This window comes from Salvelinus fontinalis, chromosome 20, assembly GCF_029448725.1.
Source record: "Salvelinus fontinalis isolate EN_2023a chromosome 20, ASM2944872v1, whole genome shotgun sequence".
Classification (NCBI taxonomy): Eukaryota; Metazoa; Chordata; class Actinopteri; order Salmoniformes; family Salmonidae; genus Salvelinus; species Salvelinus fontinalis.
The window spans coordinates 1,436,950-1,509,038 of record NC_074684.1 but is presented as its reverse complement, the minus strand read 5'-3'; the positions used below and the strand labels follow the sequence as shown (position 1 = coordinate 1,509,038).

Below are 72,089 nucleotides of genomic sequence, written 5' to 3'. Positions count from 1 at the left end.
CTTCATGATGACAGAGGTGAGTGCTACAGGGTGATAATCAATAAGTTCAGTTACCTTTGGCTTCTTGGGTACAGGAACAATGGTGGCCATCTTGAAGCATGTAGGGACATTACAATGGGATAGGGAGAGATTGAATACAATGGCGTGCGAAAGTATTCACCCCCTTGGCATTTTTCCTATTTTGTTGCCTTACAACCTGTAATTAAAATTGATTTTTGGGGGGTTGAATCATTTGAGTTACCCAACATGCCTACCACTGAAGATGCAAAATATTTTTGTGTGAAACAAACAAGAAATAAGACAAAAAAACAGAACTTGAGCTTGCATAACTATTCACCCGCCCAAAGTCAATACTTTGTAGAGCCACCTTTTGCAGCAATTACAGATGCAAGTCTCTTGGGGTATGTCTCTATAAACTTGGCACATCTATCCACTGGGATTTTTGCCCATTCTTCAAGGCAAAACTGCTCCAGCTCCTTGAAGTCGGATGGGTTCCGCTGGTGTACAGCAATTTAAGTCATACCACAGATTCTCAATTGGATTGAGGTCTGGGCTTTGACTAGGCCATTCCAAGACATTTAAATGTTTCCCATTAAACCACTCAAGTGTTGCTTTAGCAGTATGCTTCAGGTCATTGTCCTGCTGGACGGTGAACCTCCATCACTGTCTCAAATCTCTAGAAAACTGAAACAGGCTTCCCTAGCACCATCCATCATTCCTGACCAGTTTCCCAGTCCCTGCCGTTGAAAAACATGATGGTGTTCTCAGGGTGATGAGGTGTTGGGTTTGTGCCTTACAGTGTTTTTTATTGAAGGCCAAAAAGCACAATTTGTCTCTTCTGACCAGAGTACCTTCTTCCATATGTTTGGGGAGTCTCCCACATGCCTTTTGGCGTGCACCAAACGTGTTTGCTTATTTTTTTATTTTAAAACCTCTCAGCGCACAGATCCCGATTACGGGATCAAAATCGACAACATCCGGTGAAATTGCAGAGCGCCAAATTCAAAATAAACAATTGTAATATTAAACATTCATGAAAATACAAGTGTCTTACATGGACCAAAAGCTTAGAATCTTGGTAATCGAACTGCATTGTCAGATTTCAAAAAGGCTTTACGGCGAAAGCATAGCATTCGATTGTCTGAGGACAGCGCCTCACATTAGCATATTTTCCAAACCAGCACAGGCGTCACATAATAACAAATAGCGATAAAATAAATCACTTACTTTTGAAGATCTTCCTCTGTTTGCAATCCCAAGGGTCCCAGATACACAATGAATGGTCATTTTGTTCAATAAAGTCTTTCTTTATATCCCAAAAACACCATTTAGTTGGCACCATTGAATTCAATAATGCATACAAAGGATTCCAAAAAGTTACCAGCAAAGTTCGTCCAAGACGAGTCAAACAATGTTTTTTAAAATTATTCCTCAGGTTGTCTAATCTTAATAAACTATAATATTTCAGACGGAGATTACAATGGTCAATACGAAAGGAAAAGAACAAAGAGCGCAAAAAGACTACATTTGCCCTGGCGCTCACCTTGGAAAGACTACAAATACTTCTTAATATTTTTTTCAAAACAAGCCTAAAACCTTGTATAAAGACTGTTGACATCTAGTGGAAGTCATAGGAGCTGCAATCTGGGAGATGGAAATTAGATCTTTCAATAGCATTGCATTGGAAGTCATTCGGAGCTAAAATAAAAGAATTCCAGATGGATTGTCCTCGGGTTTTCGCCTGCTATATCAGTTCTGTTATACTCAGACATTATTTTAACACATTTAGAAACTTCAGAGTGTTTTCCATCCAATTCTACCAATTATATGCATATCCTAGCTTCTTGGCCTGAGTAACAGGCAGTTTACTTTGGGCACGTCAGAAAACTAGACCGTGCGCTGAGAGGTTTTAAGCAATGGCTTTTTTCTGGCCACTCTTCCATAAAGCCCAGCTCTGTGGACGGCTTACAGTGGTCCTATGGACAGATACTCCAATCTCTGCTGTGGAGCTTTGCAGCTCCTTCAGGGTTATCTTTGGTCTCTTTGTTGCCTCTCTGATTAATGCCCTCCTTGCCTGGTCTGAGTTTTGGTGGGTAGCCCTCTCTTGGCAGGTTTGTTGTGGTGCCATATACTTTCCATTTTTTATAATGGATTTAATGGTGTTCTGTGGGATGTTCAAAGTTTTTGATATTTTTTTAAAACCCAACCCTGATCAGTAGTTCGCTTGGTTGTGCCCCATGCTTAGTGGTGTTGCAGACTCTGGGGCCTTTCACAACAGGTGTATATATACTGAGATCATGTGACAGATCATGTGACACTTAAATAAAGTCCACCTGTGTGCAATCTAACTAATTATGTGACTTCTGAAGGTAATTGGTTGCACCAGATCTTATTTAGGGGCTTCATAGCAAAGGGGGTGAATACAAGTAAACACACCACTTTTCCGTTTTTATTTTTATTTTTTAAACAAATATTTTTTTTCATTTCAAAATAAAAATCTATTTAAATTACAAGTTGTAATACAACAAAATAGGAAAAACGCTAAGGGGGTGAATACTTTTGCAAAGCACTGTATGCCCGTAAACACACCAGCCAGCTTCTCTGCGCATGCACTGAGGACGTGGCCAGGGATGCCATTTAATCATGATGAGGATAGTTCCTGCTCACGCCACATACCCCTGACTCCCACCCCACCCCCTGCCCTGGACTAATCGGAGGGGAGGATCTATGTGTTTTGTTGCTTGTCAAAAACAATCACTCCTCGGGCCATTACATTTACAGCACGTCGTGCTTTAATTGGTGTAACGCACTGGGCGGTGAGAGGCGGTCCACAAAGACCAGTAGGAGTGGGCCAAGTTAGGCATTACCTACTATGCACTAAATGGAGCTGTATGCATGCTACACAGTGATGCTGAAGTAAAGACTTTATAATCAATATTACCTTGCTCTTGTATAGAATAAACACCATACAAAACAGTGTAGAGGGGCTCTCTTTAAGGGATACCAAGTTACACTACTCCAGCCAACAGCAAGAAAACCCTTAATTGCAGTGTTTGGCCCTAAAAGTTGTCATTCAACAGGTCGTGTGTTAACAACCTATGAGAAAATAAGCTATGGCCAAAAACACAATGGAGGAATTTACATTGAACTTTCTTTCGCTCGTTTTAAGGGTTCTTTGTGGCATTATAGTTTCTTTATAATGGAACGAAATATCCACCTGTAGCCTAGTATAAAATGATAGACGGGCCATTCACTGAGCACACACTGTTAGAATCAATGTTGTTTCCACATAATTTCAATGAAATGATGTTGAACCAACGTGGAATAGACGTTGAATTGATGTCTGTGCCCAGGGGGAATCGTTTCAGTGCATAAAAACTTTATTCGTCTTGCGCCTCTCCACCCTCCAACCACTCTCTCTCCCTCTTACTCGCCCGCCCCCTCGTTCTGTTTCGGCACTGGAGGTTGTCAGCTGGGGTTTATGTCCAGTTCACTGGAGTTGAAAGAAGTTTTGTGTCTTGTTATGAAACAAGACGTCTCTGCCAGTGTTGCCAACTCCTCAGTAAGGAAAGTAGTTATTGGCTGTCCTAAAAGTCGCTAGAAGTCGCTAAATGACGTCATTGCCTAATTTGCATAATTGGCCATGTGCATGTAATTGTGATGGACGCTGTAGAAGAGAGGAATAACGTCATGGGAGAGACAAAAAGTGAGTAAAAAACACCCAAAATATGTTTAGAACTACAAATGAACTTTATTCTGTCGATTCTTGTTTTTTTTAATGTCACAATTCCAACCCTCCTCCTTTATCCGGGCTTGGGACCGGCGAAAGTGACCCAAAAGAGACAGTCTGGCGGAGTTACTTAGTTTTTTATTTTATTTTTTATTTTAATTTTATTCTTAATTTGGTTTGGTTTTTAACCTTATGGTCCACTTAGGAGCCTACAACAGTAAAACAGTAAAACATGAACATTTTTAACCATAACATTTTTTATTTTTTTTGTATACAATCAACATTAGCAATCTAAATGGCCAAAAAGAGACAATAGAAAAAACTGGCAATGGCAATGTGAGAAAATTATGGTAACTAGTCTGGCCCTAATTCAGGTTAATTGTTTTTTTCCCACAGACCCCCACCCCCCTCCACACACACACAGGCTGTGCTGGCTCACAGAAAGAGTGGGTCTTCGTCATTTTGGTCAAGGCTCTCTATGGCAGGTTCAGCAACTGAGGGAGCTGACTTAAATGAGTAAGCAGCTGATGTGCCTAAAAGCTGCAAAACATTATCAGGCAGCTGGTGCTCATAGCAAGCCTCACCAGATAGCTTCAGTCCATATCCAATGTACAGGATGGAGTTAAGGGTCTGCAAGGACATCCGATTACTAAGTTTGCTTTTTACCACACTCATCTGGCTAAATACTCTCTCGACTTCAGCATTCGAGTGTGGCAAGGACAACACAGACACAGCAGCCATGGCAAGTTCTTGAAACGCAGTACCGGGAGAAATCCCAGTGGGCTGGTCAACCTCTGGGCCAGTGGGCCACCTGCCTCAATGTTTTTTTTACTACTAATAAAAAAGTTGGCAGAAGGTTGAGCGACACGGACCACCACCCCCCAACCCCCCCTTTCCCCCAACCCCCCCTTTCCACCAGGCCCTTTCGTCTATTCCAAACGAATGTCTATGCAACTCTTAGCCCCACCCCTTTTGTCTCGCTCACACTCACACACACATTGACACTGACAGTGACAGCACGAAAACTAGCTACAATAGAAAATGGAAAAGCAGAGTAAAAAAATGTAAGGTTGGGGCTGAAATGTTAAGAGACAATAGAGTCTTCCCTCAAATGCAAGTAAATAGAAAAAACTAACCGACTTATTCAGTAGTAGTAGTAGTACTATTACCAGTGCCACCGACGCTAACATCGAAGTGCTAGACCGGCAAGAGGAAGAGGAAGAGTAGACGGAGAGGACAGCGAGGCCAAAGATTTCACCTTTATTTAACCCGGTAGGCCAGTTGAGAACAAGTTCTCATTTACAACTGCGACCTGGCCAAGATAAAGCAAAAGCAGTGCGACAAAAACAACACATAAACAAACGTATAGTCAATAACACAATAGAAAATCTATGTACAGTTTGTGCAAATGTAGAAGAGTAGGGAGGTAAGGCCATAAATAGGCCATTGAGGCGAAATAATTACATTTTAAAAATAGCAGATCCGTACCACATTGGGTGAGGCGGGTTGCAGGAGAATATATTCAGTCCCTAGATGGAAAGTGAGATTAAAATATATACCAAATATATACGAAGAAAACGATATATACATGGGACAGGACGGGACAAGACAAGGACACATGTCCGACTGCTACGCCATCTTGGATAGAAAGTGCATAAATGTGTTACAAATACAACATGTTATATCACAATTCATGAGTGAAATGCAAATACAATTGGTCAGCTACTGCTGTGTCAATGTACCAGAAAGAAAGAATTGAGGTAAAGAAGTGGGTGTTCAAACCGGCTAGCGGAAAAACTCAAATTTGACACCTAGCAAAGCTCTGAATGCCTAGATTTCGGCTTCCTGTGAGGATTTTGTGGGAAACGGCAATCACTTGAGTATCAGGAAATTACTGTCGTATAATTTTACTTAGCTAAAATAAGCATTTTCATTTGATTCCTACCACTTCGCTTACTAGACAATGCATTGAAACTCATCATCACGCCAACAATCCGGTGTGAATGGTGAGAAGCCACACAAAAAAAACCGTGTGGTGTTATTCTTCATTCACTTGATATGAAATAGTGGGGCAATTTAAAAAATTGGGCCTACTGTTCAATTTGTATGGCATTTGCAAAGCCTACTGACAGCTGTATTTTTATGAGTGGAATGACAGATTGGAAACATGTTCACCAAAGGGTAGAAGAGCATGAGAAGAGGAACATGCACGGAAGTAGTGCTGAGGCATACTTTTTAAGGTCCTCCAAAGCAGACATTCAAAGTCTGCTCAGTGGCAGTCAGGTGTCTGCCCACAGAGAGCAGGTACGCAGGAGAAGGCAGGTGCTGGATGGAACGTGTCGTAGACATAGTGAAAGTCATTGGCAAGTGGGGGCTCAGTTACGGGGGGATGCGGTCTGAGGCAGCGTATACAGTCGTGGCCAAAAGTTTTGAGAATGACACAAATATTAATTTCCGCAAAGTTTGCTGCTTCAGTGTCTTTAGATATTTTTGTCAGATGTTACTATGGAATACTGAAGTGGAATTACAAGCATTTCATAAGTGTCAACGGCTTTTATTGACAATTACATGAAGTTGATGCAAAGAGTCAATATTTGCAGTGTTGACGCTTCTTTTTCAAGACCTCTGCAATCCGCCCTGGCATGCTGTCAATTAACTTCTGGGCCACATCCTGACTGATGGCAGCCCATTCTTGCAAAATCAATGCTTGGAGTTTGTCAGAATTTGTGGGATTTTATTTGTACACCCGCCTCTTGAGGATTGACCACAAATTCTCAATGGGATTAAGGTCCGGGGAGTTTCCTGGCCATGGACCCAAAATATCGATGTTTTGTTCACTTAGTTATCACTTTTGCCTTATGGCAAGGTGCTCCATCATGTTGGAAAAGGCATTGTTCGTCACCAAACTGTTCCTGGATGGTTGGGAGAAGTTGCTCTCAGAGGATGTGTTGGTACAATTCTTTATTCATGGCTCTGTTCGAAATTGTGAGTGAGCTCATTCCCTTGGCTGAAAAGCAACTCCACACATGAATGGTCTCAGGATGCTTTATTGTTGGCATGACACAGGACTGATGGTAGCGCCCACCTTGTCTTCTCCGGACAAGCTTTTTTCCGGATGCCCCAAACAATCGGAAAGAGAAAATGACTTTACCCCAGTCCTCAGCAGTCCAATCTCTGTACCTTTTGCAGAATATCAGTCTGTCCCTGATGTTTTTCCTGGAGAGAAGTGGCTTCTTTGCTGCCCTTCTTGACACCAGGCCATCCTCCAAAAGTCTTCGCCTCACTGTGCATGCAGATCCACTCACACCTGCCTGCTGCCATTCCTGAGCAAGCTCTGTACTGGTGGTGCCCCGATCCCGCAGCTGAATCAACTTTAGGAGACAGTCCTGGCGCTTGCTGGACTTTCTTGGGCGCCCTGAAGCCTTCTTCACCACATTTGAACCGCTCTCCTTGAAGTTCTTGATGAACCGATAAATGGTTGATTTAGGTGCAATCTTACTGGCAGCAATATCCTTGCATGTGAAGCCCTTTTTGTGCAAAGCAATGATGACGGCACATGTTTCCTTGCAGGTAACCATGATTGACAGAGGAAGAACAATGATTCGATGCACCACCCTCCTTTTGAAGCTTCCAGTCTGTTATTCGAACTCAATCAGCATGACAGAGTGATCTCCAGCCTTGTCCTCGTCAACACTCACACCTGTGTTAACGAGAGAATCACTGACATGATGTCAGCTGGTTCTTTTGTGGCAGGGCTGAAATGCAGTGGAAATATTTGGGGGGGGAGGGGGGGATTCAGTTCATTTGCATGGCAAAGAGGGACTTTGCAATTAACTGCAATTCATCTGATCACTCTTCATAACATTATGGATTATATGCAAATTGCCATCATACCAACTGAGGCAGCAGACTTTGTGAAATTAATATTTGTGTCATTCTCAAAACTTTTGGCCACAACTGTACATTAGAGGACACCAGTATCAATCATGGTAATTTCTTGGAGATGATAATACTGCTGGGAAAGTATGACGTCTGCTTTACAGAACATCTCACCGAATGTATTGAGAAAAGCAAGAACCTACATCAGTCTGGGGCAAGAGGCAGAGGTTCTCTAATCACACTCCTCTCAAAAAAATACTGTCAACACCGTCATTCACACAATTCAGAGCATTATCCAAGAGAACATGTCAAGTGAAATTGAGCAAGCTAGAATGTTCTGTCCAGATCGATACAACCCAGGACATAACTTTTCAAGACCAGTGCTCTGTCATTGTAAGATATGTGACAGACGTCGTACAAGAGAGGCTTGTGGCTGTTGTGAAGTGTGAGGCATCCACTAGATAGTACTTTGTCCAGTTGTTGACAGATGTCGTGGATAAACAAAAATTGGACATGATCAAACGCAGTGGCAATGTTACAGATGGAGCATCCAATATGCAGGGCAAGTATAAGGGCTTCTCTACTCTGTTATCCTCAAAGTCCCCCAATCAAGTGCATGTATGGTGCTATGCAAATCAAATCAAAGTTTAATTGTCACGTGCGCCGAATACAACAGGTGTAGAACTTACAGTGAAATGCTTACTTACAGGCTCTAACCAACAGTGCAAAAAATGTATTAGGTGAACAATAGGTAGGTAAATAAATAAAACAACAGTAAAAAGACAGGCTATACAAGTAGCGAGGCTACATACAGACACCGGTTAGTCAGGCTGATTGAGGTAGTATGTACATGTAGATATGGTTAAAGTGACTATGCATATATGATGAACAGAGTGTAGCAGTAGCGTAAAAGAGGGGTTGGCGGGTGGTGGGTGGGACACAATGCAGATAGCCCGGTTAGCCAATGTGCAGGAGTACTGGTTGGTCGGGCCAATTGAGGTAGTATGTACATGAATGTAAAGTTAAAGTGACTATTCATATATGATAAACAGAGAGTAGCAGCAGCGTAAAAAGAGGGGTTGGGGGGACACACAATGCAAATAGTCCGGGTAGCCATTTGATTACGTTGCACATGTCCTTAAACTGGTTTTGTCTGACACAACTGAATTTGTCTGAGCAAGTGGGTCAAAGTTTGCTCTCCTTAACGAAATTGCTGTGTTTCTCCGTGAATCCTACCAAAAGATGGATGTGTGGGAGAAAAAGAGCCAGGACAGGCGACACAGACACCTATCTCAAATCAGAGAAACACGCTGGTGGGCTTAAGGATAGTGCTTTGAAGAAGGTCTGTGGATCCTTTGGAAAACCAGACTAGGGTCTCTATGTTGAAGTTCTCCTCACACTATCAGCCATACAAGGACAGGCCAACATGAAGACAACTGTTGAAGTACTCCTCACACTATCAGCCATACAAGGACAGGCCAACATGAAGACAACTGTTGAAGTACTTCTCACACTATCAGCCATACAAGGACAGGCCAACATGAAGACAACTGTTCGGGTGAAGGCAAGAGGATTTACTGAGGCTCTTCTCCAGTATGAGACAATGCTGACAGCTCAAATATTTCTTTGGATATTTGAGAACACGTCACCACTGTCCAAATACCTGCAGGCAAGTGGGATAGCATCCTGTCTGCTCATCGAATGGTTGTGGCTACACAGGAAACCCTGAAAGACATATCAAGAGACTTTGACACCATTAAGGCAGCTACAGACACATTTGTTCACTTTGCAAATAAGAAGATCAAAGAACAGGATGAGGACACATAGCTGAAGGAGGTGGAAGGCACTCACAGAAAAGGTCAAGACAGAATAAAATCATGTCTGGAGAGATGGCTCAAGATGAAGCTTTGACAGAAGCAGAGAGTGCCTAAAAAGTTCAAGTCCACAATCAAATTATGGATACAGTCACAGATAGTATCCACAGGAGATTTCTGTCTCATGGCACTCTATATGCTGACCTAGCCCTTTTGGACCCTAGAAACTTCTCCCAAATAACATCCAATTGTCACGCCCTGGCCTTTATATCTTTGTTTTCATTATTATTTTAGTTAGGTCAGGGTGTGACATGGGGAAGTTTGTGTGTTTTTTGTATTGTCTAGGGTGTTGTATGGTTTAGAGGGTTAAGGTGTATAGATGGTTTAATGTTGTATGTAGTTGTCTAGGAAAGTCTATGGTTGCCTGAATGGGTTCCCAATTAGAGACAGCTGATTTCTGTTGTCTCTGATTGGGAGCCATATTTAAGGTAGCCATAGGCTTTAGCTGTTTGTGGGTAATTGTCAATGTCGATGTTCTATGTTGCATGTATGCACTAGTTCATTCTTAGCTTCACGTTTGTTATTTTGTTAGTTTGTTAAAGTGGTTTCGTTTTGTGTTGGTTCTCTTCTAAATAAAAGAAGATGTTCTTTTTACGCGCTGCGCCTTGGTCCTCACTCTCTACCTTTGACGATCGTGACAGAATTACCCACCAATGCGGGATCAAGCGGCGTGTCAAGCGGCAACAGGATCCACCTACACAGGATTCATGGACATGGGAGGAGATACTGGATGGTAAAAGGCCTTGGGCCCAACCGGGAGAATATCGACTTCCTCGTGAAGAGCTGGAGGCAGCTAAAGCCGAGAGGAGGCGATATGAGGAGGCAGCACGGAAACAAGGCTGGAAGCCCGTGAGTACAACCCCAAAATTTCTTGGGGGGGGCCTTAAAGGGAGTGTGGCGAAGTCAGGTAGGAAACCTGCGCCTACTCCCTGTACTTACCGTGGAGAACGAGAGTACGGGCAGACACCGTGTTACGCAGTAGAGCGCACGGTGTCTCCTGTACGCATGCATAGCCCGGTTCGGTACATTCCAGCTCCATGTATCTGCCGGGCTAGATTGAGCGTTGAGCCGTATGTCATGAAGCCGGCCCAACGCATCTGGTCACCAGTGCGTCTCCTCGGGCCGGCGTACATGGCACCAGCCTTACGCATGGTGTCCCCGGTTCGCCTACATAGCCCGGTGCGGGTTATTCCACCTCCCCGCACTGTTCGGGCGACGGGGAGCATACAACCAGGTAAGGTTGGGCAGGCTCAGTGCTCAAGGGAGCCAGTACGCATGCACGGTCCGGTATTTCCGGCGCCACCTCCCCGCCCCTACCCAGTACCACCAGTGCCTCCTCCACGCACTAGCCCTATGGTGCGTGTCTCCAGCTCTTTACCACCGGTGCCTACACCACGCACCAAGCCTCCTGTGTGTCCCCAGAGTCCTGTGCGTCCTGTTGCTGCTCCCCGCACTAGCCCTAAGATGCGTGTCCCCAGCCCGGTACCACCAGTTCCGGCACCACGCACTAGGCCTAATGTGCGTCCCCAGTGTCCAGTATGCCCTGTTCCTTCTCCCCGCACTAGCCCTGAGATGCGTGTCCCCAGCCCGGTAACACCAGTTCCGGCACCACACACCAGGCCTACAGTGCGCCTCAGCCGACCAGAGTCTGCCGTCTGCACAGCGATGCCTGAACTGCCCGTCTGCCATGCGCCATCTGAGCCATCCGTCTACCCAGCGCCATCTGAGCCATCCGTCTACCCAGCGCCATCTGAGCCGTCCGTCTGTCCCGAGCCATTAGAGCTGCCCGTCTGTCCCGAGCCGTCAGAGCCGTTCGTCAGTCAGGAGCCGCTAGAGCCATTCGTCAGACAGGATCTGCCAGAGCCGCCAACCAGACAGGATCTGCCAGAGCCGCCAACCAGACAGGATCTGCCAGAGCCGCCAACCAGACAGGATCTGCCAGAGCCGCCAACCAGACAGGATCTGCCAGAGCCGCCAACCAGACAGGATCTGCCAGATCCGCCAGCCAGCCATGTGCAGCCAGATCCGCCAGCCAGCCATGTGCAGCCAGATCCGCCAGCCAGCCATGTGCAGCCAGATCCGCCAGCCAGCCATGTGCAGCCAGATCCGCCAGCCAGCCATGAGCAGCCAGATCCGTCAGCCAGCCATGAGCAGCCCGATCCGTCAGCCAGCCATGAGCAGCCCGATCCGTCAGCCAGCCATGAGCAGCCAGATCCGTCCGCCAGCCATGAGCAGCCAGATCCGTCAGCCAGCCATGAGCAGCCAGATCCGTCAGCCAGCAATGAGCAGCCAGATCCGTCAGCCAGCCATGAGCAGCCCAGCCAGGATCCACCAGAGCCGTCCAGCCAGGTTCCGCCAGAGCCGTCATCCAGCCAGGATCCGTTCCTCAGTCCGGAGCTGCCGTCCCTCAGTCCGGAGCTGCCCCTTATCCTGGTGCTGCCCCTTAGTCCGGAGCTGCCCCTTAGTCCGGAGCTGCCCCTTAGTCCGGAGCTGCCCCTTAGTACGGAGCTGCCCCTTAGTCCGGAACTGCCCCTTAATCCAGTGGGGTTAATGTGGAGGGTGGCCATTTGGAGGAAGCTACGGAGGCGGGTAGTGACTGTGGTGGGGTGGGGACCACGACCAGTGCCAGAGCCGCCACCGTGGACGGAAGCCCACCCAGACCCTCCCCTAGACTGTGTTCTGGTGCGCCCGGAGTTCGCACCTTAAGGGGGGGTTATGTCACGCCCTGGCCTTTATATCTTTGTTTTCATTATTATTTTAGTTAGGTCAGGGTGTGACATGGGGAAGTTTGTGTGTTTTTTGTATTGTCTAGGGTGTTGTATGGTTTAGAGGGTTAAGGTGTATAGATGGTTTAATGTTGTATGTAGTTGTCTAGGAAAGTCTATGGTTGCCTGAATGGGTTCCCAATTAGAGACAGCTGATTTCTGTTGTCTCTGATTGGGAGCCATATTTAAGGTAGCCATAGGCTTTAGCTGTTTGTGGGTAATTGTCAATGTCGATGTTCTATGTTGCATGTATGCACTAGTTCATTCTTAGCTTCACGTTCGTCAGTTTTGTTATTTTGTTAGTTTGTTAAAGTGGTTTCGTTTTGTGTTGGTTCTCTTCTAAATAAAAGAAGATGTTCTTTTCACGCGCTGCGCCTTGGCCCTCACTCTCTACCTTTGACGATCGTGACACCAATGGTCTTCCAGCTCCTTTCAAGAGCTCAGCAAATGTTTGCTTTGATTTGATAGCCGAGCAACTGTTGACAATTTGCAGTGTGAGCTGAGGAGCCTCGCTGTAACAGTGGAAAAGACTGAAAAGTTTAGGATTGGAGGAATACATGACCAGGACAGTGGATGATGGCCCTGGTGGAAATGAAGATGAGGTGGAATGAAGAATAAATGCTGCTCATCCTGCAAAGAATGTCCACTGTGTTGTTACCAGATGCTGAGACGGTACAACCTGCTGACTGATGCATACCATATCCTTGGCCTTGGACACGTTCCTACTCACCCTCTCAGTTACCCAAGTAGCTTGTGACCAATGTTTCTCTACTTGAAAGTATATTAAGAGCAGACTCAGGGGCACTCTCTCACAAGAACACCTAGAGGCCTTCATGCTGATGGCCCCCGAGAAGTACATCCTAATGGCTCTGGATACTGACATGGTGATCCATAGAGTTGCAGAGAAAAACAAGCTGTTGAGAAAATTGCTCCTCCAATAAGGTAGTTGCGACATATTTCCTATAACTTGCTTACTTACCATTATTTTACTTTTACATTTCTAATGTCTCTTTTTCCTGTCTGTAATATTGCTGTCCAGTACTTTGACAGAGTAAAGCCAGCCAGCTGACCCTGAGCAGCAGTTAGACAGTTCTATGTTTCAGTGACTAATGTGAATATTAAAGCATCGCTTTTTTACTTTAGGCTTCAGTTGCTGTGATGTAGTACAATCATGACTCATGATGGCTTGTGCTGCTCTCTTACAGGTTACGTTCTATTTTTGGAGAGGTGTTCAACCATTGTTTTTTAGAAGGTGTACTCCCATGACTTAAAGCCAGCCAGCTGACCCTGAGCAGCAGTTAGACAGTGCTGTGTCTCAGTGAGTATTGTGGATATTTTCGAATCTCTTTTTCACTCTAGGCTTCATGTGATGTGAGGTAGTTCAATCATGACAAATTCAGTGTGTGTTCTGTAGAAGTTTTATAACAATGTGCAGTGTTCTGCAGCCTTTTTAAAGTAGTACTGCAATAGTGATCAATGGTTGTGATGCAGCTAGGTGGTTGTATTAGGGGCAGGTCGTGTGTGTACGTGTGTGCATTAGCAGGGCGGCCCTGGGCTACATCCCTTTATCAAATTGATCGTGTCTAGCATTCTTTGGGCTAAAATGAAACTATTATGCACCAACTCAGATAACCATACCAACTTTTAATCGGGTTGGCACAATCTATTCTAATTTTGGAAATAGTCAGTGAATGGCAATTGATTGTCATCCCGGGTTTCGGGCCACTTTGGCCGCCAGTGGGCGAAGTCAGGGCTAATCGCTGCTAAGGGAATCCCGGGGGAAGGGAAAAGCAACAATAACCAAGTGTAAAAAATGAAAACGAAATCTATATCAACTCCTTACTTTTCCCAGCGATGTAGTGTAAATCAGGCTAGTTTGTGATTCGATTCAGACGCCCAGGGAAACATATGCATATTCTACATTAATATATGGTATAAATTATTAAATATATAGGCCTACTATATACTGTATATTCATATCCCATGGGGTCGCGCTGGGTTGGTAAACTCACACGATGAAGTTGACAATATTTCGATGAAAGGGGCCCTCACATTTGCAAAATCCCTCTCACATCCTGACATAGTCATTAATCAGTGCAGGCTGCTGAGGGGAGGATGGCTCATAAACATGTCTGTAATGGCGCAAATGGAATGGTACCACACACAGAAAACCATGTATTTGATAACATTCCACTTATGGCGCTCCAGTCATTACCACGAGCCCATCCTTCCCAATTAAGGTGCCACCAACCTCCTGCGCATTCGATGCACACTGACTTTATGTTGTATAGAGAGCAAAAAACAAGAAAAAAGGCACATTTCTTCAATGAAAGAATGAGGGTTTGGCGGATTAGGGACAGCCCGACGGAAGAAGAATAACTTCTACATAACCCTATATTCTCACCTAGTCCAAGTTTACTGCTAAAACGGTTTAAATTCATTATTGCATCCACTTTCCTAGATTTCCTTGCAACAAATTATATTGGTTTACAAAAAAATCTTAGGCTAAATGTTTATTCATTTTCCATAAACTTTTCATCAGATCAATGTTGCTTAGCCTAAGCGCTTTTAAAATAACTATCTTATTGTCATGTAGGTCTAGCTATTTATTTATAACTCTTAAATAAGTAATTATTATCACTAATATGGTAGCTTGGGGTTAAAGGCCTTCCTGTAATTCTCACAGAAACACATTTTTCAACACTTTCCCTTGAAAAACAAAAAAAATGTCATCGGTCTCAACTGATTTTGAGGTACATTGATGTAATATTTTTGTCATTTACAAAAGGTTATATATACAGTGGGGAGAACAAGTATTTGATACACTACCGATTCTGCAGGTTTTCCTACTAAGAAAGCATGTAGAGGTCTGTCATTTTTATCATAGGTACACTTCAACTGTAAGAGACGGAATCTAAAACAAAAATCCTGAAAATCACATTGTATGATTTTTAAGTAATTCATTTGCATTTTATTGCATGACATAAGTATTTGATCACCTACCAACCAGTAAGAATTCCGGCTCTCACAGACCTGTTAGTTTTTCTTTAAGAAGCCCTCCTGTTCTCCACTCATTACCTGTATTAACTGCACCTGTTTGAACTCGTTACCTGTATAAAAGACACCTGTCCACACACTCAATCAAACAGACTCCAACCTCTCCACAATGGCCAAGACCAGCGAGCTGTGTAAGGACATCAGGGATAGAATTGTAGATCTGCACAAGGCTGGGATGGGCTACAGGACAATAGACAAGCAGCTTGGTGAGAAGGCAACAACTGTTGGCGCAGTTATTAGAAAATGGAAGAAGTTCAAGATGACGGTCAATCAACCTCGGTCTGGGGCTCCATGCAAGATCTCACCTCGTGGGGTATCAATGATCATGAGGAAGGTGAGGGATCAGCCCAGAACTACACGGCAGGACCTGGTCAATGACCTGAAGAGAGCTGGTACCACAGTCTCAAAGAAAACCATTAGTAACACACTACGCCGTCATGGATTAAAATCCTGCAGCACACGCAAGGTCCCCCTGCTCAAGCCAGCGCATGTCCAGGCCCGTCTGAAGTTTGCCAATGACCATCTGGATGATCCAGAGGAGGAATGGGAGAAGGTCATGTGGTCTGATGAGACAAAAATATAGCTTTTTGGTCTAAACTCCACTCGCCGTGTTTGGTTAAAGAAGAAGGATGAGTACAACCCCAAGAACACCATCCCAACCGTGAAGCATGGAGGTGGAAACATCATTCTTTGGGGAGGCTTTTCTGCAAAGGGGACAGGACGACTGCACCGTATTGAGGGGAGAATGGATGGGGCCATGTATCGCGAGATCTTGGCCAACAACCTCCTTCCCTCAGTAAGAGCATTGAAGATGGGTCGTGGCTGGGTCTTCCAGCATGACAACGACCCGAAAACACACAGACAGTGCAACTAAGGAGTGGCTCCGTAAGAAACATCTCAAGGTCCTGGAGTGGCCTAGCCAGTCTCCAGACCTGAACCCAATAGAAAATCTTTGGAGGGAGCTGAAAGTCCGTATTGCCCAGCGACAGCCCCGAAACCTGAAGGATCTGGAGAAAGTCTGTAATGGAGGAGTGGGCCAAAATCCCTTCTGCAGTGTGTGCAAACCTGGTCAAGAACTACAGGAAACGTATGATTTCTGTAATTGCAAACAAAGGTTTCTGTACCAAATAAGTTCTGCTTTTCTGATGTATCAAATACTTATGTCATGCAATAAAATGCTAATTAATTACTTAAAAATCATACAATGTGATTTTCTGGATTTTTGTTTTAGATTCCGTCTCTCACAGTTGAAGTGTACCTATGATACAAAATTACAGACCTCTACATGCTTTGTAAGTAGGAAAACCTGCAAAATCGGCAGTGTATCAAATACTTGTTCTCCCCACTGTAATTTTTTTATCAGTTTGAGAATAAGATGAAACTCTGTTTCATTTGGCCTACTAATCATATAAATCGAACTTGGAATCACAAGGCGGTTCTCCGGTGGAGTCTAGTGCCTCATCACCTTCTTGAAGAGCCCTCCAGGTGATGGGATACACTCTCATTAGTGCCTAGTTAGTGATTTTTGTCCTAGTGGATCCGGTTTCGGTATCTATCACATGCTAATGAACCCCTTCAGTCCAATCCTTCTTTTCCGTTCACCGTGGAATTTACGGACAGTGTAGGCTAATAACATTCCAATTTTATTCCAATTTTAGTTTGGGTCCTTTCCTGATTATGACAGTAAAAAAAAGACATCTTGCTCAGAAAAAGATGTAAAAATATTTCACTTTTGATGCACAATGGGTTTATAATAAATGGCTTATAAATGTTTAACATTAGGCCTACTTTATTATTATCATTGCAGTGCAGCACCCAGGCGTTGCAGAGCCTTTGCAAATATTGATGAAGATATTTTTTTGTGAGATTATTATCTACTTCACATTACATGCTATTCAAGTCTCTTTCCTTTCAAAATCACAAAAGGGATGAACATCAATTCATTTAACTCTAGACAGAGGAACATCGATTTCAAATAAGCAGACGGTGGTGCACCGTACGGCCAGAATCCATATAAAAACTGCATATTTATTGCCAGACTTCTGAGCAGGCGTTAGAATAGGCGCCTAATGCCATGCATTCTCTCCCCCTTATTTTCATTAGGCTCTGATGATTAGAGCCACTAACTAGAGCCACTAATTTCGCATTAAAGACCATTGACTGCAATGTCTTGATTTGAGGGTTTTAGACAATAATCCCAATCAGAATTTTATCCCAGATCATTTACCTTGACTCCATGAATATTTGCTCCATGCCATGGACACATTTGAAAATTGCATGGTGTCAAAAGGCGCGGCGGTAAATAATGAGGTGAGTGACGAGAGATCAGGATGTGCACATACAGTATCTCGCCGCGCTCCTCTCCAACAATCACACATCTTCACACAATCAGTCATTCATTAAATGGCTTCCTCAACAACCTTTCTTCTCTCTCTGTAACGGCAGATTTCCTCCTCTTCGTCTGAAGGTGTAGCAGGGATCGGACCAAGACGCAGCGTAGTTAGTGTTCATCATGTTTAATAACGACAAAACCGTGAACACTACAAAATACAAAATGTGGCAAAACCGAAACAGTCCTATCTGGTGCATAGACACAAAGACAGAAGACAACCACCCACAAAACCCCAACACAAAACAGCCTACCTAAATATGGTTCCCAATCAGAGACAATGACTAACACCTGCCTCTGATTGAAAACCATATCAGGCCAAACATAGAAACAGGAAAACTAGACACACAACATAGAATGCCCACTCAGCTCACGTCCTGACCAACACTAAAACAAAGAAAACACAAAATAACTATGGTCAGAACGTGACTCTCTCTTTAACACACACACACAGACACACAATTTGACATTTTATAGTACATTTTTTCTCTTCTCACTAATTTGAAGCTACACATTTGAAATTCCCAATCGCTAAATTGATTGGGATGAAGCTCATTTACTGCCTTTCTATACAATTCAAAAACTTTAAAATGCATTTGAGAACAGAAAAAACAAGCAGAAATTACCCTAGCCATTATCAACTTGGTTGCTGGAGGTTCATTCACCTCAGTCAATCTACAAACACAGCCTTTCAGCTATACCATTTTAATGTTATACCCCCAGGCAGGTCACCCATGATACAAGTCAGTATTCAACGTCCATCCATCCATGTCTGAGGTCAGATGACATGGAAACCGGCCACTAGGGGCAACAATGAGCGCTGTTACCTTCAAGTAGGCTTTGGTTTAGCTTGGGCATTGTGGACTGGGATGGCAGATGAAGGTAAAAAGAAAAGGTTCCTGGAGGCACCTTTAGGGGTTCCTCAGATTGCAACACTGGCGGAACCCCTAAAGGTGCTTCCAGGAACATTTTCCCTGTTAAGGTTCCTGTAGGAACCTAATACAAATAACATTGAGTGGCAAACTTGTAAAGTCACAAAATAATTGTATTGACTTTAAAAGTAACAGAAATCTCACTTGCAGACATCACAGAAATATCTGGTCACCCTTATCACTTTCTAAAGCAATACCTTTGCCATTTGTACAACATTAGTTGGTAATTTACCCCCCTCATCAATTCCCAGAACACATTTCTGAACAAATAGCTTAGTGCCTTTCATGATGCTGCATACTCAATATTAAAAAGGAAATGGACCCCCAATGCCACTCCCAATCCCATGGAGATATCCTCCGGCTCTTCAGTGAGTAGCTCCTCTCCATCCAGGAAGAGTTGGATGTGGCTCTCATCCGCAAAGGGATTCCCCTCTATTCTTATGCTAGGTGATGGGAACTTTACACACTTTAAGAAGTGTGCGCCACCAGAGACTCTGGGTTCGCGCCCAGGCTCTGTTGCAGCCGGCCGCGACCGGGAGGTCCGTGGGGCGACGCACAATTGGCCTAGCGTCGTCCGGGTTAGGGAGGGTTTGGCTGGTAGGGATATCCTTGTCTCATCGCGCACCAGCGACTCCTGTGGCGGGCCGGGCGCAGTGCGAGCTAACCAAGGGAGCCGGGTGCACAGTGTTTCCTCCGACACATTGGTGCGGCTGGCTTCCGGGTTGGAGGTGCGCTGTGTTAAGGAGCAGTGCGGCTTGGTTGGGTTGTGTTTCGGAGGACGCATGGCTTTCTACCTTCGTCTCCCCCGAGCCCGTACGGGAGTTGTAGCGATGAGACAAGATAGTAATCACTAGCAATTGGATACCACGAAAATTGGGGAGAAAAGGGGGTAAAAATGTATAAAAAAATAAATAAAAATAAAAAAAGAAGTAAAATGAAGGTTACTCAAGTCATATTTGAAACAGTAGGTTAACAACTGAGCATAGTACACCTTACACAGTACTACTAACTTTGCATTTATTTATTTTTATGCTGGGAAATACATACCGTCTGTGACATACAGCCCACTTGGATCTTCTTTGAAGAGGTAGGGAAGGGGCAAAATGGCTGCAGTGATCTTCAGGGGAACAAAAATGACATTACTGCAGACACTGGGAAGTGACAGATATAGGGGAGGCAATCAATAAAGTAAAAGAGTCCAGGTGAGTCCCATGAAGCACTGATGTGCGTAACGATGGTGACAGGTGTGCGTAATGATGGGCCGCCTGACACGCTCGAGCACCAGAGAGGGGGAGCGGGAGCAGGCATGACACATCCTGTGAAATATACAGTATGTCTCATTGTTCTATCTGTGGTGCCATCTTGTCAAGATTCAGCAACTCCTCAGCCATACCCCTCCTCTCCGTTTCTGCAATGATTTTATCGACCATTGTGCCAAATCCGGACAGAATGTTTCTGTCCACATCCATACCAAATTTGATCCTCATCTCTGAGAAAATCTGAAATTCAATTTGTTTATAATGCATCATCAACATATCATGGATTCAGATGACAGTACTTGGCTATGTTACATTAGTTGTGCTTTTTACAATTTCTTTCTACCAGACTTTTTGTCTACTTACAATGGCTGACAAAGGTAGTGCTGCGTACTGTTTTAAGATGTCCTTGGTGCCTTGTTGTTTCATAAAAAGTTCTCTCTCTCTTTCAGTCCTTTTCATTTTGCCTTGTAGGGAACTTATGTTCGGTCTCATTTTTTGGTACTCCACCTGCATCTTTTCAACATGTAACTTCTGACTAAAGGAATCCTCACCAGCCTCAATCTGAAAATCAAATATAAATATTGTCAAATATGGATACATAGAGCATCAAACACAATCAAAGTCTATAGAAAAAGGCTAAATGTTCTGAATTCACAAAGCATCTCAGAGTGCTGATCAAGGATCAGGTCCCCACCTGTCCATACAATCTATTTATGATATTAACCTGTTTGGGCTGCAGGGGCAGTATTGAGTGGCCGGATAAAAGGTGCCCATTTCAAACGGCCTCGTACTCAATTCTTGCTCGTACAATATGCATATTATTATTACTATTGGATAGAAAACACTCTCTAGTTTCTAAAACCGTTTGAATTATATCTGTGAGTAAAACAGAACTCCTTTTGCAGCAAACTTCCTGACAGGAAGTGGAAAATCTGAAATCGATGCTCTTTTCTAGGGGCTGTCTATTAAAGTCCTTGATATTTATTTGTTTAGATGCACTTCATACGTCTTCCACTAGATGTCAGTACAAAAAGGTATGAATGTATGTACTTGTAAGTCGCTCTGGATAAGAGCGTCTGCTAAATGTAAAATAAGTAAGTAAGTAAGTAAGATGTCGTCAAGGAGTGAGAGAAGAAATGGAGTGTGTAACTTGATCTGGTGTCGAATTATAGCTCTTGGCATGACGTGTCACCAGTTTCCTGTTTTCTGGAGAGCGCGAGCAGGGACCTGGATTTGCCTTCTGATAAGCTGCCGTTATGGACGACTAATATCTCCGGCTTTGATTTTATTTGATACATGTGACAATATCATCGTAAAGTATGTTTTTTCAATATAGTTTAATCAGATTATTGAATTTTTTCCGGGAGTTTTGCCGTGTTCCGTTCTCTTCCGTTTGTTGACATGGGGAGATTCGCGACACTTGGCAAGTGTGCTTGCTAAATCGAGAGGGAAAAAGGCCGTTCTAAATTCAAACAACGATTGTTCCCGACAAAGGACTCCTTGTACAACATTCTGATGAAAGATCAGCAAAAGTAGGACCCATTTTATGATGCTATTTCATATATCTGTCGAACATGTTGTGCTAGTCGTTTGCACCCAGCTTTTGGGTACTCTCTCGCTATACCTAAGCTGGATGTCGTAATGATTTTTTTATTTTTTATTCTAACACGGCAATTGCATTAAGAACTAGTGTATCTATCATTTTCTATACAACATGTATTTTTTAGTTATGTTTATGAATAGCTATATATATATCTTTTGCTGGCTTGTATCTTTTGCTGGTTTGTTACGATCGTTAACTTTTGCTACTGGGAAATGGCTTGTGTTTGTGGCTATTGTGGTAAGCTAATATAACGCTATATTGTGTTTTCGCTGTAAAACACTTAAGAAATCGGAAATATTGGCTGGAATCACAAGATGCCTGTCTTTCATTTGCTGTACACTATGTATTTTTCAGAAATGTTTTATGATGAGTATTTAGGTATTTGACGTTGGTGTCTGTAATTATTCTGGCTGCTTTCGGTGCAATTTCTGATTGTAGCTGCAATGTAAACTATGATTTATACCTGAAATATGCACATTTTTCGAACAAAACATAGATTTATTGAATAACATGTTATAAGACTGTCATCTGATGAAGTTGTTTGTTGGTTAGTTTGGTTGGTTCTTGGTTAGTTAGGTTGGCTTTGTGCATGCTACTTGTGCTGTGAAAAATGGCTGTCCTTTTTTGTATTTGGTGGTGAGCTAACATAAATATATGTGCTGTTTTCGCTGTAAAACATTTTAAAATCGGACATGTTGGCTGGATTCACAAGATGTGTACCTTTCATTTGCTGTATTGGACTTGTTAATGCGTGAAAGTTAAATATTTCTAAAAAATATATCTTAAATTTCGCGCCCTGCACTTGAAGTGGCTGTTGTCATATTGTGGCCGGCCTCGGGCTTGCAGCCAGAAGAAGTTAAAAACTGATCCGGGATCAGCGGATCGACTTTGGTTCGACTATGACCTGGTTCAACTTTGACCCACTGAATATGGGACATTATTTTATAAGCAGTTACATTGGCTATTTTGGTCAGGTCTTCATTTTTGGTGTCATCTGGGCTTATTTTTTCCCCTTTCTGCATTTCCTGTAGTTGTGCAACACGAGCAAGTATCCTTGTGGTCAAGATGTCCTAATCTGAAGTACACTGTGGTCAATTTGTGCTTGCCTTTTTTAGAACCCTGTCACGACTTCCGCCGAAGTCGGTCCCTCTCCTTGTTCGGGCGGCGTTTGGCGGTCAACGTCACCGGCATTCTAGCTATCGCCAATCCACTTTTCATTTTCCATTTGTTTTGTCTTTGTCTTACACACCTGGTTTCATCCCCCAATTACTTGTTCATTATTTAACCCTCTGTTCCCCCATGGTTGTTTGTGAGTGATTTTTTGATTGTAATACAGTCCGTTATTGTGTGCTCGGTTTATTGTGTTGTATTTGTGAATATTTTGAGTAAATTACATTTATTACTCATATCTGCTGTCCTGCACCTGACTCCCATACACCAGCTACACATGCACTATTACAAACCCAGTGGATTGACAAATTCAAATGAATCTACATAGAACTGCAGATGGAGGCTCTGGTTTGTTAGGTTGGGATTTGATTGGAACAATTCATTGTCAGTAAAGTCTTCCAGAATTTCATCATTTTGGTCTTGACTCAAAGTGGCCCCGACCTCTTCATTACTTGCAATTTTTGCAGTATGCTGACAAATGGGATGTATTGAAATTACTTTCTATTATAACCTTCTTTGTTGCTCAGGGGCACTTCAATTGGCCTGACCATGCCCAATTATTTCACACAGTAATGCTCCAGCATCCACTCAGATCTTATTGTTAATTTCTTATGGCTGGGATCGGCTGAGATCCCGTTAACGGGATCAACTTGACAACAGCCAGTGAAAGTGCAGGGCGCCAAATTAAAACAACAGAAATCTCATAATTACAATTCCTCAAACATACAAGTATTTTACAACAGCTCTCATTCCCTCATCCTTCACAGTAGAAACCTGAAACAAGGTTCTAAAGACTGTTGACATCCAGTGGAAGCCTTAGGAAGTGCAATATGACCCCATAGACACTGTATAGGCAAACCTACAAACCTCAGATTTCCCACTTCCTTTTTGGATTTTTTCTCAGGTTTTTGCCTGCCATATGAGTTCTGTTTTACTCACAGACATCATTCAAACAGTTTTAGAAACTTCAGAGTGTTTTCTATCCAAATATATGAATAATATGCATATCTTAGCTTCTGGGCCTGAGTAGCAGGCAGTTTACTCTGGGCACCTTATTCATCCAAGCTACTCAATACTGCCCCCAGCCATAAGAAGTTATTAAGCAAGTCCCTGAGATCTTCATCTTCATCCACATGTATTTTCTTATTTGTAAGGTGAAACCTGAGGGCATCACTGTAGTGTGTCATAAATGCATAAAAAATGGTTCTGAGGTCGTCAACAATGCTATTCTCTACCGTAGCTGGGATGCAGTGTTCTTCACTGATTTTCACAATTAAAATACTTTTTTTTTTCAGACCTTCATTTAGCTCTTCAGTGTCGACCTCTGTGACTTGAACATGTTCAGCCGTTGGTAGATTCTCTACATCGCATACACCATCTTTAAATGGGATCAGTCCCAGTCTCAAATTTATCATGAGGGCAATTCTCATCTAAGTTTGAGCTTAAAAGCTCTCTGTAGTTTCGGCAGATGTGTGACAAATAGGCGCTGAAACATCTATTTGTTTCCCCACACCCATTAAGTCCACAGGAAATTTGAAAAAATGGTTCATGCTGGCCAATATGTGTGAGTAGTCTGGACACAGAGAAAGTATGTTTGTTGCAAAGTAGACATTTGAAAAGAGTTCTTCATACAGATTGTGAACCTTGGAATGATGGGATGGAATTATGGAGATCATTGGTACTCAGCCAGCAGACATCTTCAAGGGACCAGTCTTTCACAGCCACACTCAAATTCCAGTTAACACCAAAAGCAAAAGTTAAATGTATTAGAGAGGATAAAGCAATACCTATACCACTCTTTCCAGACAACCACCTGTCCTCCTAATTTGTATTTCTGGTTGTTCCATAACGAAGAAGAGCTCGTCAGGAAAGGTGAAGATGTCTCTCTCTTATTTATCTGATGCCATGGGATTTTGCAGTCCCACATTTAAGTGTTGACTCAGATAATATGATGCTCTTAATGGGGCATTAAGTTCTTCTTCCATGTCAACCAAAATGAAATAAAACAAGCATAGTTGGGCAGATATGAAGGCTTCTTGAAATACAGTTGAAGTCGGAAGTTCACATAAACTTAGGTTGGAGTCATTAAAACTTGTTTTTCAACCTCTCCACAAAATTCTTGTTAACAAACTATAGTTTTGGCAAGTCGGTTAGGACATACTTTGTGCATGACACAAGTCATTTTTCCAACAATTGTTTACAGACAGATTATTTCACTTATGTCACAATTCCAGTGGGTCAGAAGTTTACATAAACTAAGTTGACTGTGCTTTTAAACAGCTTGGAATATTCCAGAAAATTATGTCATGGCTTTAGAAGCTTCTGATAGGCTAATTGACATAATTTGTGTCAATTGGAGGTGTACCTGTGGATGTATTTCAAGACCTACCTTCAAACTCAGTGCCTCTTTGATTGACATCATGGGAAAATCAAAAGAAATCAGCCAAGACCTCAGAAAAAAAATAGTAGACCTCCACAAGTCTGGTTCATCCTTGGGAGCAATTTCCAAACACCTGAAGGTACCACGTTCACCTGTACAAACAATAGTACGCAAGTATAAACACCATGGGACCACGCAGCCGTCATACCGCTCAGGAAGGAGACGTGTTCTGTCTCCTAGAGATGAACGTACTTTGGTGCAAAAAGTGCAAATCAATCCCAGAACAACAGCAAAGGACCTTGTAAAGATGCTGGAGGAAACAGGTACAAAAGTATCTATATCCACAATAAAACAAGTACTATATCGACATAACCTGAAAGGCCACTCAGCAAGGAAGAAGTACTTTTTGGAGAAATGTCCTCTGGTCTGATGAAACAAAAATAGAACTGTTTGGCCATGACGACCATTGTTATGTTTGGAGGAGAAATAGGGACGCTTGCAAGCCGAAGAACACCATCCCAACCGTGAAGCACGGGGGTGGCAGCATCATGTTGTGGGGTGCTTTGCTGCAGGAGGGACTGGTGCACTTCACAAAATAGATGGCATCATGAGGAAGGGAAATTATGTGGATATATGGAAGCAACATCTCAAGCCATAAGTCAGGAAGTTAAAGCTTGGTCGCAAATGAGTCTTCCAAATGGACAATGACCCCAAGCATACTTTCAAAGTTGTGGCAATATGGCTTAAGGACAACAAAGTCAAGGTATTGGAGTGGCCATCACAAAGCCATGATCTCAATCCTATAGAACATTTGTGGGCAGAACCACAACTGAACCAGAACTAACTCAGTTACAAGGAGGCCTACAAACCTGATTCAGTTACACCAGCTCTGTCAGAAGGAATGGGCCAAAATTCACCCAACTTATTGTGGGAAGCTTGTGGAATGCTAACCAAAACGTTTGACCCAAGTTAAACAATTTAAAGACAATGCTACCAAATACTAATTGAGTATACGTAAACTTCTGACCCACTGGGAATGTGATATAAGAAATAAAAGCTGAAATAAATCATTCTCTCTACAATTATTCTGACATTTCATATTCTTAAAATAAAGTGGTGATCCTAACTGACCTAACACAAGGAGTTTTTGCTACGATTAAATGTCAGGAATTGTGAAAAACTGAGTTTAAATGTAATTGGCTGAGGTGAATGTAAACCTCCCAACTTCAACTCTAATTACATGTTAGGGAGCTTTAATCCTCTCTTCTAAATCTTCACCTGTTATCTAGCTAGGTTAATCCTTTCCCTTTTAATAGTCCAAATAAACTGAGTAATTATTTTGCCTATGGTATTAAAGGTGTAGGCAGGTATGGACAGTGGAAACATGCTGATGACGTAATTCAGTTTAGGAGCTTTAACTATCTTTATAACATGTGGCATACCCCACAATGAGATTTGTAGCTAATCCCAGTTCTTAAACTGGAGTTGAATTTTGCTCAAATATACAGAATGAAAAATTAACATTTACCCTCCCCTAAGAAACAACTTCTCTTCTCACATACAAAAATAATACCAAATGACACCAAACATTCACCATCCAGAACAAACAATAATCACACTGTAAATACATTAATTCACCATTCAGTTAGTATTGGAAAAAACACACATAACACAGAACACACTATAATCAGACTGCAAATACATCCAAATTATTTATAGAGGCTAACGTGTTTGTAGATCCATAGTGAGTTTTAAACATTGTCTTGATATGGTCTGAAATACAGAGGACAGAACAGGCCTCCCCAATACACCAACCTGAAAGACATCAATTAGACACAAACACAACATGAGTATTCAATATAAAATGTATCTAATTAATCTGATCAGTTTTATGTATTTTTCTTTTTGTCAAGTGTAACAACCTACATTTGGTCGCGCGCGCGTGTGTGTGGAGGTTGAGAAATGAGGTTGATACATTTCTCGATCAGAACTAACAGCTCCCAAACTCTCCACCACTTAACTGGACCTGGACAGGATAAACCAGGTACTAAAGGGAGGGGCTAAAGGGAGTAAGATGGAAGGTGATGGTGAAAGAGTGTATCATGGGTTTAAATGAGGACTGAAATGTCTCAATATTTAATCTAGCTAGCTAAAGTTAGCTAACGTTACAGTAAGTTTAACTAGCTAGCTAACATTAGCGAAAACGTACCAACACTTATACAACAATTACCAGCTAACATTACATGGTATGTAGCTTGGCTAGCTGATGAAAAACGAAGAGTAAATTACATTATGCATTGTTTTTTGGTTATTTGATAGTAGTTTGATTAATTATTATCTTAGTTAGCAAATAGCTAAGGTTCACTCACCTTTCACATCGATCTGTTGCAAGTCATCTCTTATCTGTCGCGTCTCTCCAACCATCCGCGCGCTTCCCGCTTCCAGTTGTCTTTGGACCAACGTTCTCAATTTAAATTATACACCCTTTACTCATGAGCGCACTGGTGGTTCCAAAATGAACCCCTCTTTTGAAAAGGCTTCTTCAAAGCACCCCTTAAGTCTACAAGGTTCAAAAACAAACAGATGACAGTGTATAGGTTATTTTATTAACCTTACGTTTTTGTTTTTTTTACCTTATATTATACTAAAGGATCCTACAGGAACCTTTTACTTTTACAGTGTAGTTGCCTCCTTGAGCCTTCTGCGAGTTTGTTTCATGTCTCAGGCTGCGAGATGGAGATGGTAGCCATTTGAGAGTCGTGAATGTGATGCTAAAATAGAAAATCCAGCAGGAAAATCAGAAGGACTCAGGTGAACATAACGAACAAACCACTGTTCATGATTCCACTCATTCTGAGCTTTAATCAACACCGGAAGCAATATTTAGATGTTTACCCATAATAGATTTTCTTTGTTATGTACAAAACATAAACACTGACTATACAAAACATTACGAACATATGCTATTACCATGGCATAGACTGACCAGGTGAATCCAGGTGAAAGCTACAATCCTTATTGATGTCACTTGTTAAATCCACTTCAAATCAATGTAGATGACGGGGAGAAGACAGTTTAAAGAATCATTTTTAAGCCTTGAGACAATTGAGACGGATTGTGTATGTGTGCCATTCAGAGGGTTAATGGGCAAGACAAACAATGTAAGCTCCTTTGAACAGGGTATGGCAATAGGTGCCAAGTGCCCTGGTTTGTGTAAAGAATTGCAACGCTGCTGGGTTTTTCACGCCAAACAGTTTCCCGCCTATATCAAGAATGGTCCACCACCAAAAGGACATCCAGCCAACTTGACACAACTGTGGGAAACATTGGACATGCATCCCTGTGGAACACTTTCGACACCTTGTAGAGTCCATTTCTTGACGAATTGAGGCTGTTCTGAGGGCCACTCTATATTAGGAAGGTGTTCCTAATGTTTGGTACACTCAGTGTGTATTTTGTTATAGTCTTTATTTATTTAAATTTTTCTAATTTACTGAGGTTCGGATCTCGGTGTCCTTATATGCAGTTACGGCCATGATACTAGAATACTACATAAACTGCATACTCATTTCGGTGTGTAATTGTAGTTTGTATGCAAAATATTATTAATGTAACTCAAATAATATTTTCATAAAGCACAAAAAGTTCAGTCTCCCCTTTTACAAAGTTAGCAGTAGGCCTATGACAAATCGGGTTTAGGGTCATTAAATATTCTGTGGATGATGGACGGGTGGGTGGCGGCGGGCTGAATAAAGAGAAAACAACAGCCTACCTTAAAACAGCCATCAATGTATAATTATTGTGCAATTTACATGTATAGGCTACATTGAGGATTTTCTTTCATTATTTTAGGCTATATGGCATTTGTGCTTAAGCCTAAACTTTAGGGCCATAACCAGTGGCGACATGTCATTCAAAAAATAAATTTTAAAAAAATAAAAAAATAAAATAGAACCTTGCCTGTTCTGCATGTAATTTTGACATTAATACAAGTCACATATCAGTTTGCAAACAATGTAAAAAAAAATGATACACTACCGTTCAAAAGTTTGGGGTCACTTAGAAATGTCCTGGTTTTTGAAAGAAAAGCACATTTCTTGTCCATTAAAATCCATCAAATTGATCAGAAATACAGTGTAGACAATATTAATGTTGTAAATGACTATTGTAGCTGGAAACAGCTGATTTTTGATGGAATATCAACATAAGCGTACAGAGGCCCATTATCAGCAACCATCACTCCTGTGTTCCAATGGCACGTTGTGTTAGCTAGAAACAGATGCCTCACAAGTCCTCAATTGGCAGCTTCATTAAATAGTACCCGCAAAACACCAGTTTCAACGTCAACAGTGAAGAGGCGACTCCAGTGAAGAGGCGACTCCGGGATACTGGCCTTCTAGGCAGAGTTGCAAAGAAAAAGCCATATCTCAGACTGGCCAATAATAAGAAAAGATTAAGGTGGGCAAAAGAACACAGACACTGGACAGAGGAACTCTGCCTAGAAGGCCAGCATCCCGGAGTCGCCTCTTCACAGTTGACGTTGAGACTAGTGTTTTGCGGGTACTATTTAATGAAGCTGCCAGTTGAGGACTTGTGAGGCGTCTGTTTCTCAAACTGGACACTCTAATGTACTTGTCCTCTTGCTCAGTTGTGCACCGGTGCCTCCCACTCCTCTTTCTATTCTGGTTAGAAACAGTTTGCGCTGTTCTGTGAAGGGAGTAGTACACAGCGTTGTACAAGATCTTCAGTTTCGTGGCAATTTCTCGCATGGAATTCCCTTAATTTCTCAGAACAAGGATAGACTGACGAGTTTCAGAAGAAAGATCTTTGTTTTTGGCCATTTTGAGTCTGTAATCAAACCCACAAATGCTGATTTTATTTATTTATAAAAAATAAAAAATACTAACAGGAAGCGTTATGATTGGATGCAGGCCTATAACAGTCATGGATGGATATCGAATGTACAATCATGTATTGGTTTGAAATGTTCTTGGATACCATTTATGTTTCCATATAGTGGTTGATGTATTAGTGTGTATTATTTAGTCATTAAGGGTGGATTGTTAAAGTAATTTAAATGTTGAAAGATAATGATGAAATAATTCCCACTCTGAAACCTTATAACTGTATGAAATTGATTAGAATCATCCATTTATTATCTGATGGGTTTGTTTAGGTTTAGTCAGTAAAAGTATAATTAATGAGGTGTGTAGTTTTAGTCAGAATTAGGGTAAAACAATATAAACTGTACAATATGTCTCTAAAGTGTCTTAGCAAGATTCGGTGCCGACCTTGGCTAGGAGCCACTGAGAGATTTGGGAAAGGACAGGGAGTGATTGTCACGGCCCCTAATCTTTGTCGGCTGGGTAGCAGGACAGTGTGTGCGTAGGATACCTACTGTTTGTGTGCAAATGTATGTGCGTATGAATTGTGTTTGTGTGCAAGAGTATGTGCGTAAGGAGCTAGTATAAAATGAATGGTTTTGTACAACTAACCAGCGCTCTCGTAAATATCGTTAGCTGGCCCTCGGTCTGATTAATTTCAACCAGTTTCTTACAAATCCTGGGTTTCAGACTGAGTAGTTAATTGAATTGGGTTTATGAACATTGAGAACATAATTCTCGTGACAATTTTACCTTTATTTAACCAGGTAGGCTAGTTGAGAACAAGTTCTCATTTGCAACTGCGACCTGGCCAAGATAAAGCATAGCAATTCGACACAACACAGAGTTACACATGGAATAAACAAAACATACAGTCAATAATACAGTAGAAAAATAAGTCTATATACAATGTGAGCAAGTGAGGTAAGATAAGGGAGGTAAAGGCAAAAAAGGCCCCATGGTGGCGAGATCAATACAATATAGCAAGTAAAACACTGGAATGGTAGATTTTCAGTGGAGGAATGTGCAAAGTAGAAATAGAAATAATGGGGTGCAAAGGAGCAAAATAAATAAATAAATACAGTAGGGGAAGAGGTAGTTGTTTGGGCTAAATTATAGATGGGCTTTGTACAGGTGCAGTAATCTGTGAGCTGCTCTGACAGCTGGTGCTTAAAGCTAGCGAGGGAGATAAGTGTTTCCAGCTTCAGAGATCTTTGCAGTTCGTTCCAGTCATTGGCAGCAGAGAACTGGAAGGAAAGACGACCAAAGGAGGAATTGGCTTTGGGGGTGACCAGTGAGATATACCTGCTGGAGCGCGTGCTACGTGTGGGTGCTGCTATGGTGACCAGTGAGCTGAGATAAGGCAGGGCTTTACCTAGCAGAGACTTGTAGATAACCTGTAGCCAGTGGGTTTGGCGACGAGTATGAAGCGAGGGCCAACCAACGAGAGCGTACAGGTCGCAATGGTGGGTAGTGTATGGGGCTTTGGTGACAAAACGGATTGCACTGTGATAGACTGCATCCAGTTTGTTGAGTAGAGTGTTGGAGGCTATTTTATAGATGACATCACCGAAGTCAAGTATCTTTAGGATGGTCAGTTTTACAAGGGTATGTTTGGCAGCATGAGTGAAGGATGCTTTGTTGCGATATAGGAAGCCGATTCTAGATTTAATTTTGGATTGGAGATTTTTAATGTGAGTCTGGAAGGAGAGTTTACAGTCTAACCAGACACCTAGGTATTTGTAGTTGTCCACATATTCTAAGTCAGAACTGTCCAGAGTAGTGATGCTGGACGGGCGGGCAGATGCGGGCAGCGATCGGTTGAAGAGCATGCATTTAGTTTTACTTGCGTGTAAGAGCAGTTGGAGGCCACGGAAGGAGAGTTGTATTGCATTGAAGCTCGTCTGGAGGTTAGTTAACACAGTGTCCAAAGAGGGGCCAGAAGTATGCAGAATGGTGTCGTCTGCGTAGAGGTGTATCAGAGAATCACCAGCAGCAAGAGCAACATCATTGATGTATACAGAGAAGAGAGTCGGCCCGAGGATTGAACCCTGTGGCACCCCCATAGAGTGCCAGAGGTCCGGACAACAGGCCCTCCGATTTGACACACTGAACTCTATCAGAGAAGTAGTTGGTAAACCAGGCAAGGCAATCATTTGAGAAACCAAGGCTCCAAATACTCAACTAGTCTAATGAAGACCAGTTGTATTACTTCTTTAATCAGCACGAAAGTTTTCAGCTGTGCTAACATAATTGCAAAAGGTTTTTATAATGATCAATTAGCCTTTTAAAATTATACACTTGGATTAGCTAACACAATGTGCCATTGGAACACAGGAGTGATGGTTGCTGATAATGGGCCTCTATACGCCTATGTAGATATTCCATAAAAAATCTGCCGTTTTCAGCTACAATAGTAATTTACAACATTAACAATGTCTACACTGTATTTCGGATCAATTTGATGTTATTTTAATGGACAAAAAAATGTGCTTTCTTTAAAAAACAAGGACATTTCTAAGTGACACCAAACTTTTGAACAGTAGTGTATATATCATTGAGTTAATAAAGCCGCATGCAAACATGGTTTCTTTTTTGTTTTCTTGAGTAAGGCAGCTCCAAAATGCAGCTGTTACAGCCTAGCTCAGTGCTGTCTGTGGTGGTGGGGCAAGCCAGCAGAAAATAGGAGGGTTGCGCCGTGATTGGGTCAGTGTTCTGTCACTCATAGGGACAATACGTCACCGCCAAGTCTAAGTCTTACTAAGGCTGGACATAAAAAATTCTAGCCCTTTGGCTGCAGCCATAGAGTTACATTAGAAGTGCCCTTCCAAGAAGACTCAAGGTCATTGGCCACAGATAAAATGATGTCAAATCACGTTATATATACAGTAGCTTTGATTGGACTGATCATGTCAACATCTTACTTTCAAAATCTTAATAACTAGGAGTCATCATCATGAATCAAGTCGACACTCTACCGGCAAATTATTTTGAATCCTTGTCTTATGAAGAGAAATTACAGATAAAACGTATCGGTGCTCATCGGCCATTGGACATAAACATTACACAACAAGTTGGAAATCGCAAATTAAACAATGAGTGGTTTGGAAGGAATCGATGACAGTGGCTAACTGCAAGCATTGCAACTGGAAAGTAGGGAATAAACGAGCTCAGAATGGGAAAATACATTTTGAACGGTCATCCAACTTTCTCTTTCTTTGATGACAAAATTTGCCCACGAAGGACCTCCGCCCCACCTTTCTGTTCAAGTGAGCACATCACAAGGTGAGTCAAAAAAATGTCTTACCTGCTGCTGCATAAATTATGTAATATGCCAGGGAGATATGTGTACTGTAGCTAAGAAAGTAATAGTAAGTGTATGTTGTGTAGTAAACTGTTAGTAGCCCGTGCCTCACTCTAATAATTTGGTATATTTTCACCTCTTAATTTCACCTACTGTTCTGACTCGGTGGTGCAGATGTAGCCTATAACCTGTTTTTGAGAAATGTAATCATCTAATATTGTAAGTGCTTTCATTGTCTGCTTATATGCCCCCTTTGTTTATCCTACGGTTCTGACTTGGTGTACAGGGAGAACACTGTAAGAACGGTCAATGTTCTGAATTCTGTTGCAAGATCGAATCCCTGAGCTGACAAGGAAAAAATCTGGCGTTCTGCCACTGAACAAGGCAGTTAACCCACTGTTCCTAGGCCATCATTGAAAATAAGGATTTGTTCTTAATTGACTTGCCTAGTTAAATAAAGGTAAAAAAAAAGTTTTATATTGACTACGTCCGTCCTGGCTCGCTCATTAATGTCTTAATCAAAATGACGGATTGCCTCTTATCACCTTGTCTTCCCCTTATTCCATAGTTTGTACATCTCAATTGTCAGTAGACACCACATTTGTTAAAACAAATTGACATTAACTTTTTCTGCCCGTTCCCAAAAGCATTTGACGTATAGACTATTTGGGGCGTATACAGTAATGGCCCGTGGTGATTTTAGCATGTACACTACCGGTCAAAAGTTTTAGAACACCTACTCATTCAAGAGTTTTTCTTTATTGTAGAATAATAACAAAGACATCAAACTATGAAATAACACATGGAATCATGTAGACCAAAAAAGTGTTAAACAAATCAAAATATATTTTATATTTGAGATTCTTCAAATAGCCATCTGTTGCCTTGATGAACACTCTTGGCATTCTCTCAACCAGCTTCATAAGGTAGTCACCTGGAATGCATTTCAATTAACAGTTGTGCCTTGGTAAAAGTTAATTTGTGGAATTTATTTCCTTCTTAATGCATTTGATCCAATTAGTTGTGTTGTGACAAGGTGGGGGGTATACAGAAGATAGCCCTATTCGGTAAATGACCAAGTCCATATTATGGCAAGAACAGCTCAAATAAGCAAAGAGAAATGACAGTCCATCCTTACATTAAGACATGAAGGTCAGTCAATACAGACAATTTCAAGAACTTTGATAGTTTCTTCAAGTGTAGTCGCAAAAACCATCAAGCGCTATGATGAAACCGGCTCTCATTAGGAACGCCACAGGAATGGAAGACCCAGAGTTACGTCTGCTGCAGAGGATACTGTAAGTTCATTAGAGTTACCAAATAAATGCTTCACAGAGTTCAAGTAACAGACTCATCTCAACATCAACTGTTCAGAGCCGAATCAGGCCTTCATGGTCGAATTGATGCAAAGAAACCACTACTCAAGAACACCTATAAGAAGAAGAGACTTGCTTGGGCCAAGAGAGACAAGCAATGGACAATAGACCAGTGGAAATTCGTCCTTTGGTCTGGAGTCCAAATTGGAGATTTTTGGTTGCAACCTCCGTGTCTTTGTGAGACGTGGTGTGGGTGAACGGAAGATCTCTGCATGTGTATTTCCAACCGTAAAGCATGGAGGAGGAGGTGTTATGGTGTGGGTGTGCTTTGCTGGTGACACTGTCTGTGATTTATGTAGATTTCAAGGCACACTTAACCAGCATGGCTACCACAGCTTTCTGCAGCAATCTGCCATCCCATCTGGTTTGGGCTTAGTGGGACTATCATTTGTTTTTCAACAGGACAATGACCAAACACACCTCCAGGCTGTGTAAGGACTATTTTACCAAGAAGATGGAGTGCTGCATGGCCTGATGCATGGCCTGATGACCTGGCCTGCACAATCCCCCAACCTCAACCAAATTGAGATGGTTTGGGATGAGTTGGACCGCAGAGTGAAGGAAAAGCGCTCAGCATATGTGGGAACTATGCTGTTGGAAAAGCATTCCATGTGAAGCTGGTTAAGAGAATGCCAAGTGTGTGCAAAGCTGTCATCAAGGCAAACGGTGGCTATTTTAAGAATCTCAAATACTACATGATTGCATATGTGAAATTTCATAGTTTTGATGTCTTCACTATTATTCTACAATGTAGAAAATATTCAAAATAAAGAAAAACCCTTTAATGAGTAGGTGTTCTAAAATGTTTGACCAAATAGGCTACACGGTAAATGCTTTTGGGAACGGGCAGAAAATCCATGGAGGCAAAAATGACAATATCAGAGTTTAATTCAATAAGAAAAAAGCTTCGAAATGGAGAGTTGAAAGTAAAGAAAAGGGAGTGCCAGAAAAGTAATGTTTGGGAAAGATTTGGTGAAGTGGTAAAAAGAGAATGATAGTGCCGGTTATGTGTGGCAGTGATCTAGCTAGCTAGCGTTACTTTTCAGTAATTAGCTGTCCTCCTAAATGCAGTGAAAGACTTGAACATATTTATCTGAAAACGAACTAGTCACCAGTGGTGAAATAATGTCTAACCAGTTGGCTTATGTAGCCTATGTGCCCATGAGCTCCCAAGTGTAGATAGTAGCTAGCTACCTAAAGCTGGCATGGGGCTATGGTTAGCTACTGTACTGGAGTGGCAGGTAGCCTAGTGTTTAGCGTGTCGGGCCAACCAAAAGGTTGCTGGATTGAATCCGAGCTGACAAGGTAAAAATATGTCCTTCTACCCCTGAACAAGGCAGTTAAACTACTGTTCCCTGGGAGGCCGTCAATGTAACTTAGAATTTGTTCTTAACTGACTTGCCTTGTTAAATAAACGTTAAAATATATATATATATATATTGTAAGGACCCTGGATTTATAAAATCTGCCACACGAGCATGCTTTTGGGGCACAGTCGATAGCGCGCTGGACTTCGGGCTAGAAGGTTGAGGGTTCGAGACCTGCTCCCTGCCTGTTTCATTAGGATATGGTTTCAGATCCGATGCAAGAGCAATGTCTGCCATGTTTTGGTAAAGGCTCAGAGGGACGTCACGCACTCAAGAAGGCTCAACCAATCACCCGACAGGTTCTACATCGTGTGCTGTACACACCAGGAACAGGAAGTGATGGACTGTTATGAAGAGTGAGTTTTGGAATACAGTCACGGTTCGGAAGGTGCTTCTTCAAACATGTATATCTTCCAGGTGGCTGCGTTATTGATAGCGTTGCTATATTATGGCAATGCTCAAACGTCTACTGTCGCTGTGAACCCCACCATTCTGGGTTCAGAGCTGAGCGCAGACGGCTTGAAGCAGCTCGCTGCGGCAGTGGCGCCGCAGTCGCCCGTGTTTCACCCTAGCCGCGGTTCCTATTTTTCTCTCAATCTGTTGTCGGCGTTTCCAGAAGATCTGGAGGTCAGCGAATACTGCGTCGAGCTGCTGGCTATCTTTGGGCAGCGATATTCAACGTATGTGAATTGTTTGGTGTCTGCCGCGCGTCCTGTCAAAGTGTGCCAAAATTGTTATGGCACCCACGACAACCTCATGGAGATTTACACAAACATATCATCAGACCAGGTAGGCTAAGTAAGTTAACATTTGTGTTTTCTTAGTGGACTTTGAGTTTATCATTGTGTTTTTAATATTATGCGTTGCCATGTGTTTGCACTGCTGCGGGGTAATTAATATGTATAATCAATGGGTTAATAAGTGCGCCATTGTCACCTGCGTCATGGGACCGTTGTTAGTGCGCCTTTGGCTGCAGTACAAAATGTGTGGTGTGTACTGTGTAATAGGGGAGATAGGAGATCACAAGGCTAGCCATCCTAGTCACATGCCTGGTGACTAGGAGAACAACAGCCAGGACTGACTGTTGCCATAATGGGGGTTAAATAGGTATCCTATAGCCTAATGGCAATGTTTTGCCACATCAATTTCTCAGTAGTTTATCTTATATTGAGGATTCAGTAGATACAGTTTAATCTAATTAGTAAGGCTAAACAATAGGGATGGTAAACGCCCTCAGTGAGACTGCATGTGTGTCTGTTTCCAGATGGGCCCAGGGAATGTGAGCTGCAGAGACAGCCTCCTGCGTTCTGACAGGCTGATGTTGGTGTTTCTGCTCTACAACAACCTGGAGGACATCTGGACTGGTTCAGAATGTAACAGTAGGTGGACTGTCTTCTATTATAAACACATTAAGCATTTTTATTTATTGCTGATATGTACTCATGTATACCAAACATTAGGAACACCTTCCTAATATTGAGTTATTAGGAAGGTGCCCCACCCCCTTTGCCCTCAGAACAGTGTCAATTCGTCGGGGCATGGACTCTACAAGGTGTCGAAAGCGTTTCACAGGGATATTGGCCTATGTTGACTCCAATGCTTCCCACAGTTGTGTTAACTTGGCTGGATGTCCTTTGGGTGGTGGGCCATCCTTGATACACAGGGGAAACTGTTGAGTGTGATAAAACCCAGCAGCGATGCAGTTCTTGACACAAACTGGCACCTACTACCATACCCCGTTCAAACACACTTGTCTTGCCCATTCACCCTCTGAATGGCACACATACACAATCCATGTCTCGATTGTCTCGGGTCAAAAATATTTTTTTTACCTGTCTCCTTCACTTCATCTACACTGATTTGAAGTGGATTTAACAAGTGACATTAATAACGATTCATAACTTTTACCTGGTCAGTCTGTCATGGACAGTTTTGTATGCTCAGTGTATATTATTACCTTTTCTATGTCTTAATAAGTCCCTTGCTTCCTCTCCTTGCCTCCTTTCCTTTGTGATAGATTCTTTGAATATAATTAATGTGTGCCAGGAAACAGAGTATACCAGTTTGATCTTTAACCCTGCCATGGTACATCATTTCTGAATGGTAACTAACTTCCTGTTTCTAAGGTTGTGTAAGCCTGGGACTCCACAGCCTGACCAATGACACCCTTTACTTCATGGCCATTCTCAACCAGTCCCTCAGATGTTTTGAGAAGTTCCAACAGGTGGGTTACTGTTGTCAAAGAGAGAAACATTGTTTAGCTAGTGCATACCAAAAACCACTAGGGAGGGAGAGGGGAGTATAGAGATTAAGTTTATAAATAACTAAAATGGTTTCTACCTGTTTGTGTGATTATATCTATATTTTCACAGGGGAACCACTCGGCGCTATGTAAGGAGTGCAAGGCCACATACAGAGGACTGAATGAGCTGTACAGCCGCATGGAGAAGAATCGCACACTCTGCATCGACATCGAGGACTCAGTATGTATTTCACAGCCACAGTTTGTCATTACATCTTGTGCTTTGTCATTCATGTTGGCCTCTGAAGCCCAGGCTTGTCAAGTACTGTTCAAAAGCCTGGGGAAGTTCTCCTCAGAAAGACGATTAAAATGGGGTGGATTATGATGGCATCGAGATGGAAACTAGTGACACTTTTACACTTATCAAACCAATTAAATATTTCTTATTTCTACCTCGGAGCCAATAAAATGCAAGCGTTGAATGCCAGTGCTCCCATTCAAACGCAAAATCTAATACTGAAGTACTACAGACTTGCAATAGTCAAGTCAACGAGATGAGATTTGGAAGGATGGCCACGTGATACTACATTAATGTATAATGTACACTAAAGATATGGAATGTACTCTCAAGACTGTCAAAGTTTTTTGTGCTATATATAGTAGAGCTCTGTTTGTGCACTAGTGCCCAGGAGACTGCAAAATACATTGGAGAATGTAAGGCTCTTAGGCTGTGTTTAGACATGCAGACAAATTGGTTGTTTGATTAATTAGATCAGATCTTTTGCCAATAATTGCCTGTCTAAACGTAGCCATTGAGAATGGAACAGCGAGATGTCACCAGGGTTGCGGCCCAATAATCACTCCTTTCTGTCAAAGTGTGCACTTGCTCAATTTCCTTCATGGATTTGGTATGGAAAATCCCTCTAGCCCAAGCCAACACCAATCCAATGCTTTTAAACTTGTGTGGAGTAGTGAATGGGTGCATACTTCAGGACAAGGAGAGATTATTGGGACGCACCACAGTTCTGGTGGTGCCAGTGAGTTTCAGAGGAGGAGGTGACGTAGAGACTATTAACTAGAAAGGTGCACTAGGGACAGAAGGCCAAAGCCAGAAATTGAGCAAGGGAGTCAGATGGACAAAAAAAAGAGTGAGCGACTTAAGAATAGAGTAGACTTTATCCCCTTTGTGGTTCTTTAAGCTCTTGTGTTGATGGTGGATGGGTGGGGGGGGGTCTTGTTTCAGATGAATATGACCCGTAGACTGTGGAGCAAGAATTTCAATTGTTCCTTCCCCCGGGCAGAGAACGTTCCTGTCATCGCCGTGTCCAGCTTCATGCTCTTTCTGCCCATCATCTTCTACTTGAGCAGTTTCCTTCACTCGGAACAAAAGAAACGCAAGCTCATACACCGTGAGTAACCAGCTTAAACAATCCATTGTTGCACAGAGAGATTTGACGGGTTGGTTGGGTGGGAGGCTGGAGGGGTGGGAGACTGGAGGGTCGGGGGGGTTTATTGGGGTGTCACAGGTTTTTAAAGTGAAGTATGTATGGGGGCCGGGGTGTCTCCTGCATGCATGTTCCTGGTTTATAGAGATTTTATTGAAGTTGAGAAGGGAGTTCTTCAATGAGAGCCCCTAATAATGTAGGCTTGAGAAGGAGGGGTGAGGTAATTCAAAGTGTTGGGAGTGGTGGAGGGGAGCAGTTTCGGGGTTTCCTTGTTAATAGTGGGTTTTTGGCCTACTAATGATCTAAGCCGGAGAGTCAGAGTAATACCTTACGCTGTTTCTTTGACACATGTCATTATGGTGAATCAACAATCTTCGATGAAATGTTCCTGTGTTGAATGTTGTTTAGAGGTGATGGGTGGTGGCTAACAGTAACACTTCCTGATTCCTCTCCAGCCAAACGAGCCAAGTCCAACACCAGCCTCGTGAACATCCAGGACAGGTTAAGCTGAGGTCGAGAGAAGGATAAGGAAGAAATGGAAGAGGATGAGGAGGAATGTTTGTCGTCCTCGGCCACCTGTTCCTTTGGTTTGTCCAAAACCTCTCCTGGATGCAAATGTCATTTCCTCTGTGACTGTGGTTTCAACCAGTTCTGTAATGACAGAGAAGTCAAAAAGAGCACCCCCTGTGGGCGAGAAGGATGCCAATCATCAGTATTTTTTCTCTTAAGATATCATAGCAAACGGAAACAGCGGAATATTTGTAACAGAAGATTAGTTATAATTGCACTGTTCATGTCACGCTTTGAACCGCCTACCCCCACCCCACCCATTGCTTCTACAACAAAATACACACAATAGAAATGCACCATGACCTGCTGCTGATTTATAAGCAATGGGGAGTTAAGTATTTTTTGTATTTCATTATTTATCTTTGTGTCAAGAGATGAGAAATGGGTTTTGTCTCTCTACTGTAATGTCACTGTGACACAGACTGGCAGACAGAAAGCACTTGATGTCCTTTAGATGTGACATATACCTACCGTGTTAAAGTGGATGACAGCTGAGATGGAGAGAATCTTTTAAATTATATATACAGTCAGGTCCAAAATTATTCGCACATTTGGGAAAGATGAGCAAAAAACACTTCTAAAATAAATAATACAAATGTTCTGTATTGCATGCAAAAAAATCGTAAATTATATTCAGTTATACTAATATAATTGCTCAGAGAAAATAATTGGCACTCCTGTTTTCACTACTCCATCACCCTTCCCTTACATGTGAGCAAAGAGCTCTATTTTCATGTCATCCAACATGTAATGCCTGGAGTCTGCTTAATGACATTTGCACTTGGATTGGAACTGGTGCTATGGTCAGATGACATGAAAATAGAGCTCTTTGGCCACTCATACCAGTGGTATGTTTTGCATCAGAAGAAAGATGCTTATGCAGAAAATAAACCTCTCTACTGTAAAATATGGTGGTGGATCTTTGAGGTTATGGGGCTTCCACTGGCCCTGGTTAAGGTCAATGGTATCATTAACTTTACCTAGTACCAGAACATTTTCGCCAGGAGGCTGAAACTTGGCCACAAATGGACCTTCTAGCAAGACAATAACCCCAAGCACATATCAAAATCCACAAAGAAATGGTTAGTTGGCCATTTAATTGGCCTTAAAATCGGTCTCTGGACTTGAAAGCCATTTAAAACCTGTAGTTTGCATTGAAGAGGGCGAAGACGAAGGATATCAGGGATCTCGAAAGATTATGTATGAAGGAATGGTCTAAACAAATCAACGTTTTTTGGTCACGTACACAGTTTAGCAGATGTTAAAGCGGGTGCAGCAAAATGCTTATGTTACTAGCTCCTAACCATGCAGAAAAATGTCAAATGGGTGGGTCAATGATGAATAACGATTAAAAAAAAGTATTAATGCTTATTGAAGTTATTTCTACCTTCAGTAGTGTTGTGTGTACCGGTCAAACTTTTTACGAAGAAGGAGAGTGATGGAGTGCTGCATCAGATTACCTGGCCTCCACAATCCCCCGACCTCAACCAAATTGGGATGGTTTCGGTTGAGTCGGACCACAGTGTGAAGGAAAAGCAGCCAACAAGTGCTCAGCATCCTTCAAGATTGTTTGAAAAGCATTCCAGGTGAAGTTGGTTGAGAGAATGCCAAGTGTGTGCAAAGCTGTCATCAAGGCAAAGGGTAGCTATTTTGAAGAATCTCAAATATAAAATGTATTTTGATTTGTTAAACTTCTTTGGGATAGGTGTCTCTTCCACGGGACGGTTGAGCTAACGTAGGCTAATGCGATTAGAATTAGGTTGTAAGTAACAAAAACATTTCCCAGGACATATTGGCAGAAAGCTTCAATTATTGTTAATCTGCACTGTCCAATTTACAGTAGCTATTACAGTGAAGGAATACCATGCTATTGTTTGAGGAGAGTGCACAGTTTTGAACATAAGTTATTAATAAACAAATTAGGCACATTTGAGCAGTTTTCACAATTTTTAAAAAACATAAATGCAATGGTTCATTGGATCAGTCAAAAACTTTGCATTTACACTGAATCCATCTAGTGGCCAAAATCTAAATTGCACCTGGGCTGGAATAATACATGCCCTTTCTCTTACATTTCAAAGATTTAAATGTTTTTTTTTTTTTCTCTCTTTGTATTATCTTTTACCAGATCTATTGTGTTGTATTCTACTACATCCCTTTCACATTTCCATAAACTTCAAAGTGTTTCCTTTCAAATGGTACCAAGAATATGCATATCCTTGCTACAGGCATTTAGATTTGGGTATGTCATTTTAGGCAATAGGTTAAAAAAGGGCTAATCCTTAACTTCTCTGCGCTACGGATCCCTTTTCCTGTTTTATTTTCCTAAACAACCGCTGAATTGCAGGGCGGAAAATATTACAAAAAATATTTATAATCATGCAATCACAAGTGAAATATACCAAAACACATTTTAGCTTGTTAATCCACCTATCGTGTCAGATTTGGAAAATATGCTTTACAGAGAAAGAAAGCTTTTGTGAGTGTATCAATCAATGCTAGAACAGCTAGCCCCAAATTAGCATGGTCACCAAAGTCAGAAAAGTTAATCGCTTACCTTTGATAATCTTCGGATGTTTGCACTCACGAGACTCCCAGTTACACAACAAATGTTATTTTTGTTCAATAAATATAAATTTTATAACAAAAAAAACGCCATTTGGGTTGCGCGTTATGTTCAGAAAACCAAAGCCTCGTTCTGTTTGATGAAAATTCCAAAAAGTATCCTTAATGGTCGTAGAAACATGTCAAATGTTTTTTATAATCAATCCTCAGGTTGTTTTTAACAAACGTAATCGATAATATTTCAACCGGACCGTAACCTACTCAATAAGAAAGAAAAAGAAAATGGGGAGCTACCCTCTCGCTCGCAGGAACTAATCTGAGGACACCTGACTACTTTAGAAAAATCTCGTTCATTTTTCAAAATAAAAGCCTGAAACTATGTCTAAAGCCTGGTCACAGCCTGAGGAAGCCATTGGAAAATGAATCTGGTTGATACCCCTTTAAATGGAAGAAAGACGGGCCAGGAAACACAGATTAAAAAATATATATATAACTTCCGGGTTAGATTTTCTTAGGTTTTCGTCTGCAGAATCAGGTTTGTTATACTCACAGACAATATTTTGACAGTTTTGGAAACTTTGGAGTGTTTTCTATCCTAATCTGTAAATTATATGCATATTCTACGATCTGGACCTGAGAAATAGTCTGTTTACCTTGGGAACGTTATTTTAAAAAAATCTGCCCCCTAGCGTCAAGAGGTTTTAAGAGGTTTAACACTTTTTTGGTTACTACATGATTCCATATGTGTTATTCCATAGTTTTGATGTCTTCACAATTATTCTACAATATTAAATAGTAAAAATAAAGAAAAACCCTTGAATGAGTAGATGTTCTAAAACTTTTGACCGGTAGTGTAGTCACCGAGAATTAAATCCATTCATTTATATTTTGAATCATATTATTTCTCCCTTGAATAATGTCATTCGGTGTAACGGTAATGGATTTTCAAATTACTTGATTATTTGCCAGTATTAGCATTCAGCTGTTTATAGATAGTAATAGTTTATCAACAAACATCTACTGCTTTGAAAATCATACATTTTGGCCTTTCTACTATCATGAGGTAATTTGCTGATTTTAGCACCCTAAATGTCACGCTCAAAAGTGAAAAAAGCAGGAAAATGTCTAAATGCTTTTCTGTAAAGAGGTAAAGATTGTTGTTGTCATGGATCAGCTTTAATATTGCAGATTGTGGCTTCCATCAATGTTGTCTGCATAATTGTCTGCATCATTTCCAATCCCCCATATAAAACAATATATTTCCCTTTTATTATTTTCCCCTAACCCTAACATCACTCTCCTGATTGGAGTACAATAATGGACAAGAACACTTAGGCGTCTACCTCCAGCTTATACATGCTATATACATTTTACGGACACAGTATATTTTACAATAGTTATCTTTTGTTTTGTTTTTAGTCCCATCCTTCAGCTACACTTAACCCCTCTCATCTCTGAACACCATCCAGTTTTGATTTATATTTGCCATATATTTTTCAACTGTGCTGTGATGTTTCGCAAAAGATTTGAACCTTTCTATTTTCATAGTTTCTACAGATTGTAAATTGAAAATAAACTGTTTTGCTAAGAGTATTATTATATTATTGATCGATTGACTATGACTTTTTAAATCATCTGTAATGTACACTGCTCAAAAAAATAAAGGGAACACTTAAACAACACAATGTAACTCCAAGTCAATCACACTTCTGTGAAATCAAACTGTCCACTTAGGAAGCAACACTGATTGACAATAAATTTCACATGCTGTTGTGCAAATGGAATAGACAAAAGGTGGAAATTATAGGCAATTAGCAAGACACCCCCAATAAAGGAGTGATTCTGCAGGTGGTGACCACAGACCACTTCTCATTCCTATGCTTCCTGGCTGATGTTTTGGTCACTTTTGAATGCTGGCGGTGCTCTCACTCTAGTGGTAGCATGAGACGGAGTCTACAACCCACACAAGTGGCTCAGGTAGTGCAGCTCATCCAGGATGGCACATCAATGCGAGCTGTGGCAAGAAGGTTTGCTGTGTCTGTCAGCGTAGTGTCCAGAGCATGGAAGCGCTACCAGGAGACAGGCCAGTACATCAGGAGACGTGGAGGAGGCCGTAGGAGGGCAACAACCCAGCAGCAGGACCGCTACCTCCGCCTTTGTGCAAGGAGGAGCACTACCAGAGCCCTGCAAAATGACCTCCAGCAGGCCACAAATGTGCATGTGTCTGCTCAAACGGTCAGAAACAGACTCCATGAGGGTGGTATGAGGGCCCGACGTCCACAGGTGGGGGTTGTGCTTACAGCCCAACACCGTGCAGGACGTTTGGCATTTGCCAGAGAACACCAATATTGGCAAATTCGCCTTTGGCGCCCTGTGCTCTTCACAGATGAGAGCAGGTTCACACTGAGCACATGTGACAGACGTGACAGAGTCTGGAGACGCCGTGGAGAACGTTCTGCTGCCTGCACCATCCTCCAGCATGACCGGTTTGGCGGTGGGTCAGTCATGGTGTGGGGTGGCATTTCTTTGTGGGGCCGCACAGCCCTCCATGTGCTCGCCAGAGGTAGCCTGACTGCCATTAGGTACCGAGATGAGATCCTCAGAGCCCTTGTGAGACCATATGCTGACACATGCACATTTGTGGCCTGCTGGAGGTCATTTTGCAGGGCTCTGGTAGTGCTCCTCCTTGCACAAAGGCGGAGGTAGCGGTCCTGCTGCTGGGTTGTTGCCCTCCTACGGCCTCCTCCACGTCTCCTGATGTACTGGCCTGTCTCCTGGTAGCGCCTCCATGCTCTGGACACTACGCTGACAGACACAGCAAACCTTCTTGCCACAGCTCGCATTGATGTGCCATCCTGGATGAGCTGCACTACCTGAGCCACTTGTGTTGGTTGTAGACTCCGTCTCATGCTACCACTAGAGTGAGAGCACCGCCAGCATTCAAAAGTGACCAAAACATCAGCCAGGAAGCATAGGAACTGTAAAGTGGTCTGTGGTCACCACCTGCAGAATCACTCCTTTATTGGGGGTGTCTTGCTAATTGCCTATAATTTCCACCTTTTGTCTATTCCATTTGCACAACAGTATGTGAAATTTATTGTCAATCATTGTTGCTTCCTAAGTGGACAGTTTGATTTCACAGAAGTGTGATTGACTTGGAGTTACATTGTGTTGTTTAAGTGTTCCCTTTATTTTTTTGAGCAGTGTATATGCTGGGAGTCAGGAAGCTTACCAGAATGGCACCAATAGAGATGGTCGCCTCGCTTCAGGTCCTTAGAAAACTATGCAGTTATTTTTATTTTTTTTATGTATTATTTCTTACATTGTTAGCCCAGAAAATCTCAAGTGTTATTACATACAGCCGGGAAGAACTATTGGATATAAAAGCGATGTCAACTTACCATCATTATGACCGGGAATACGTCTTTCTCGAAGCGGATCCTTTGTTCGTACCTCCACCCTGGACATGCGATCTCATCCCAGAGGCTGACCTAAAACAACACGGTCACCACAGGAGAGGCAGACGGAGCGGCCTACTGGTCAGACTCAGAAGGCGAGCACACCATCCACCGCTTCCGAGCAAATTACGCGCCAATGTCCAATCTCTAGATAACAAGGTGGACGAAATTAGGGCACGAGTTGCCTTCCAGAGAGACTTCAAATATTGTAACATTCTCTGTTTCACGGAAACATGGCTCACTCGGGATATGTTGTCAGAGTCGGTACAGCCACCCGTTTGTTTCACGCATCGCTCCGACAGAAGCAATCATCTCTCTGGTAAGAAGAAGGGCGGGGGTGTATGCCTTATGATTAATGGCTCAAGGTGTAATCACAACAACATACAGGAACTCAAGTCATTTTGTTCACCTGACCTAGAATTCCTTAAAAATGCCAACCTCATTCTCTTTGATTATAGTCACAGCCGTGTATATCTCCCCCCCCCCCCCCCCCCCCCCCCCCCCAAGCAGATCCCTCGTCGGCCCTGAAAGAACTTCACTGTACTCTATGTAAACTAGAAACCGTACATTCTGAGGTGGAATTTATTGTCGCTGGGGATTTTAACAAAGCTAACCTAAGACCAATACTTCCTAAATTCTATCAGCATATTGAATGTGTGACACGAGCTGGTAGCATTCTGGATCACTGCTCCTCGAACTTCCGCGAAGCATACAAAGCCCTCCCCCGCCCTGCCTTTGGCAAATCTGACCATGACTCCATTTTGTTGCTCCCAGCCTATAGACAGAAACTAAAACAGGAAACGCCCATGCTCAGTTCAATACAACGCTGGTCTGACCAATCGGATTCCACGCTTCATGATTGCTTCGATCACGTGGACTGGGATATGTTCCGGATAGCCTCAGAGAATAACATTGATGTATACGCTAACTCAGTAAGCGAGTTTATTAGCAAGTACATCGGAGATGTCGTACCCTCTGACTATTAAAACATTTCCTAACCAGAACCGTGGATTGATGGCAGCATTCGGGCAAAACTGAAAGCACGAACCACCGCTTTTAATCATGGCAAGGCGACCGGAAACATGACTGAATACAAACAGTACAGCTATTCCCTCCGCAAGGCAATCAACCAAGCAAAACGTCAGTATAGAGTCAAAGTAGAGTTGCAATTCAACGGCTCAAACACGAGACGTATGTGGCAGGGTCTACAGTCAATCACGGATTACAAAAAGAAAACCAGCCCCGTCGCGGACATTGACGTTTTGCTCCCAGACAAATTAAACAACTTCTTTGCTCACTTTGAGGACAATACAGTGCCACTGACAGGGCCCACTACCAAAGTCGGTGGGCTCTCCTCCTCCGTGGCCAACGTGAGTAAAACATTTAAATGTGTTAACCCTCGCAAGGCTGCCGGCCCAGACGGCATCCCTAGCCGCATCCTCAGAGCATGCGCAGACCAGCTGGCTGGTGTGTTTACGGACATATTCAACCAATCCCTATCCCAGTCTGTTGTCCCCACATGCTTCAAGATAGCCACCATTGTTCCTGTTCCCAAGAAAGCTAAGATAACTGAACTAGATTACTTTTGCCCCATTGCACTTACTTCTGTCATCATGAAGTGCTTTGAGAGACTAGTCAATGATCATATCACCTCCACCCTACATGATACCCTAGACCAACTCCAATTTGCTTACCACACCAATAGGTCCACTGACGACGCAATCGCCATCACACTGCACACTGAGACCCTGAGTCTCGACCCCGCCCTGTGCAACTGGGTCCTGGACTTTCTGACGGGCCACCCCCCAGGTGGTGAAGGTAGGAAACATCTCCACCCCGCTGATCCTCAACACTGGGGCCCAACAAGGGTGCTTTCTCAGCTCACTCCTGTACTCCCTGTTCACCCATGACTGCGTGGCCATGCAGGCTTCCAACTCAATCATCAAGTTTGCAGACAACACTGCAGTTGTAGGCCTGTTCTGATTACCAACAACAACGAGACGGCCAACAGGGAGGAGGTGAGGGCCCTCAGAGTGTGGTGTCAGGAAAATAACCTCTCACTCAACGTCAACAAAACAAAGGAGATGATCGTGGACTTCAGGAAACAGCAGAGGGAGCACCCCCCATCCACATCGACGGAACAGTAGTGGAGAAGGTGGAAAGCTTTAAGTTCCTCGGCGTACACGTCACGGACAAACTGAAATGATCCACCCACGCAGACGGCGCAACTGCACCTCTTCAAGATCAGGTGGCTGAAGAAATTTGGCTTGTCATCTAAAACACTCACAAACTTTTACAGATGCACAATTGAGAGCATCCTGTCGGGCTATATCACCACCTGGTACGGCAATTGCACCGCCTTCAACCGCAAGACTCCCCAGAGGGTAGTGCGGTCTGCACAACACATCATCAGGGGCAAACTACCTGCCCTCCAGGACACCTACAGTACCCGATGTCAAGGTATGACTGTCTACCCGGTATCTGCCACTCCGGGTGGAATCCCGCAAACTCTCCCCCCGGTTCATCGGCCCTTTCCTCATCTCCAAGGTCATTAGCCCCTCTGCTGTTCATCTTCCGTACCCTCCGTATACATCCCACTTTTCATGTGTCCAGAGTTAAACCCATGTCTCACAGCCCTTTGTCTCCTGTTTCCAGGCCCACCCCTCTCTCCGTCTCATCAACTGCCAATCGGCGTACACGGATTTCCAACGCCGGCACCCTGGTCAAACAGGTATGCGTCCAGGTAGGACGTCAGGTGGTAACCCTTCTAGTTCCTGTTTTCTAGTTTTTCCTGTTTTCGACCATTCTGCCTGCCCTGCAATTGAGCCTGCCTGCCGTTCTGTATCTTGCCACACCATACTGGATTATTGACCTGCCTGCTCTGACCCTGAGACCTGTGTTCTCTCTTTGTCTGTTAGAATAAAGTACATGAGCTGTCGCACACCCTGACAAATTTGTTTGTGTGGAGGTGCTGACTAAAGGCGAATAAAATAAACTATCAAAATAAAGATAGTCGCACACTCCATATATACTCCCAGTAATTTATTGGGTATTTAACAATGTTTTGGCATCACTGTTCCTTCTTCAGGGTAATGTCATGAATACTTGAACCAGGTTATGTAGACAAACAGTGCAATTAGTGCAACCAATGACAATAGTGAGGGGTTTGTCATAATGATTACGTTAATTAGAATGAATTTGTGAGACTGTTCAAACAATAGTTTTTGGCATATTAAATATATTAGGCTATTGTTATATAGAACATAATTGAATATTGTACATAGTTTGAGCATCAACATCCATTATTGTTTAATTAAATTTCACATATTTAATTGTTTCGTATTTCATTTCATATTTGTTACATGTAATCTGTTGGTTCAACCTTAATGCATAATAAGCATCATCCACAGGGGGAGCATATTAGGTGTACGCTAATAAGTTGTAGAAAGAATATATCAATATATAAGACTTGTTCATAAAAGAAAGAATTGTTTATAAGAACAATATGAACAATTCTGAGATCAAAGTCAATATTCAGACCACTAGGGGTCAATGTTTTTAGATAGGATATCCCTTTGTAGTAGTAGGATCTCGATGTTACCTCCTCTCCTTGGTAGAGCAACATGCTCAATCCCTGTGTATTTGAGGGAGGAGATTGGATGGTTAGCTTCAACAAAGTGAGCTGCTAATGGATAGTCAATGTTCTTACACCTGATTGAGGTGTGGTGTTCAGCTATGCGTTGTTTTAATTGTCTCTTCATTCGTATTGCGACCATGCTTATAGACCACCAGTGGGGGTTCCTTGAAGAGGTGTGCATTTTTTGTTGTTGTCTGATTGCAGAATATGCCAGTGCTTTTTCAGGATTGCTTTCATTTTCTCCTAACCCTTTGTGTACTTAGTGCAAAACATGGTTGCGTTTTTTTTCTTCTTTGGTTGAGTTTTTAGTATTTCCTCTCCTTGGTTTTTGAGATATTTTCATCATTTCAGCATCAAGAGTTTTGTCCTTGTAGCCTCTCATTTTGAATTGATCTGTTATTTGTTTTATCATTGCTGTCAAAATCTGCCTGGTGGCCACAGATTCGTTTAATTCTGTGTAACTGGCTATATGGTAGACCATTCCTGAGGGGAAGAGGATGCATACTATCCACACATAGCAAGGTATTGCGATCTGCGGGCTTTGTGTATAAGTCTGTGTGTGATGGATTAATGTCTTTGATGATCCATAAGTCCAGGTAGTTTATTTTTCTCTCATCAGTCTGCATGGTGAATTTGAGGTATTCAGAGCTCTTGTTTGGAATTCATTTAGTTCCTGCTGACTTCCTTCCCAAAGCACAAAGACATCATCTATGTATCTCTTCCATAGGAGGATTTTAGAAAGTAGGGGGTGTGTCTCTGTTTTGTAAAGGAGTGATTCCTCAAATTTTTCCACATGCAAGTTCGCATAGTTGTGGGAAAAGGGGGAGCCCATGGCTACACCCCGAATTTGAAGGAACAAGTCTGACTCAAAGACAAAGTAGTTATTGGATAATACCAGTTCAGTAAGATTTAAAATGCAATCGTTGGATGGAGCAAGGGTAGAGTCTCTCTGCTGGAGGAAGTGTTGCAGCGCCTGCAAGCCTCCAGTGTGTGGGATGTTAGTGTACAAGCTCTCCACATCAAAAGTGTCCAGCAGGGTGCCCTCTGGTATCCTTCCTAAGCCCTCATTCAATGAGATCATGTGACAAGTGTCTTTGACATAAGATGGGAGATTCTCAACCATCGGTTTAATGCGGTAATCCACAAACGTAGAAATGTTGGATGTCACAGAGTCGATTGCTGCTACAATGGGTCTACCTGGAGGAGGAGACACTTGTTTGTGTAATGTAGCGACTGTATAGAAAGTTGGTATCTTGGGAAATTTCACACGCAGAAATTAAACTTATTTTTTGGTGATCTGTCCTGATTCCAAACAGCTTTCCACTGTGGATGAGATATTATGCTGGAATTCTAGGTTAGGGTCATAATTCAGTTTGCGATAGAAGTCACCTTTAGATAGTTGTCGGCGACATTGATTCACATAATCACATTTGATTTGTTTACAAATTCCTCCTCCTTAGTCACATTTTCTTATGAGGATCGAAGGATCTGACTTAACGTCCTTAAGATATGACAACAGCCAGTGAAAGTGCAGGGCGCCAAATTCAAACAGAAATCTCATAATTAAAATTCCTCAAACATACATTTATTTTATACCATTTTAAAGGTAATCTTGTTGTTAATCCCACCAAAGTGTCCGATTTCAAATAGGCTTTACAGCGAAAGCACCACAAACGATTATGTTAGGCCAAAGACAGGAGTCACAAAAAGCAGAAATAGAGATAAAATGAATCACTAACCTTTGATGATCTTCAGCAGATGACACTCATAGGACTTCATGTTACACAATACATATATGTTTTGTTCGATAAAGTTCATATTTATATCCAAGAACCTCAGTTTACATTGGCACCATGTTCAGAAATGCCTCCAAAATATCCGGAGAAATTGCAGAGAGCCACGTCAAATAACATAAATAATCATCATAAACTTTGATGAAAGATACATGTTTTACATAGAATTAAAGATACACTTGTTCTTAATGCAACCGCTGTGTCAGATTTCAAAAAGCACAATATTCAATAATCTGAGAACAGCGTTCAGCCACAAAAGGAAGCCATACAGTTACCCGCCAAATTGTGCAGTCAACAAAACTCATAAATAGTATTATAAATCTTCACTTACCTTTGCTGATCTTCGTCGGAATGCACTCCCAGGACTCCCACTTCCACATGCAATGTTAGTTTTGTTCGGTAATGTACATCATTTATTTCTAAATAGCTATTTTTGTTAGCGTGTTTGGTAATCAAATCCAAAGTCAAGAAGCGCGTTCACTAAAAGCAGACGAAATGTCAAAAAGTTCCGTAACAGTCAGTAGATGTCAAACGATGTATTCAATCAATCTTTAGAATGTTTTTAACATAAATCTTCAATAACGTTCCAATCAGAGAATTCCATTGACTTCAGATGTGCGATGGAACAGAGCTCCCTCTCATGGTAGACCTGACTCATTCCTGTCTCCTTCGGCCCCACCTCACAGTAGAGGCATCAGACAAGGTTCTACAGACTGTTGACATCTAGTGGAGGCCGTAGGAAGTGCAAACATATCCATATCCCACTGTGTATTCAATAGGGGCTGGGTTGAAAATCGACCAACCTCAGATTTCCCACTTCCTGTTTGGATTTCTTCTCAGGTTTTTGCCTGCCATATGAGTTACAGTGGGACAAAAAAGTATTTAGTCAGCCACCAATTGTGCAAGTTCTCCCACTTAAAAAGATGAGAGAGGCCTGTAATTTTCATCATAGGTACACTTCAACTATGACAGACAAAATGAGAAAAAAATTCCAGAAAATCACATTGTTGGATTTTTAATGAATTTATTTGCAAATTATGGTGGAACATAAGTATTTAGTCAATAACAAAAGTTTATCTCAATACTTTGTTATATACCCTTTGTTGGCAATGACAGAGGTCAAACGTTTTCTGTAAGTCTTCACAAGGTTTTCACACACTTGCTGGTATTTTGGCCCATTCCTCCATGCAGATCTCCTCTAGAGCAGTGATGTTTTGGGGCTGTTGCTGGGCAACACAGACCTTCAACTCCCTCCAAAGATTTTCTATGGGGTTGAGATCTGGAGACTGGCTAGGCCACTCCAGGACCTTGAAATGCTTCTTACGAAGCCACTCACTGCTCAGGAAGGAGACGCGTTCTGTATCCTAGAGATGAACGCACTTTGTTGCGAAAACTGCAAATCAATCCCAGAACAACAGCAAAGGACCTTGTGAAGATGCTGGAGGAAACAGGCACAAAGGTATCTATATCCACAGTAAAACGAATCCTATATCAACATAACCTGAAAGGCCACTCAGCAAGGAAGAAGCCACTGCTCCAAAACCGCCTTAAAACTTCTTATGGCTGCAAGCCCGGTGTCGCTACACATATGACAACAGCCAGTCCAAGTGCAGGGCGCCAAATTCGAAATATATTTTTTTGATATATTTAACTTTCACACATTAACAAGTCCCATACAGCAAATGAAAGATAAACATTTGTGAATCCAGCCAACATGTCCGATTTTTTAAATGTTTTACAGCGAAAACACCACGTATATTTATGTTAGCTCACCACCAAATACAAAAAAGCACAGACATTTCTTTCACAGCACAGGTAGCTTGCACAAAACCGACCAAATAGACATAGAATTAGTCACTAACCAAGAAACAACTTCATCAGATGACAGTCTTATAACATGTTATACAATAAATCTATGTTTTGTTCGAAAAATGTGCATATTTCAGGTATAAATCATAGTTTTACATTGCAGCTGCAATCACAAATAGCACCGAAGCAGCTAGAACAATTACAGAGACCAAGGGGCAGTATTGAGTAGCCGGATAAAAAGTGCCCATTTCAAACGGCCTCGTACTCAATTCTTGCTCGTACAATATGCATATTATTATTACTATTGGATAGAAAACACTCTCTAGTTTCTAAAACCGTTTGAATTATATCTGTGAGTAAAACAGAACTCCTTTTGCAGCAAACTTCCTAACAGGAAGGAGGAAGTGGAAAATCTGAAATCAATGCTCTATTCTAGGGCCTGCCTATTAACTTCTTCTGGCTGCAAGGGCGCGAAATTCAAATTATATTTTTTTGAAATATTTAACTTTCACACATTAACAAGTCCAATACAGCAAATGAAAGGTACACATCTTGTGAATCCAGCCAACATGTCAGATTTTTAAAATGTTTTGCAGCGAAAACAGCACGTATATTTATGTTAGCTCACCACCAAATACAAAAAAGGACAGACATTTTTCACAGCACAAGTAGCATGCACAAAGCCAACCTAACTAACCAAGAACCAACCAAACTAACCAACAAACAACTTCATCAGATGACAGTCTTATAACATGTTATTCAATAAATCTATGTTTTGTTCGAAAAATGTGCATATTTCAGGTATAAATCATAGTTTACATTGCAGCTACAATCAGAAATTGCACCGAAAGCAGCCAGAATAATTACAGACACCAACGTCAAATACCTAAATACTCATCATAAAACATTTCTGAAAAATACATAGTGTACAGCAAATGAAAGACAAGCATCTTGTGAATCCAGCCAATATTTCCGATTTCTTAAGTGTTTTACAGTGAAAACACAATATAGCGTTATATTAGCTTACCACAATAGCCAGAAACACAAGCCATTCCCCAGTAGCAAAAGTTATCGATCGTAACAAACCAGCAAAAGATATATAATTTTTGACTAACCTTGATAAGCTTCATCAGATGACAGTCCTATAACATCAGGTTATACATACACTTATGTTTTGTTCGAAAATGTGCATATTTAGAGCTGAAATCAGTGGTTATACATTGTGCTAACGTAGCATATTTTTCCCACAATGTCCAGATATTTTTCTGACACTTTTTCTGACACACATATTCTTTATTTATTTTTTTATTTTATTTTTTAAATAAATTTTATCCCCTTTTCTCCTCAATTTTCGTGGTATCCAATCGCTAGTAATTACTATCTTGTCTCATCGCTACAACTCCCGTACGGGCTCGGGAGAGACGAAGGTCGAAAGCCATGCGTCCTCCGAGGCACAACCCAACCAAGCCGCACTGCTTCTTTAACACAGCGCGCCTCCAACCCGGAAGCCAGCCACACCAATGTGTCGGAGGAAACACCGTGCACCTGGCCCCCTTGGCTAGCGCGCACTGCGCCCAGCCCGCCACAGGAGTCGCTGGAGCGCTATGAGACAAGGAAATCCCTACCGGCCAAACCCTCCCTATCCCGGACGACGCTAGCCCAATTGTGCGTCGCCCCACGGACCTCCCGGTCGCGGCCGGCTGCGACAGAGCCTGGGGGCGAACCCAGAGACTCTGGTGGCGCAGTTAGCACTGCGATGCAGTGCCCTAGACCACTGCGCCACCCGGGAGGCCCCTGACACACATATTCTGACCAAATAACTATTCATAAACATAACTAAAAAATACATATGAAATGATAGATACACTAGTTATTAATGCAATCGCCGTGTTATAATTCTAAAAATAACTTAATTACGACATCCAGCTTAGGTATAGCGAGAGAGTACCCAAAAGCTGGGCGCAAACGACTAGCACAACATGTTCGACAGATATATGAAAAAGCTTCATAAAATGGGTCCTACTTTTGCTGATCTTTCATCAGAATGTTGTACAAGGGGTCCTTTGTCGGGAACAATCGTTGTTTGGATTTAGAACGGCCTTTTTCCCTCTCGATTTAGCAAGCACACTTGCCAAGTGGCGCGAATCTCTCCATCGTCAACAAACTCAGAGAACGGAACACAGCAAAACTCCCGAAAAAAATTCAATAATCTGATTAAACTATATTGAAAAAACATACTTTACGATGATATTGTCACATGTATCAAATAAAATCAAAGCCGGAGATATTTGTCGTCTATGACGACAGCTGTACAGAAGGCAAATCCAGGTCCCTTGACGCACTCTCCAGAAAACAGGAAACTGGTGACACGTCATACAAAGAGCATTTATTCGAGCCCAGATCAAGTTACACACTCAATTTCTTCTCTCACTGCTTGTCGACATCTAGTGGAAGACGTATGAAGTGCATCTAAACGAAAAAATATCAAGGACTTTAACCAGGGCCTAGAAAATGTCTGGAGCATTAATAAGTCCAAACGGCATGACCTGGTACTCATAATGTTCATTAGGAGTGTTGAATGCTGTCTTCCACTCATCTCCCTGTCTGATGTGCACCAGATTGCACGCGTTCCGTAAATCCAATTTAGAGAAAACCGTAGCTCCCTGGAGTCTCAAAAGCTGATGACATAAGAGGAAGGGGGTAACGGTTCTTGACGGTAATGTTATTTAAACCCCGGTAATCGATACAGGGACGTAATCCCTCATCCTTCTTCCCAACAAAGAAAAAACCCGCTCCTGCAGGTGAAGTGGACGGCCAAATTAAATCAGCCGCCATCCAGTGGAACAGCCACTTTACAATAGTGCATCTAAATCTTTTAAGGGGGGGGCAGAAGGATTGCTTTATCCTATCCTAGGTATTCCTTGAAGAGGTGGGGTTTCAGGTGTCTCCGGAAGGTGGTGATTGACTCCGCTGTCCTGGCGTCGTGAGGGAGTTTGTTCCACCATTGGGGTGCCAGAGCAGCGAACAGTTTTGACTGGGCTGAGCGGGAACTGTACTTCCTCAGTGGTAGGGAGGCGAGCCGGCCAGAGGTGGATGAACGCAGTGCCCTTGTTTGGGTGTAGGGCCTGATCAGAGCCTGAAGGTACTGAGGTGCCGTTCCCCTCACAGCTCCGTAGGCAAGCACCATGGTCTTGTAGCGGATGCGAGCTTCAACTGGAAGCCAGTGGAGAGAGCGGAGGAGCGGGGTGACGTGAGAGAACTTGGGAAGGTTGAACACCAGCCGGGCTGCGGCGTTCTGGATGAGTTGTAGGGGTTTAATGGCACAGGCAGGGAGCCCAGCCAACAGCGAGTTGCAGTAATCCAGACGGGAGATGACAAGTGCCTGGATTAGGACCTGCACCGCTTCCTGTGTGAGGCAGGGTCGTACTCTGCGGATGTTGTAGAGCATGAACCTACAGGAACGGGCCACCGCCTTGATGTTAGTTGAGAACGACAGGGTGTTGTCCAGGATCACGCCAAGGTTCTTAGCGCTCTGGGAGGAGGACACAATGGAGTTGTCAACCGTGATGGCGAGATCATGGAACGGGCAGTCCTTCCCCGGGAGGAAGAGCAGCTCCGTCTTGCCGAGGTTCAGCTTGAGGTGGTGATCCGTCATCCACACTGATATGTCTGCCAGGCATGCAGAGATGCGATTCGCCACCTGGTCATCAGAAGGGGGAAAGGAGAAGATTAATTGTGTGTCGTCTGCATAGCAATGATAGGAGAGACCATGTGAGGTTATGACAGAGCCAAGTGACTTGGTGTATAGCGAGAATAGGAGAGGGCCTAGAACAGAGCCCTGGGGGACACCAGTGGTGAGAGCGCGTGGTGAGGAGACAGATTCTCGCCACGCCACCTGGTAGGAGCGACCTGTCAGGTAGGACGCAATCCAAGCGTGGGCCGCGCCGGAGATGCCCAACTCGGAGAGGGTGGAGAGGAGGATCTGATGGTTCACAGTATCGAAGGCAGCCGATAGGTCTAGAAGGATGAGAGCAGAGGAGAGAGAGTTAGCTTTAGCAGTGCGGAGTGCCTCCGTGATACAGAGAAGAGCAGTCTCAGTTGAATGACTAGTCTTGAAACCTGACTGATTTGGATCAAGAAGGTCATTCTGAGAGAGATAGCAGGAGAGCTGGCCAAGGACGGCACGTTCAAGAGTTTTGGAGAGAAAAGAAAGAAGGGATACTGGTCTGTAGTTGTTGACATCGGAGGGATCGAGTGTAGGTTTTTTCAGAAGGGGTGCAACTCTCGCTCTCTTGAAGACGGAAGGGACGTAGCCAGCGGTCAAGGATGAGTTGATGAGCGAGGTGAGGTAAGGGAGAAGGTCTCCGGAAATGGTCTGGAGAAGAGAGGAGGGGATAGGGTCAAGCGGGCAGGTTGTTGGGCGGCCGGCCGTCACAAGACGCGAGATTTCATCTGGAGAGAGAGGGGAGAAAGAGGTCAAAGCACAGGGTAGGGCAGTGTGAGCAGAACCAGCGGTGTCGTTTGACTTAGCAAACGAGGATCGGATGTCGTCGACCTTCTTTTCAAAATGGTTGACGAAGTCGTCTGCAGAGAGGGAGGAGGAGGGGGGAGGGGGAGGAGGATTCAGGAGGGAGGAGAAGGTGGCAAAGAGCTTCCTAGGGTTAGAGGCAGATGCTTGGAATTTAGAGTGGTAGAAAGTGGCTTTAGCAGCAGAGACAGAAGAGGAAAATGTAGAGAGGAGGGAGTGAAAGGATGCCAGGTCCGCAGGGAGGCGAGTTTTCCTCCATTTCCGCTCGGCTGCCCGGAGCCCTGTTCTGTGAGCTCGCAATGAGTCGTCGAGCCACGGAGCGGGAGGGGAGGACCGAGCCGGCCTGGAGGATAGGGGACATAGAGAGTCAAAGGATGCAGAAAGGGAGGAGAGGAGGGTTGAGGAGGCAGAATCAGGAGATAGGTTGGAGAAGGTTTGGGCAGAGGGAAGAGATGATAGGATGGAAGAGGAGAGAGTAGCGGGGGAGAGAGAGCGAAGGTTGGGACGGCGCGATACCATCCGGGTAGGGGCAGTGTGGGAAGTGTTGGATGAGAGCGAGAGGGAAAAGGATACAAGGTAGTGGTCGGAGACTTGGAGGGGAGTTGCAATGAGGTTAGTGGAAGAACAGCATCTAGTAAAGATGAGGTCAAGCGTATTGCCTGCCTTGTGAGTAGGGGGGGAAGGTGAGAGGGTGAGGTCAAAAGAGGAGAGGAGTGGAAAGAAGGAGGCAGAGAGGAATGAGTCAAAGGTAGACATGGGGAGGTTAAAGTCACCCAGAACTGTGAGAGGTGAGCCGTCCTCAGGAAAGGAGCTTATCAAGGCATCAAGCTCATTGATGAACTCTCCAAGGGAACCTGGAGGGCGATAAATGATAAGGATGTTAAGCTTGAAAGGGCTGGTAACTGTGACAGCATGGAATTCAAAGGAGGCGATAGACAGATGGGTAAGGGGAGAAAGAGAGAATGACCACTTGGGAGAGATGAGGATCCCGGTGCCACCACCCCGCTGACCAGAAGCTCTCGGGGTGTGCGAGAACACGTGGGCAGACGAAGAGAGAGCAGTAGGAGTAGCAGTGTTATCTGTGGTGAGCCATGTTTCCGTCAGTGCCAAGAAGTCGAGGGACTGGAGGGACGCATAGGCTGAGATGAGCTCTGCCTTGTTGGCCGCGGATCGGCAGTTCCAGAGGCTACCGGAGACCTGGAACTCCACGTGGGTCGTGCGGGCTGGGACCACCAGGTTAGGGTGGGCGCGGCCACGCGGTGTGAAGCGTTTGTATGGTCTGTGCAGAGAGGAGAGAACAGGGATAGACAGACACATAGTTGACAGGCTACAGAAGAGGCTACGCTAAAGCAAAGGAGATTAGAATGACAAGTGGGCTACACGTACACTTCCCAATTGTATCGGCTCCTCTGAAGGATATGAAGGAGAACCGTAGCCGAATTGAGAACCCTGACGGGGTACAGGACAAGCAGGCCCAGCATACGGCAGTGGAACAAATGAAGAATCGACTCCATCAGCGGGGCCCTAAACACTGGAACCAACTCGGGACCCCTCCGGCCTCTCGTGACAACGTTCCCGAAGCCGGTTGTCAATGCAGATGGCCAGAACAATATGCTCCTCCAGAGTGGCAGGGTTGTCCCGGGAAGCCAGTTTATCCTTGAAAACCTCGCTGAGTCCGTTCAGAAAGACTAACTGAAGTGCCTCTATATTCCAACCGCTCTCTGTGGCGAGCGTCCAAAAGTCAATGGAATAATCAGCTACGCTCCGGCTGCCCTGCCGAAGCGCAATGAGTCTTTGAGCAGTGTTCCTGCCACTGATGGGGTGATGAAAAACCCTCCTCATCTCCTGGGTGAAGCTTTGCCAATTGAAACAAATGTCTGATTGCTGCTCCCAGATGGCCATGGCCCAGGCTAGAGCCCGTCCTGAGTGCAAGGAGATGACATATTCCACTCTGGAACACTCGGTGGGAAACGTTGATGCCTGCAGCTCGAAGACCAGCGAACATTGGAGCAGGAACCCACGACAACTCCCAAGATGCCCCTCATAGCGCTCCAGTGCTGGGAGATGAGGCTCCCGAGGGGAGGAAGACGATGAACTGGTAGGAAGTGGAGGGTTAGAAACCACCACAGGTGCAGCAGCAGTTGCTCCCATCTGTCCCATCTGCAGAGTAAACACAAGAGTTCCTAAATCCTCCGACAATGTCTTCAGCCAATCACTGTTCTGACCATAAGTGGTGGAGCCCGGAGTGTCCCTCGGACGACAGAGAAATCTCTGCTGGGTCCATTTTAGGGCTCAGGTCTACTGTGATGTTAGTGCTAGTACGAACTCGGACCCAGGTGCAGAGAAACACAGCAGGCAGAGGTAAGGGTAAATCCAGAAAATGTACTTAAGGTCTTCATAGCAAAACAACAAAGCAAGGGCACACGAGAACACTGAACAAAACATGAGACCTGAGCAACTGGCTCAGTCCACGGAGGAACCTAAATAGTCATCCAACAGGTGATCCCAATAAGCCCAATCAGGGTCACTTCGATACTAGAAGTAACCCAAGGGTGCTCTCCAGTGGCAACCTCAGGTAGTACACTGAAGGGAGAAAACCTGACCTGTGACAGATATGTACAGCAGTAAATATATTAGAGTGAGCTATGTCAACCAGTATATATATATATATATATATATATATATTGTGCCTTCAGAAAGTATTCACATCCCTTGAGTTATTCAATTTTTTTAGTTACAGCCTGAATTCAAAATGGATTAACATAACATTTTTTTCTCACCCAACTACACACAAAACCACATAATGACAAAGCAAAAATTTGTTGTTTTGCTAATTTTTTGAAAATGAAACACAGAAATATCTAATTTACATAAGTATTCAAACCACTTTGCTATGACACTCCAAATTGAGCTCCAGTGCATCAAATATCCTTTGATCATCCTTGAGATGTCACAACAACTTAATTGGGAGTCCACCTGTGGCCAATTCAATTGTTTGGACATGACTTAGAAAGAAACACACCTGTCGATAAGGTCCCGCAGTTGAAAGTGCATGTCAGAGCAGAAACTATACCATGAAGTCCAAGGATTTACCATGAAGTCCAAGATATCATTGTGATGAGGCCTATATCTGGGGAAGGGTATAAAACAATTTCTCGATTGTTGAAAGTTTCCACGATCAGTGATCTCCATCATTGGGAAATTTAAAAAAATATGGAACTACCCAGACTCTTCCTAGAGCTGGTCGTCTGACGAAACTGAGCAACCGGGCAAGAAGGACTTTGGTCGAGAAGGTGACCATGAACCCAAAGGCCACTCTGACAGAACTACAGAATTCCTTGGCTGAGATCGAAGAACCTGCCAGAAGAACAACAGTCTCACCAACCTGGGCTTTACAGAAGCCACTCCTGAGAAAAAGGCACGTGAAAGATTGAGAGGATAAGGCAGGAGATTCTGTGGTCTGATGAGACAAAAATGTCACTCTTTCGCCTGAAAGCAAAGCGCTATGTCTGGAGAAAACCAGGCACAGCTCATCACCTGTGAATCATGGTGGTGGCAACATCATGCTATGAGGATGCTTTTCAGCGGCAGGGACTAGGAGACTGGTAAGGATAGAGGGAACAATGAAATGAGCGAAATACAGAAAATCCCTGATGAGAACCTGCTTCAGAGTGCAAATGACCTTAGAGACTGGGGTGAAGATTAGCATTCCAACAGGAAAATGATCCCAAGCATACAGCCAAAGCAATGCTGGAATGGTTTCAGCACAAGAATGTGAAAGTCCTTGAGTAGCCCAGCCAAAGCCCAGACTTGAATCCAATTGAAAAGCTGTTCACTGCCACTCCCCATCTAAATTATTTTAATTTTTTAACCCGAACCCTCCAAGATCCCCCCCACAGTTCCCCAGTAGCTGTCACTCAACCATTCGAGACCCCTCCCACAGTCCCCCCCAGGAATAAATATAAAAAATACAATTAATTCCATTCCCCACCCCCAAGAACCCCCCAATGAACCAGCAAGCAAGAGAATGAACTAAAGAGAAAAAAGGAAAAGACAGAAGTAAACAGCAAACAACAATGCAAAAAAATTATTATAATAAATAAATAATATAAATAATACATTTAAAACAAAGGACATCAAAGACAACTAAAATCATAACAGAAATGCCAACTGTATTTGAATGAGAGTGTGTGTATATGCCTGTGTACAAACACCTGCATGGCATCAGCCTCAGGCAAAACGGCATTAGTTGTAAAAACACTGCATTCATTCAAATGTACTTTTTATTATGTTTTATTTTGACATTTAAATGGTTATTTTTTAAACTTTTATCTTTGACCATCATTCTATCTCCAATTCCACATCCAATTCCACATACCAACCCTCAGCTTCCCTCAGCCCATCCCATCTATCTCTGCTGGCCACCCACTTCGGGTTTCTACGCAACACATATCTTTCAACTATGCTGTGATGTTTATCGTACAATTTCAATCTAATCGAATAGAATCCACAGATTGCGAGTTGAAGATAAATACTTTTACTAAGAGTATTAGTAATTGACTGACCCGGTCTCTCCAGATCTCCTAACAGTACTATTTCTAGGGTCAATTTTAGATCAATGCTATGCATTTTCAGCCATTCCTGAACCTGAGACCAGAAACAGGCTACCTGAGGGCAATACCAAAGTAAATGGTCTATTGATTCTGTATCCTCACAAAAAAATATGCAGAGCTTCGATGATTTTATGCCCCAAATATTCAAAATTTTGTTGGTGGCAAGAATTCTACATAATAATTTTAGCTGAAAATCACGAAGTCTTGAATCTTGCATTGTTTTATATTTTTATATATCAACTCATCGGTACATAAAAAAATCTCTTCCCAACTATTTTGCAATCTGTATGGCACAGTTGTCAACATCCTGGTCCTCAAATGAAACTGGTTTACTTTCCTATTTATGCTATTTTTATTCCTCTGCCAGTTTTGATCCTTTATATTGGGCAGACAGACCAGGTCCCTACCTCCTCCCACTGCCACCCGCCTCCTCCATTTTTGGGGAAATGCTGTAATCAATTGGTTGTACTCTTGGATTGAGCAGACCTTCCCATACAATTCTGATAACTCCATGAAGGACATAACTCTACCATTACAATTTACAATATAATTTAATTTAAAAATCTTTCCCATAAATACAGGTATTTTATCAACCAGCACATTTGAGTTCAGCCATTATATTTGTTGTAATATTTCTCCTATCTTTTCAGGAGGATAAAATTGAAATTGTAGCCAGCTCTGCAATGCTTGTTTGAAAAAGACAGATCCATATTATGGCAAGAACAGCTCAAATAAGCAAAAAGAAACGGCCGATCATCATTACTTTAAGACATGAAGGTCAGTCAATACAGACAATTTCAAGAACTTTGACTGTTTCTTCAAGTGCAGTCTCAAAAACCATCAAGCACTATGATGAAACTGGCTCTCATGAGGACCGCCACAGGAATGGAAGACCCAGAGTTACCTCTGCTGCAGAGGATAAGTTCATTAGAGTTAACTGCACCTCAGATTGTAGCCCAAATAAATGCTTCACGGAGTTCAAGTAACGGACACATTTCAACATCAACTGTTCAGAGGAGATTGCGTGAATCAGGCTTTCGTGGTCGAATTTCTGCAAAGAAACCACTACTAAAGGACACCAATAATAAGAAGAGACTTGCCAAGAAACACGAGCAATGGACATTAGACCGGTGGAAATCTGTCGATTGGTCTGATGAGTCCAAATTTGAGATTTTTGGTTCCAACTGCCATGTCTTTGTGAGACGCAGAGTAGGTGAACGGATGATCTCCGGTTCCCACCGTGAAGTATGGAGGAGGTGTGATGGTGTGGGGGTGCTTTGCTGGTGACACGGTCTGTGATTTATTTAGAATTCAAGGCACACAACCAGCATGGCTACCACAGTATTCTGCAAAGATACACCATCCCATCTGGTTTGTGCTTAGTGGGACTATCATTTGTTTTTCAACAGGACAATGACCCAACACACCTCCAGGCTGTGTAAAGGCTATTTGACCAAGAAGGAGAGTGATGGAGTGCTTTATCAGATGACCTGGCCTCCACAATCACCCAACCTCAACCCAATTCAGATGGTTTGGGATGAGTTGAACCGCAGAGTGAAGGAAAAGCAGCCAACAAGTGCTCAGCATATGTGGGAACTCCTTCAGACTGTTGGAAAAACATTCCTCATGAAGCTGGTTGAGAGAACCCTTTTTTTAGCTTTATTTAACTAGGCAAGTCAGTTAAGAACAAATTATTATTTACAATGATGGCCTACCCCAGACAAATTGTGCGCCGCCCTATTGGACTCCCAATCACGTCCAGGTGTGATATAGCCTGTATTCGAACCAGGGACTGTAGTGACGCCACTTGCACTGAGATGCAGTGCCTTAGACCGCTGCGTCCCATGGGAGCACACACCTACTTGAATGAGTAGGTGTGTCCAAACTTTTGACTGGTACTGTATGTATCTTACTGTATGTAGCCTACTGTCATTTCAATTTGTTTCGAGTAGCCTAGACAATGCTTCAGAATTCGCAGGCAGTCCAGTATATTTATGTTATGGGGTAAAAGTCGATGCAAAACATTTTTGAATTCAAACGTTCTTCTGACACGTCCACAACAATTTGCCATCGGTTTCTCTTTCAGAAACTGTCACAGTCCTTTGCCAGATACAGCATACATAGGTATTTTTTTCAGAAATAGCTCACACAGCTATTTAGTGTGAAATGTACAGATTTGTAACCATTTGTATTTGTATTTAATATTGATCCCCATTAGCTGCTGCCAATTGCCATTGGTTTCTCTTTCAGAAACTGTCACAGTCCTTTGCCAGATACAGCATAAATTACTGCAAAACATTTTTACATTCTGCCAACACAGTAAACAGACTGGTAGCTTTGGTAAAATATTCGATAGTAGGCTATGGGTAAGCTACAGTATTGCTATGACTGCGACGTCATAGGCATAAACCTATTTAATCCCAGAGCATATACCAAGACAGAACATAGAAACACAATAATCTATTGATAAATAAAATATTGAACAAGAATGATTTCTTTGCGTAGAAGTGAGCTGTAGCCTACTTTTATATTGTTTCCAATATACAATCAATGTCACAGAATCGCCGGGGCCTAATTTCAATATTGTCATATTAAAAGGTGAATGGAGGGTGTTTTCTGGGCGGAGTTTTAATACTTGTTCATGCGTGCACAGTTTTACCATATGACAGGACAGGTCTGATTTATAATTGGAAACATGCAGGTCTGATTTATAGCAGGAAACACGCGAATGTAGGCCTATGGCGTACATTTATTATTCAAAATATTTTTGGACATAGGTATTATTTTCAGAAATAGCTCACACAGCTATTTAGTGTGAAATGTACAGACTTGTAACCATTTGTATTTGTATTTAATATTGATCCCCATTAGCTGCTGCCAATTGACAGATTTCACAACAGACTGTGTGCCCTCAGGCCCCTACTCCACCACTACCACATATCGACAGTACTAAATTCATGTGTGTGTGTGTGTGTGCGTGCGTGCGCTATCTGTGCCAATGTTTGTGTTGCTTCACAGTCCCCGCTGTTCCATAAGGTGTTTATTGAAAAAAATATATACAGTGAGGGAAAAAAGTATTTGATCCCCTGCTGATTTTGTATGTTTGCCCACTGACAAAGAAATGATCAGTCTATAATTTTTCTGGTTGCGTAAATTTCACACTAAATATCCGCGTGCACCATTTCTGAAAATAATCGGTATGTCTAAAATATTGAGATTTATAAACTTGTTTAGTTTGAAAGATGTTTAGTGTGAAATGTACTAATTTGTAACCGTTGCGTAAATTTCACAGTAAATATCTGCATGCGCCATTTCTGAAAAGAATACCTACTATATGTCAAAAAATATAGAGATTTATTAATTTTGCTTATGCCATATATATGCATGTTTCCCGTTATAAATCCTGTCAAATGTTAAAACTGTGCACATGTGAACAAACATTAAAACTTTAGAAATTTAGTCTGCAATGTTATGAAAATAAATAAATTCGGAATATGTCTAATAATTTTAGATTTTAACAATAAAACAAACTTGATTTGTGCTCTTCTCAATGGCTGCAACTTGTCATTATGTTTTATGAATACCACCTGCACAAAATACTTAGGCTTGTAATACAATACTTCAACTACTAGATGTGCAACGCACGGTTTAAAGTTTGCGTGGAGGAAAGAACATTCTCAAGTTCCGTTTTTATAAAAGATAACTGTTGCAGGAAAACGGTGCACAGCATAAATATTTTTTATGTACTCACGGTTTATAAATGAGGCCCCTGAAAGGTGTCTAAAGAGAAGCCTTGAGATAAAATACATATAGTGGAGAATGTATTTCAGCTCCTTGTTGGCTTTGTAACCTGGCCATCACATATGATTATTCTTTTCCAATCTAATTGTTGCTCAATGACTTTTGCTGTCCTCTTCACAACAGGTCATGCCCTACTCAGCAGCTAATTCCTCTAACCCCCCCCCCCCACGTGAAGTATGAAGTAGCCAATGTTTCCTTATTTTTGCCAACATTAAGAAACTGTTAGGGCTTAAGTTGTTATGCAAACCCCTGTTAGGCTGTCAATTAGTTAACTGGCTAAAGGTCAGTCTAAGCTGCCTCTCAACCTCAGAAAGATGAATATGATTCTTTGTTCTTTGTTTGTCGCAGGGGGGACACATATGCCACACACACACGCACACACGCACACACACACACACACACACACACACACACACACACACACACACACACACACACACACACACACACACACACACACACACACACACACACACACACACACACACACACACAACGAGAGAGCAGAGCATGTGCAGCTGAGTGGATGGTGCTTATTATACACCTTTGAGAGGGGTCAAAGTCTGTAGATCCAATAGCTGGCTTATGGTATTATGATAGATTATAGAATCATTCTCTTATGGCAACAGTCATTCAGATGTAATCACATGCAGCTAGGCAGCTAGATGCAAAATAAACCCCTCAGCCCTCTTTCTGAAGGACCATTGAAAATAAGGCGCTCTCTCCTCCTTCAACCTACCCTTGGCTCCCTCAACCCTACAAAGGTCTTGTGACAGGTCAGCTGTTGGTGACACGGCAGATGCCAGATCATAATCAGAAACCTTTGCTGGCTAACTTATGTCCCAGTCCCTTTGGCTCAGTAGCGAGGACGGGAGAGAGGAGAGCCCCTTGAGTCCTAATGGAGTGAGAGCCCCAGGGAGTGTGGAGGGCAGACCGCCAGTGCTGCAGGGAGAGGTGGACATCTGACCTCTGTGGGTGGTGCTGTGCACTGGACAAGAGGACAGGAAGGGCCCAGGCAGTCTTCCATCAGCCTGAACAGACATCTTCATAGAGGGGAGGGGGGTTGCGTTTCTGTACAGAGACAGCATAGATGGGGTAAGGTTGTCTAAGAAGATGAGGGGGATGGGGATACCAATGAGCCCCAGAGCTGGATTTGACAGAGGATACTGTAGGACTACATCGGTCATTGCTGTACAGTGCAAGAAAGACCCTCGGCTCTTTCCTAACCTCCCACTCATGTTGAAGCTGCGCTGATAAATCACACTATGATGGTATAATGGTATCAGAAGGTATACTGCTGCTCTCTGTTGGTCACATTGATTCAGTCAGAGAGATTGAGAGGAGCAGATTTCTAGACTATAATATTTGTATGTGCTGTCCTATGCCCACTGGGGGGCACATTGAAACTACCCCTGGCAAACCCAGAACTATTGGTTGCACTCACCTTCCCCTAAAAAGGCACCTCTCTCCTCAACCTATTGAGAGGTGGTTGGTTGATGAAATATGTAGCGTATAAGTGACCTTCAAATGCGTGCACGTACACACACACGTACGTATGTACAGTTGTAGTCGGAAATGTACATACACTTTGGTTGGAGTCATTTAAACTCGTTTTTCAACCACCACAAATGTATTGTTAAAAAACTATAGTTTTGGCAAGTCGGTTAGGACATCTACTTTGCGCATGACACAATACATTTTTCCAACAATTGTTTACAGACAGATTATTTCACTTATAATTCCCTGTATCACAATTCCAGTGGGTCAGAGGGTTACATACACTAAGTTGACTGTGCCTTTAAACAGCTTGGAAAATTCCAGTAAACGATGTCATGGCTTTAGAAGATTCTGATAGGCTAATAGACATACTTTTGATTCAATTGGAGGTGTACCTGTGGAAGTATTTCAAGGCTTACCTTCAAACTCAGTGCCTCTTTGCTTGACATCATGGGAAAATCCAAAGAAATGAGCCAAGACCTCAGTAAAAAAAATTGTAGACTTCCACAAGTCTGGTTCATCCATGGGAGAAATTTCCAAATGCCTGAAGGTAGCACATTCATCTGTACAAACAATAGTGCGCGAGTATGAACACCATGGGACCACGCAGCCGTTACTACTCAGGAAGGAGACGCCTTCTGTCTCCTAGAGATGAACGTACTTTGGTGCGAAAAGTGCAAATCAATCCCAGAACAACAGCAAAGGACCTTGTGAAGATGCTGGAGGAAACAGGTACAAAAGTATCTATATCCACAGTAAAACAAGTCCGATATCGACATAACCTGAAAGGCTGCTCAGCAAGGAAGAAGCCACTGCTCCAAAACCGCCATAAAAAAAACAGACTACGGTTTGCAACTGCACATGGGAACAAAGATCGTACTTTTTGGAGAGATGTCCTCTGGTCTGATGAAACAAAAATAGATCTCTTTGGCCATTATGTTTGGAGGAAAAGGGGGTGGCTTGCAAGTCGAAGAACACCATCCCAACCGTGAAGCACGAGGGTGGTAGCATCATGTTGTGGGGGTGCTTTGCTGCAGGATGGACTGGTGCACTTCACAAAATAGATGGCATCATGAGAAGTAAAATTATGTGGATATATTGAAGGAACATCTCAAGACATCAGTCAGGAAGTTAAAGCTTGGACGCAAATGGATCTACCAAATGGACAATGACCCCAAGCATACTTCCAAAGTTGTGGCAAAATGGCTTAAGGACAATAAAGTCAAGGTATTGGAGTGGCCATCACAAAGCCCTGACCTCAATCCTATAAAAAATGTGGGCAAAACTGAAAAGCATGTGCGAGCAAGGAGGCCTACAACCTGACTCAGTTACATCAGCTCTGTCAGGAGGAATGGGCCAAAATTCCCCCAACTTATTGTGGGAAGCTAGTGGAAGTCTACCCGGAACATTTGACTCAAGTTAAACAATTTAAAGGCAATGTTACCAAAAAATGACCCACTGAGAATGTAATGAAAGAAATAACAGCTGAAATAAATCATTATCTCTACTATTTTTCTGACATTTCACATTCCTAAAATAAAGTGGTGATCCTAACTGACCTAAAACAGAGGATTTTTTACTTGGATTAAATGTCAGGAATCGTGAAAAACTGAGTTTAAATGTAGTTGGCTAAGGTGTATATAAACTCCCGAGTTCAACTGTATATATATCCATTCATTCTTGAGGAATAGAACTAATAAATGCTTTGTGTGCTTAGTTCAACCATCACACTCCATGAGAACCCAAAATATAAGCTTTTTTCTCTCCAATGTTTGTAAACATTGTACATGTAAACAAACACTGTAAAGCCTCATAACATAGTTAAAATAATAATTTTGATATCATGGATGGTTTCACGTCCTGACCATAGAGAGTCCTTATTTTCTATGGTGGAGTAGGTCAGGGTGTGACTGGGGGGTTATTCTAGTTTATTATTTCTATGTGGGGTTCTAGTTTTGTTTTTCTATGTTGGTGATTTTGTATGATTCCCAATCAGAGGCAGCTGGGGATCATATTTAAGTAGATTTTTTTTTTTTTTCACCTGTGGATTGTGGGATATCATTTTGAGTTAGTGTATGTAGCACCACTGTAGTCACGGTTTGTTTTTGGTTTTATAGTTGCACTTTAATAAATTATGTGGAACTGTAATTACGCTGCGCCTTGGTCCTTCTCTATAAACGAGTGTGACAGATGATCAGTCCTTGCATCCATAGCTCTGTCTATTAATCTGAGAGTGGTTCAATTTCTCTAGACCCATCCCTCAGCTTTTTACCAAAACAGAGGCGAGGTGTCCGTTTTGTTATTGTTTCGTCTGTGGATTTGCCATTTAAACAGCTGCATATTATCAAGATATCAAAGTGTCACTAACAAAAAGGTAAACAATAGGCCTATAGCAAATGTAGCATATGACATTCATATTTCACATGTAAATAGCACTTTTCAGTAGTGCTCAAAGTATGCCATTCCATGAGCGCAGCTTTTATTTTGAATCAATGAGCCCAATCAGTCCTCCATGACAACAAAATCTTAAACAACGTAGTAGGGCGGGCGAATAAATCCTTCGTCTTGGGGTCATGCTCAGGTAAACCAATTTGGCTAATCTATACTTCCATATTTCCAAGTCCTATTCTTGAATATCAAGGGGTTAGAAGAAGCCTACATAACCAACCCATGAAGTAAAATTAAAATCCATATGGTCAGCTATGTAAACTTTAACATTGATTTATCCTGCAATAGATGTTGTTCAATTGGTAACATACATTTTTGGCTTCTTCTAATCCCTCTTAAAGGGAAAGTAATCTAAAGGTAACTGAATATTATCAGATTACGTTAATGTGTTTGGGGAATCCAAAAGTTACAATTTTAGACAGGTAACTAGAAAATGTAATGGATCACATTCAGAAAGTAACCTACCCAACCCTGTAGGACTAAAGTCTGTATTGAATGTTGTTGACTCTGGTGAGGGTATGTTGTTCCATCCAAAACAGGTTATTAGGAAGATAATCAGGCATATTTACACTTCATCCAGGTAGAACATGTAGGACAGGACTCACAAGTGTATACTGTAGCACTGAATTTGCTGTGTTTCCTCAGATCACCACAAAGGGGCAATGTTGAGGTTTTCAGCAAGGTAAATTAGTTAGGATTTTGTGTGCTGTATGTGTACATGTTTAAGAAAAGGTATCACTGCTAGTGTGTGCTGTGTGTGTATGCACGTGTCTGTCTGTGTGTGAATGCGTGCGTGCGTAGGTTTGTGTTGTGTGCTTATGTGTGTGACCGATATAGGGTTTCTGGGGTATGGATTATCTTGCACCAGGCCTTATTCAGGAAGGCTAGCCTTTCTGAATAAGTGTGAGGCGGAGAGGAGAAAGGCTGCATTGTTATGGTCCAGATGACTGTCAGAGGTGCCTTAGAAAATAGATTAATTCACAGGGGGCTTAAGAGAAACACATTTGAAAAAACCAACCCGCAGACCATGACTACGATCAAGCTCTTTTAACGGCAGTTAAAGGGTTTTATTACATCAAAATGTCATAAGCATTCACACACTGATATTGAAGCGTCATAGGCATTAATTTCACACTAACATTAAATGTTGAAAGAGCTTATCAAATGTAGGATTACATTTCACAAGTCCAACTATACAGTACACATGAACACTGGTATTCAGCACTGTATTCAGGATCAAGCTTTAATGTTTTATGTGAAACTCGCTCTCCCTCCTCCGCTCCAACCCTGTCTGCTGTCTGGTTCCAATGTGGTTTTACTTTGGGGCCAGGGGATCCTTAGAAGGCTACATTTCCGCATGCTCTCAGTATATGTTAACGCTGCCAGTCAAGCATAGCACTTCATTGTAGAAAAAAAAAAGAAATAAAGCGCAGGCTCGATTATTGTTCGTCAATCAGTGTTTGTGTGTGTGGGTGCGTGCATGCATGCCAATGTTTGTGTATGCGTGACTGCATGGTATGGTAATCACATACTGGTTCAGTGTGATACAGACACCACAATTAACATAATTCCACACATGAAATATACCATTTGTATAATTCAAATGCAGTGTTACCAAACTGTTTCCAGTATGACGACGAATCATGCATTTTCCACAATTTAGGTTAAGTGTAAATCCACGGCCTAACAGCATTCCATGTCATCCATCTGGGTCA

At 42.6% G+C, this 72,089-nt stretch overlaps 1 protein-coding gene across 2 annotated transcripts; it reads left to right on the top strand.

Moving 5' to 3' along the window:
* Window positions 1-36,268: 36,268 nt before the first annotated feature.
* LOC129817140 (osteopetrosis-associated transmembrane protein 1-like) lies at window positions 36,269-44,386 on the top strand. Of its 2 annotated transcripts, XM_055872074.1 has the most exons (6): window positions 36,274-36,757; window positions 37,233-37,347; window positions 38,095-38,192; window positions 38,341-38,451; window positions 39,454-39,619; window positions 40,111-44,386. In XM_055872074.1, the coding sequence occupies exons 1-6, from the start codon at window positions 36,371-36,373 to the stop codon at window positions 40,164-40,166; spliced, it is 933 nt and encodes a 310-aa protein (XP_055728049.1). In that variant the 5' UTR covers window positions 36,274-36,370; the 3' UTR covers window positions 40,167-44,386. The 2 variants fall into 2 exon arrangements, with proteins under 2 accessions (XP_055728050.1, XP_055728049.1); XM_055872075.1 differs by lacking the exon at window positions 40,111-44,386 and having other exon boundaries at window positions 36,269-36,757; window positions 39,512-39,602.
* The last annotated feature ends 27,703 nt before the right edge of the window (window positions 44,387-72,089 follow it).

Bases quoted from the DNA above. Each gene is read 5' to 3' on its own strand.
- LOC129817140 (XM_055872074.1), top strand. From the start codon at position 36,371: ATGTATATCTTCCAGGTGGCTGCGTTATTGATAGCGTTGCTATATTAT. The intron at 36,758-37,232 runs GTAGGCTAAGTA...GTCTGTTTCCAG, and splicing joins CAAACATATCATCAGACCAG to ATGGGCCCAGGGAATGTGAG. The intron at 37,348-38,094 runs GTAGGTGGACTG...CCTGTTTCTAAG, and splicing joins GACTGGTTCAGAATGTAACA to GTTGTGTAAGCCTGGGACTC.